The 50,787-nt window shown below is 33.4% G+C and overlaps 6 protein-coding genes and 1 pseudogene across 6 annotated transcripts; 3 read left to right on the top strand and 4 right to left on the bottom strand.

Annotated features, from left to right (window-relative positions):
* Positions 1-3,306: 3,306 nt before the first annotated feature.
* Positions 3,307-3,960, top strand: LOC105131264 (Calcium-binding EF hand family protein). The gene has a single exon (XM_011034166.1). The coding sequence runs from the start codon at positions 3,480-3,482 to the stop codon at positions 3,870-3,872; it is 393 nt and encodes a 130-aa protein (XP_011032468.1). The 5' UTR covers positions 3,307-3,479; the 3' UTR covers positions 3,873-3,960.
* A 3,385-nt stretch (positions 3,961-7,345) lies between these two features.
* Positions 7,346-8,631, top strand: LOC105131259 (uncharacterized). The gene has a single exon (XM_011034162.1). It carries the CDS (start codon positions 7,444-7,446, stop codon positions 8,500-8,502), a length of 1,059 nt encoding a protein of 352 aa, XP_011032464.1. The 5' UTR covers positions 7,346-7,443; the 3' UTR covers positions 8,503-8,631.
* Positions 8,632-14,756: 6,125 nt separating this feature from the next.
* On the bottom strand, positions 14,757-34,550 carry LOC105131262 (putative pentatricopeptide repeat-containing protein At1g12700, mitochondrial). Its single transcript, XM_011034164.1, has 3 exons — positions 33,596-34,550; positions 26,801-28,316; positions 14,757-14,990 (listed from the first exon to the last, which is right to left on the bottom strand). The coding sequence occupies exons 1-3, from the start codon at positions 34,173-34,175 to the stop codon at positions 14,966-14,968; spliced, it is 2,121 nt and encodes a 706-aa protein (XP_011032466.1). The 5' UTR covers positions 34,176-34,550; the 3' UTR covers positions 14,757-14,965.
* On the bottom strand, positions 18,482-20,648 carry LOC105131260 (putative pentatricopeptide repeat-containing protein At1g12700, mitochondrial; annotated as a pseudogene).
* Positions 21,309-36,311, top strand: DRT102 (DNA-damage-repair/toleration protein DRT102). The gene is made up of 2 exons (XM_011034165.1): positions 21,309-21,395; positions 35,132-36,311. The coding sequence occupies exon 2, from the start codon at positions 35,132-35,134 to the stop codon at positions 36,125-36,127; it is 996 nt and encodes a 331-aa protein (XP_011032467.1). The 5' UTR covers positions 21,309-21,395; the 3' UTR covers positions 36,128-36,311.
* Positions 21,979-24,854, bottom strand: LOC105131261 (putative pentatricopeptide repeat-containing protein At1g12700, mitochondrial). Its single transcript, XM_011034163.1, has 2 exons — positions 23,016-24,854; positions 21,979-22,976 (listed from the first exon to the last, which is right to left on the bottom strand). The coding sequence occupies exon 1, from the start codon at positions 24,805-24,807 to the stop codon at positions 23,053-23,055; it is 1,755 nt and encodes a 584-aa protein (XP_011032465.1). The 5' UTR covers positions 24,808-24,854; the 3' UTR covers positions 21,979-22,976; positions 23,016-23,052.
* A 1,350-nt stretch (positions 36,312-37,661) lies between the features above and the next one.
* ZDS (zeta-carotene desaturase) lies at positions 37,662-44,199 on the bottom strand. Its single transcript, XM_011034161.1, has 14 exons — positions 43,508-44,199; positions 42,648-42,772; positions 42,228-42,362; positions 42,041-42,113; positions 41,805-41,878; positions 41,259-41,363; positions 40,918-41,162; positions 40,730-40,817; positions 40,064-40,106; positions 39,812-39,968; positions 39,543-39,671; positions 39,322-39,394; positions 38,457-38,621; positions 37,662-38,150 (listed from the first exon to the last, which is right to left on the bottom strand). The coding sequence occupies exons 1-14, from the start codon at positions 43,695-43,697 to the stop codon at positions 37,983-37,985; spliced, it is 1,770 nt and encodes a 589-aa protein (XP_011032463.1). The 5' UTR covers positions 43,698-44,199; the 3' UTR covers positions 37,662-37,982.
* Positions 44,200-50,787: the final 6,588 nt, after the last annotated feature.

Raw genomic sequence — 50,787 nt, 5'->3', positions numbered from 1 at the left:
CATGTCTCAAAAAAAGAAAACCATGCCCCCCCCCCCACAAATAAATACAACATTATCAAACTCGGTTTGGTTTAGTAGTTCTATTTCATGTTCATATTTCTGATTAAATTTAATCAATTTGATGAGTTAATTTGTAAAAACGATCATCTAATTAAAACTCAAGTAATATTTAATATAAAACAATATTATTTTATTTTTATCTTTTTAAAATCAAAATAACATGATTTTGAATTGGCTAAGTCAATCAAAACTATCCCATGCAATGAATGACCCGAGAATTAGATCTAACTAAGTTTTATAGCTATAATTTTTTTCCTTCGCAGACAAGATACGAAGTTCGGGCAATTAAGATTTTCACGAAGCAGAATAACTTTCAATCAGAGGATGAAAGTGAACTCGATTTTATTATTTCGGGGTTTGATAAGATAATAATCAGATCGGCAGACCCATGTGAAATTATGAACAAGCCAAGATGAGCAAGAACTTTTGATAGCAATTTGCTTGTCCTTTTGCATCGTGTTCATCCACAGCGGTTCAGTACCAGCCGAGCCCATCATGCCAGAATTAACAAGTGGACAAATCGTGGTCCTAAACATGGGCTGCATTGACCCAAAACCAGGTGCCATGGGCTAGCTAAGAGACATTACTGCAAAGCTGTACAAGCCACTAGCTACGTCCAGTTTCCTCCATCCTGAAGAAACAGCATGGAAACCTCTGGAACTTCTTTATTAAAATACACCTTCATGTAAATATTTTTGCTAGTTAATATTATTTTATTCTATTTTTATTTTTACATTCTAGTTTTTTTTAATGAATAATTTTTCTATTTCACTTTTTTATTCGGTATTATTAGAATTTTCTAGTTTTTTTTCTATATAAAGAGTTGTAATTGTATTTGAACAAATGAAATATGAATGAATAAAATTAAATATTTTGAGAGTCTTTTAATAGTTATGATATTCTTTATTTTTGAGGGGTTATAAGACAATTGATATCAGAATCCAATAATTCTCAATGATTTTTATTTTGTGCTATCAAATTACCATTATTAGAAGTCACAAAGGATGTATATTAAGCTTTGTGATTGGTTGTTATTAAGTGATGTTAAATAACCATGACTAGAAGATATTATAGAATAAGTCATGCGAATCTTTTGACTTTGTTCAAATTGTTCAAAAATCGGCTGTTATCGAATAGGTTCTTCTCTTTGAATCTACTCTGGTCAAGCCCGCTACCGGAACTCTTAGTCCATCCGAACCTGCACCAGGAAAGAAGGAAATGTCCATTTTTCGGGAAAGAAAGCATTCGGTAGGGAAGCCAGCCTTACGTGATAGGGAAAGGGAACTCGCAAGCAAGCATTCGTTGTCTTTTGTCACTCAAGTTAGATATCCATACCGTAACCGTAGTATGGAAGGTTTTCTTTATTGACCACGCACTCAAGCCACCCCGCTCGAAAGGAAGGAAGCCCGCCCGTACTCCCCAGTCCCGGTCCGGTTTGGTCACTGATATCACCTATCGTCGCTGGGCTCTCCTCTGGTATTAGCATTAGCAACCCCCGCTGAAAGAATGAATGACAATGTGATAAATGAATTGGTGTGTACCTGCACGAGACTCGTACTATAGTGGCATAATAGAGAAGGATGTTCACACTCGAAAAAAATATATTTAAAAACTACCGTGTTATCTCTGTATGCATCAATTGATGCTATTGAAAATCCTAGGACGGTGAACCAAGAAGGAATAGCTTACGCAACGGTGTCGTATTAGATATTTATAATGAGGTGATTTATATAAAAATATAAAAAATTTACAAGTGAATGACCCATGCACAAAAAATATTTGTGGAGCAAGATAATTTTTGATGGAGGTATGAACTCAAGAATGAGTTCCTACAACTGAAGGAGATTGATGGAAATTTTTTTCTAGAAAAATAAATAATTTTTTGGTTAATTTTATTATTATTTTTATTATGAATTATTATTTTTTTCTAGTTTTTTTTATTCGAAAGAAATAATTTTTTCATTCAGCATTATTAGAGTTTTTTTCTTCTATATAAATGATTATAGTAGCATTTTTAAGATGCTTACCGTATCTTGGGATACATTGATATCTTATATTCAAGGATGAACCCCGTATTTGATCAGTTTAGGTTATTAGGTTAAATTAAATGTGGTATCAATTCAAATATAGAAGTTCTCAAGCATATGCAGGCTCGTATACGGGCTCAGGCGACTCTCCTACATTTATTTTCTTCTTAAATTGTGAATTCAAGTGAAAAATAAATATATTTATATGCCGATGATAACGCAACTTAGAATTTTTTTTATTTTTGTATTTTAAAAATATTTAAAAAAAATAAATTTTTTTATTTACTTCAAATTAATATTTTTTAATATTTTAAAATTATTATAATGTGGTTATATTAAAAATAATTTTTTAAAATAAAAAAATATTATTTTAATATATTTTGAGTAAGATATATTTTAAAAAGCAATTACAAATATACTTTTAAATTTAAATAAAAAAAATTCAATCCAAAATAATTTCCTAGAGAAACATGAACGTCCTTATGCCGTGCATATAAAAGTTCAAGGCTGTTGTATTTTAGGGAAGAGACTAATTAAGATGCTTTTAATTATTTTTATATTTATCTACTGCCTAATTAAAGACTTAATTTTAAGATTTATTTAAGCGTTAGCCAGCCCCTCGTATTACTTCTAATTTACTAAAGCGGCTAATTAAGATGCTTTTAACAAAACACCAAATTAGGGAGGTCCAAAGCATGCATGTTGTAATTTTGTAACCTAGAAAAGAAGGATGACACAATATTTAATGTGTGATGTCATTCCTATATATTCTATAGTTTGTCCATCCCAATACATAATCTATTTTGTTACTTATTATACTAAAACACCCTTAATTGGATTTTTCACAAATATTCTTATCTTTTGATATAAAATATGGTCATTTTTTTTATTTTCTTGTTAATTAAGGGTTTTTTTCCCTTTTCCATATTACGGATATGATATTTATGTGAAAAAAGAAATATAACAAAGCAATTAAGATTTTGAAAACTTTGATTTATATATATTCATTGTTTTCTATTCGAATTAATTCTGAATCTCAATAATTATAAAATTAATTCTAATAAAATTTGACTCAATCAAAATAAGATTTTATACTTGATAAAGATAATTAAAGGGTATTAATGTTGTATGGTAGTAAAACTTGTAATAAATGCAGAGTAAGATTAACAATTTATAGAGTGAAAATAACATTTCTTAATTTATCTAATTCACATGCATGCTAATTATAGAAACTGGTAATAATCAATGGACTAAATATTGCACGTACTTCAACAGCCATGCCTCTAAAAAGAAGCCTCATCAACCATTACAATCTAACCCCCGCTGGGCATGCAGATTGTATATAAATACAGATTAATCAATTCTTGAGAAAGAAAACACAGATTCAAGAAAATGAGTTTAGCTGTCGTCAACGAGACAACCGTGACAACATTCGTCGAAGACATGAAGGCATTCGAGAACTGTGTCAAGGAATGTTTCGAGATGCTTGATGTAGATGGGGACGGGGTGCTTTCACGATCTGAGCTTCGCGAGGGATTTTGTAAACTTATGTCATTAGGGCATGAATCCAGCAAGAAAGAGAAGATTGACCATCTTTTCGATACCATTTTCGATAGGTTTGACGAGGATCAAAATGGGAGTATCGATCCTCATGAGTTCAAGTGCTTGATTAGGGAGCTCATGTCTGCAATGGGACGTGGGTTTGGTAATTCTCCAGTTCTGGTGGCTCTTGAAATAGATAGCTTGCTTATGAAGGCTGTGGAGCATGAAGTTGGCCAGATATGATCAAAAGAAGAAGGGTTCTTCAAGTTTGGCACATGGAATTGCTTCCACGCCATTGATTACGTGTAATATCTAACAGCATGAAACGCTGCATCATGTGCTTGGATCTAATTGGCAGGATGAAGTGTGTTTTTTCATTCTTAAGTGGTACTGCTTTTTTTTCCCCTTCCAAACCGTGTTTTGAAAGGTTCTTTTATTTTTGAATTGTTTTTGATGTGTATATATTAAATTGAGTTTTTATTTTAAAATATATTATTTTAATATATTTTTAAATAAATAATACTTTGAAAAACAATCATTATCACAATATCAAATATTATTATAATTTTTTTAAAAAAATAATGTCATTTTATTTTTTTTATAAAATAAAAAAATAACTTAATCACATGTAACTCAAATCTTTGCCTCACCCTTAACCCAAGGAATCCGAGTTGGGATTAAAAACAATGCTCTATGTTCTATGCCCTTAAACTGGCTGTGAAAGTGAATTTCTTTCACTTGATGACTTTGATTAACTAACAACTTGATGACTTTGATTAACTAACAACTAAGCAATCAATGAGTATTGTAATTAACCAGAAAACAAAATCACAATTGAGTATTGAGATGATAATTAAAGAAAATAAAAGATATTGTTGAAGAGAGTAAGGAAAAAGAACAGGGAAGGCATCCGAAAGGGACAAAGAAGGCACCTCCATAGACTTATTTGTTTTTTGCAAAGGTTTTTGTTCGTTTGGCCCTTGTCTTTTCCGTGTTTTTTTATACAATTAAACTAAGCAAAGCAAGCACAAAACAAGGAATGGATAGGCTGCCACACCAAGAAGGATCGAATAAAATCTATTTAAATCGAAAGGGACGATGGACCTCTCTCACCTATAGCTAACAAAATGAAACTTATGATCTGCTGTCTTTTGTCCACCATCGCAGCAAGCCTTGATGATCGGTATCTTTTCGGAGGCATGAAAATAAGCAAATTACAAAAGGAAGAGACATACATGCTGTGTACACGGACCACATTCTCTTTTCATCTACATATTATTATTATTATTATTATGAATCGAGTGCACCTGTCTGCCTATATATATATATAATGTTTTGCCACAAACTTCCAATTTTGCATTTCCAACGGGCATAGAATACGCTCAAAAGGTGAAACTTTTAGCACCCACCACTTCATGACAGTGGAGTACTGAAAATACCGTGATTATATTTGTTTTTTAAAAATTATTTATTTAAAAATATATTAAAATAATATTTTTATAAGTTTATTTTTTATATTAATATATCAAAATTATTTAAAAATAAAAAAAATAATTTAAAAATAAAAAAATAAAAAAATAATTTTTTTAATTGTTAGAGAATAATATAAATCATATCTTGGAACCTCACCACACAATTTAACTTATTGGATTGAGATGGTTCTTTGATATGATATCAAAATTTTAATAATCAAGCGGTCATGAGTTTGAATCTCATCATTACTATTTATTTGATAAAAAATTAAACACAAGATAATATAGGCTTGTACAAGTTCTTTAGGGGATATATTAAAAAATAATATAAATTATATATTAAGATATTATTTAACAGTTTAAGTTATTGAACTGAGATGATTTTTTCATATGATATTAAAACTTTAATGATTAAGTAATAACGAGTTTGAATCTCACCATCTTTATTTATTTAATAAAAAATTAAGTACAAAGTAATATAGATTTATATAAATCTTAAATTTTTAAAAATTTTATTTAAAAAAATATGTTAAAAAATTATATAAATTATATCATAATTTTTTAATTAAAAAAATAAATGAGCTCAAAGTAAATAAAGTAGTTGAGCAATGAGAACTCTCTTTCACACAAGACCCCATCTCTCTGCTCTATATATCAAAAAGGACATAGCAGAATGTAGATTTTAAGTATAATACATGTTAATAATTGATTTTTATAATTATAAAATTGACTTTAAACTTAGTTAATTTTAATGCGATAAAAGATTTGAAAAGGAAAAAAAATACAACACTATTTATTTTTTAAAAACTATTCGGATTCATCAAATAAACATTAAATCAAACCCATGATCCAATCTTTTCAAAGACCGATTCCGAAGCCTAAATTGACAGGTCTTGGGAAAAGAAAGAAAGTAGCAATATAAAAAGGCACTGGAACCCTCTTGTATGGCTGAAAGATAGAAATTAATAAATCAAAGTCACTGATTGTAATGGTGACTGAGAAAGAAGGGCCAGTGCAACCCAGCTCATATTCACAAGAGATACTCAGATTTGAAAAGCCCTTTCAGAGGCGCAAATCAAGGAAGGGAACACGAACAGTAAGCCTTTATAGCTGCCACCGATGACTGTGATGATGGATGACGGCAACCTTCAGCCTTGCGCCTCCATCTTTCGAGACTCGAAGCACCAATTTGGCCACCCTCTCCTCTTAAATATATTAAATCGAACTTTTAAATTTAATAGGAAAGAATAAATATAATGCTTAAACTATAGCTACCAATACTTTTTTGATAGGAAATAAATGAAAAAAATACTATTATCCTTGTTTATAAAACTATACGTGATTGTCATTATTACTGTTGTTTCTATCTAGTTTTTAGCTCCAACGTACACAGTAATTTATGAGATTTCCTCGAAAATAAAACTACAATAATAATGACCAGGCGTGGATGTGTTATCGAAAAACCCCAAGTATTAATTGTTGTAATTAAAGTATATTAAATTTTTTTACACTAAACCCAAGCCTCAACGGGTTCAATGGTTTAGGTGGACCGGAACTAAACCAACCATTCCCATGTTAAGGTGCAATAGTGGTAGACTTTGATTCAACACCTGGGTCACAGCCGAAGGACATAATTTTAAATAAAAAATAACTTTATTTTTGAAATTAACTCGATCTCGCTAGATTTGATTAAGTTACTTGGATGATCTAAACCTAACCAAGTCTACATATTCAGAAAAAAAAATAGCTAGGATTAGATTTAAAGTTAATGATCACCAAACATGTTTAATATATATGATTTTAATGTTAAAAAACTATTTTAATTTAATAATAATTTAATTGGTTAGTTAAGATTTTAAAATATAATTTACATTATTTTTAAATACATCATTTTAAGAAAAAACACTTTAAAGTTAAAAATTACACTGGTTAGTTAAGATTTTAAAATATAATTTACATTATTTTTAAATACATCATTTTAAGAAAAAACACTTTAAAGTTAAAAATTACACTAATTTATATTATTTTATACTTAATTTTTATTTTATAAATAAAAATAATAAAATTTAAATTTATAACTATTTCATCATTAAAATTTTAATACTATATTAAAAAACTATCTAAATCTAAAAACTTATTAAATAAAATTTATATTATACTTATCATATTAATAATAAAAAAAACATATATTTCACGCTCTTCCTTTTTTTTTCCGTCTCTCCCTCGTAGCAAATAAACAAAAGCCAAATCAACAATATTCCCACCAAACCACCATAAACCAACTCTTCAAAGCCCCTCGTGCACGCTCCCTCTGTCTCTCAAACTTGCCTGAGAGTTCTCCAATGTTTCTGCTGAAAAGCATAAACTATTTCAACAACATGATCCCAGCATGTTTCAGCGATCCCAGCACGCTCTCAAGTGCCTCTCAAGTGCCTCAAAATCTCATAACATGTATCTACCAAACTCAGCTCTGCAACTCACCAACCTATCTCACGCTCGCTTGGTCAAAAACCCTCTTCTCTCACTCCCTAACCATCTGCGCAGCAGATTCTTTCTCCATCACCATCTCTCTGTATTCATCAGCCTTTTCTTTCTTTAGAAACAAACCAGGCTCCAAATCCATCTACTTGACCCACCACCATTATAAGAAAATCAAGCTTTACTGGGACTTCACTAGAGCTGAATTCACTCACAACTCGGCGGAGCCGGAATCTCGCTTCTACATTGCCATTTCTTGCAATGCAAGATTGGAATTCTTGCTAGGTGATCTGTGCCCCGAGTTGACTAGGAGGTCGGGGCTGGTCATAGCTCGCCAACTGGGTGAACCGGCTCTGTTGTCTCGGAGGGAGCATGTGTTTGGGCTCAGGAGTTATGTGTCCAGGGCTAATTTCTTGGGGTCCAAGCATGAAATTGAAATAGAGTGCGGTGGGGGTGTGCTTGTAGTAAAAGTTGATGGTAAAATTAGTCTTGTTATCAAGAGGTTGGCTTGGAAATTCAGAGGCAATGAAAGAATTCATGTTGGCGGGCTAGAAGTTGAATTCTTTTGGGATGTGTTCAATTGGGTCAACAACAACAACAAATGTAACAATTACACCAGTCTTGGCAGTGCTACCAAAGGTCATGGTGTGTTTATTTTTCAAGTTGGTGATGGTGGCGTGTGGCCTGAAATGGTTGGTCCAGAGAAGAGACTGATCAGGAAGAGCATGTCCATGGCAGGGCCTACATCGACTCCGCGGCCAATGTCCTTGTCATCACCTTCTCCGTCGTGCTCTAGTGTGTTGCAATGGGCGGAGGAGAGTGGTGATTGTGGGAGAAGCTCATGTTCTTCATCCACTACCAGGTCATGTGGGAGCAACAGTGGAGGGTTCTCTTTGCTGTTGTATGCTTGGAGGAAGGATTGAAGCCTGAAAATGTGGATTCTTCAACGAGCTTTCAAATTTGTGGATCATTGATACCTATTTATTTGTTAAAGTGTTTGGATTTTGAAAATGCTTCAAATTAATACGTGTTGTGTTTGCTGGTTTTTTAAAGAAGGAACAGTCACAAATCGGAGCTCAAAAAGGTCATGCAATGACCTTGGCATGAAAGCTTCCAGTTGATGGCAATCATTATCCCCAGCAGAAATCATCTTTCACTGCAAGACTTTCTTCTTTCAAACCTGTTCTTAAGTGGCAAAGACACCAAGTTCAAAAGCCCTAATATTGATCAGTAGCCCCACACGGCCACAAACTGAAAAGCAGAGAGAAACATCGCTTCGCTACCATGCGCGCACGCACCTCCACCAGCACCTAGGATTCTCAGATACTTGCGTCAAACAGGACTGAGAAGTTCAACTAGGTTGGTTCCTTCTTATATGTTTATCAGTGTTAGAACACTTCCTGCGCGAAAACACGAGTAGCTCTCATTACTAGTTGATGCACTGCTCCTGCATCATTACAATAGTATTCCTTCTGTCCTTTTCTAATCATCTTGCTAACTTATATATATATATTGGGTGAGGATAGCAAAATGTTTATCAGTCGAGTGACGACACTGAACTCCAATTCAGGGGAACATTAAACTCCAATTCATGGGAACATTAGCCCTTTTAAGCTCTAATTAATAGTCTATCTCTCTCGATCTTAACAATCTTCTGTCCTTTTAGTGACACCTTCCGCCTAGCTTCACATGGGACTGCTGCGGTGGAATCGGTATTTTATTAAATTTTATTTTTAAAAATAATTAAAATTTTAATATTTTTAGATTGTTTTGATAATTTAATATAAAAATAATTTTTTTAAAAAAATTATTTTTATATATTTTCATATAGAAAATATTTTAAAAAATAATTTCAACTAGATTAAAAAAAAGGGAGCATAAATTGATTTGGAAAAACTAGAATTACTGAATTATCATTACCTATAAAGTTAACTTATTTATTTTTATTAAAACAATATTATTTGTGTAAAAACAATTTTTTTTAGCACAATCAAGCTTGCACCAGATTTGGTTAATAAAAACAAATTCTTTAGCACAATCAAGCTTGCACCAGATTTGGTTAGGTAAATTGTCCGCTTGGATCAATTAAGTTTCATGACATCAATAATTTTTTCAATCTGAACTTGTAAACTTGCTAGATCAAGTTGAGTTGAACAACTATTCCGATCAAACGGATGGTTCATAATAAAGCAAACATGAGGTACTTTTGTCATGCTACATCCTTAAATATCAAACCTAAACATAATATGAAATATGTGTTTATTAGTACAAAACAATAATCAAAGCTGTAATCTAGCTGGTTAGGACACTCGTGTTCATGTCTCGGTGATTTATATGAATTTTACCGCAGGTTTAGATTTCCAGACATTTTTTTCTCGTATCCAACGCTGTTAATACTGATATGGTTGTAATTATTTTTTATTTAAAAATATATTAAAATAATATTTTTTATTTTTTAAAAAAATATTTTTGATATTTTCCTACAAAACAATAATCAAAGCTGTAATCTAGTTGGTTAGGACACTCGTGTTCATGTCTCGGTGATTTATATGAATTTTACCGCAGGTTTAGATTTCCAGACATTTTTTTCTCAAATCCCAACGCTGTTAATACTGATATGGTTGTAATTATTTTTTATTTAAAAATATATTAAAATAATATTTTTTATTATTTTTTAATTTTTTTAAAAATATATTAAAAATATATTTTTTAATTTTTTTAAAAATTATTTTTGATATCATACATCAAAATCATATGAAAATATAAAAAAATATTAATTTGAAATAAAAAAATAATAATAAAAACTTAAATATTTTTAAAATATATTAATAATAAAAACTTAAATATTTTTAAAATGTAAAAAAAAAAAAACAGGAATATGGATCTGTCCAATAGCTTCACGTACAGAAACATTCCATAGCAAACTGTCAAAATACATATGGATTAATGGTGTGGTTTTTTAAAATATTTTTGGCTTAAGAAAATATTAATTAATTAATTTTTATTGTTTTTTAGTAATTTTAATATGTTGATGTTGGAAATAAAAAAAACTGAATAAAATTAATTTTCATTTTAATAATTTGATTGAATATGGCTTCAGATCAGTTAGAGAACTCTTCAGTACCTCATAACATGGCATAAATGATGTGCCCCGTGAAACAGCTGGAGAAGTACAAATGACATGAACTCAATCCCGAGAGTTCAATTAATTTCTTAGTTTGAAACCCTTTTGAGAAATTGATCTGAATTCTAAATGGAATTCAATTGCTAAAAAATAATCAAAAACAAATTAGAAAGGAGATCCTCTAATCTGCTAAAAAATGCTCATGCTATCCAAATTGGTTGTTAGTGTCCATGGGGTGGTCCTCCTCCTCCTCCTCCTCCTCTCTCTCTCTCTCTCATTGGGATTATTTGGGTTTGTTAATATTGTGTGGCCTTCTCACAATTGAAGCGGTGAATCAAGGTATCATTTCTTTCAAGTAATCGAGTGGCCTGAAGATTATCATAATCTTATTTGAATATTTTTTTGGATATCCAAAAAAATTTACACTTTAAATGGTTGGCTAAAAAAAAAAGTTGATAATATGTTAGAAGGAGTTAAGTTAAGCATAAAAGTCAGAATTAATATTTATGTAATTATTAAAAAATTATTTTGCATGGCGATATTTAAAGTTACAAGATAGTTATTAAAAATAATAAATATAAAGGGTCCATGTAATAATTTATTTTTCTTTATAATTAAAAATGATTTATAAAATATAAAAGCTATATTAAGTTATTGGTTGTAATTTAGTTTTAAATAGACTGATATGACTCAATAAAGTAGTAGTTTAATAGTTAAGATATTGTTATGTTTTTATATTTTTATAAAGTTGAGAATATAAATTTAATTTTTAAAAAATATATTTATTAAAAGAAATATTTGTAAACCTTAAACGAGACTGATATTATTATTTATTTTAAAAAAATTATACAGATTCAAAGAAAATTTAATCCACGTGTAAAGACATTTTGGCACTAAAAGCAGACATGTCACTGTCAAATTTGCCACATGTTCCATACATGCATTCGCTTTAGTAGTATATTTACCTTTTCGAATGATTAGACATCGAAATAGGATTTAGTATATTCACTCTAGTAGTATACTTAACATTAAACTCCTAATATGTACACTCTAGTAGTATACTTAACATTAAACTCGTGACACGTTGCAGGTAAAATTTTAAGTTAATTTTTAATATATGAGAAGTAAATGGTTATAATTATAGACAATATGAAAGTTAATTTTTTAAATAAAAATTATTTTAATTATTTTTTTAATTTCATAATACTTCAAAGATATCATTATAATTTATTTAATTTTTAATTTTATATAAATAAATTATATTTTCATAACGTATTTATAACCAAGAAAATTATATGTTATTTTTAACAAGAAATAACCTCAAAGACAAAATTAAATAAAAATAAAAAATAAAAAAAAAATCAACGTTAAATATTTGCCCTTTTGCCTTTTCACTTTAGTATCCAATTATTATTAACAACTATTTTAGTTCATATATTTTTTAATTTATTTTATTAAACATAAACAATGTTTTTTCATTTCTCAATAAAAAAAATATATCATGATATCCAAAAACATATTTATAATGTTAGCAGCTTCCTCTCTTGCGTTATAAATTAACTCTATAATCCAACCCATGTCATAACTACGAGTTACAGGACTAGTAATTATTAAAGAATTTTAATCTTCCTTGCAAAAAATTACTTCCTTGAAATCCCTTAATTTTATAAAATATTGAAATTAAAATTACGTAACTTAGAAAGGATTTTATTACAAGATTATTTTTGAGTTGATACTTGTATCTTTACAAGAACAATTACAGATATATCATGACTAAAAATATCAATACATGACAGAGTAATATTTAATTATTTATCTGATTTCACAGTTTAATTTTTTGGATTAAGATAATATTTAACTCAAGATTAAAGATCTAATCTTCTTTGAAGGCTTGAAAGCCGCTGCATACAATTTGGCATTAATCAAAGGAACAACAAGATGTTCTAATGGCAAGAATCCTTCTAAAATCTCCTCACCTCATTTTCTGCAGAATTGCAGTTTAATCCCGATCGAGCAAAGGAATAATGTACATGGTCAATAGTGTCCAAACACTTCATTTAGCCAAGAAGAATTGAACAGCAGAAAAGCTTAAACGAGTTGAGCAAACCTTGTTACACGATGGGTGGGGAGACAAGCCTCCTTGTACAGCAACAAGAAGCCTTAATTGAGACTGAGAAATGAGCAGCAGCACGCAGATTTTTTGCGAGTGTATGACATAAACAGAAGCAGCCATCCACTTAAAACAACCTGTCTGCAGACTCTGGAAATCAAAATCTGTCTGCATACAATTCGAGTACCAGGCAAATGACCACTTGAAATGCATAGAACAACCTATGCTTGTGTTGCTGCTTCTGTAGAATCCTCTTTTCCAGAAAATTGTTAGACTGCAGATTCACATGATGATGGCAACCGACGTATTGTTCACCATTTCTGCCGAAAATGTAGATTCTCTGGATAGATGAGACTCTGCTAACCATTTGTCTCTATAGCAAGATTGCCAGCCTTGTCAACAACGCCTTCAGATCAGCTCCAAGAAAACCTGGTGTAACTTGGATAGTAGAACAAGGTTGAAAGAACCCTCGAGTTCACTTTTTTGAATTTCCTTTGATAGGATTAGTAGAGGTCACGATGTTAGGTGCAAATTCAAAACTGGAAATACCTATTTCGAGTTAAAAAAATTCATCACATAAAGGAAAACAAGACTGGTTAGTGTATACTTTGTACTTTATATACATAGATTCAAGTCAAAACACAATGCAAGGTGAGATCCAGTTCCAAAAACAGATCCCAGGAAGTCACCCTAGATGTTACAGATCATTCATTAAAGTTAAAGAACAGAGTATCGTTAGAACTCACAAGAGGCTCATCAGCCTACAACGTCACTTGATAGGGAAATGTCACTTTATATTTCTACCTTGAGAGCTTCCACGCATAAATTGGCTTATGATTTCATCTTGAGATTCCACATCCAATAACATCTGAACTGTAGACGAATCCGCCAGGAATCTTTTACCAACCATTTCATTAATAAGTCATTTAGCAGTTGATGAGTCCTGATTTTGAAGAAATCCTTGAATGATAACATTGTATGAGTTACTGTCTGGCAAGAAGCCATCATCTTCCATTCTAAATAAATCGTATGCTTCATCTGACAGCCCTTCTTTCAGCAGTCCCTTGATCATGACAGTGTATGTCTGTATGGTAGGCCGTATTCCACCAGCAAAAAGCTTGGAAAATAGTTCCTTCGCAACTTCAAGCTTCCCAGCAATAAATATGCCTTCAATAAGAATATTACAGAGGACAATATCAGGTTCTAATTTCTTCTCTTGCATTGACTCGAGCAGTTTTAATGCCACATTCAAATATCCATGTTTGCAGAAGCCAACTAGCAAAATCGAGGAAGTCATCATATCTGGAAGCAGGCCAGAAGAATGCATCTCCTTTTCAATACTGTCCAAACACTTCATTTAGCCAAGAAGAATAGAACAACAGCAAAGCTTAAAGAAGTTGAGCAAGTCTTGTTACACGATAGGTGTTAATTGAAACTGAGAAATGAGAAGCAGCACGTAGGCCTTTTTGTGAGTGTATACCATAAATACAAGCAGCCATCCACTGACTCTGGAAATAAAAACCTGAATCAAACAATTTGAGTACCATGCAAATAACCGCTTGAAATGCGTAAAACAACCTAAGCTTGTGCTACTGCTTCTGTAGAGTCCTCTTTTCAAGAAAACCGTTAAAACTGTAGATTGTCATGATAATGGCAGTCAAGGTATCCTCCACCATTTTCACATGTGTTCTAAAACTGTAGATTCTCTGGATAGATGAGACTCTGCTAACCATTTCTCTCTACAGAAAGATTGCCAGCCTTGTCAACGGCACATTCAGATCAGCTCCAATAAAACCTGCTGTAACTTGGATAAAAGAACAAGATGAAGAAAACCCTTGAGTTCACTTTTTTGAATCATTCCTTTGTTGGGACTAGTAGAGGTCATATGTTAGGTGCAGATTCCAAACTTGAAATACCAACTTCAAGTTAAAAAATTCATCGCATAAAGGAAAACAAGACTGGTTATTGTATACTTTGGACTTTGTACTACATAGATTCAAGTCAACACACAATGCAAGATGAGCTCTAGAGCCAGAAACAGATCCCTAGAAGTCACCCTAGATGTTACAAACAATTCAATAAAGTTAAAGAACCGAGTATTGTTATAACTCACAAGAGGCTTATCAGCCTACTATGTCACTTGATAGGAAATTCACTTCATTTTTCTACCTTGAGAGTTTCCACGCATAAATTGGCTTATGATTTCATCTTGAGATTCTAAATCCAATAACATCTGAAATGTAGACAAATCTGCCGAGAATCTTTTACCAACCATTTCATCAATAAGTCGTATAGCAGTTGATGAGTCCTGATTTTGAAGAAATCCTTGAATGATAACATTATATGAGCAACTGTTAGGCAAGAAGCCATCATCTTCCATTTTTCTAAATAAATCGTATGCTTCATCTGACAGCCCTTCTTTCAGCAGTCCCTTGATCATGACAGTGTATGTTCGTATATCAGGACGTATTCCATCCCCAAAAAGCTTGGAAAATAATTCCTTCGCAACTTTAAGCTTCCCAGCGATAAACATGCCTTCAATAAGGATAGTATAATGGACAATATTAGGTTCTAGACATAACATCCCTGCCAACCATTTCTTTGAACAATCTAGTAGCTTCATTCAGTTGTCCTGAATTGCAAAAACCATGGACTATGGAGTTGTACGTAACAACATTTGGTGAAATGCCCCGATCCACCATTTCAGATAAGAATTCCATGGCGTCATTTACTACCCTATTTTTGCAAAGGTTGTCTATGATTGTATTATATGTCACCACATTTGGCTTGCACCCATTTTGTTCCATCTTCTTGAACACGTGAACAGCCATATTTCTGTTGCCAGATTTGAACAAACCATTGATTATAGTATTATAGCTAATTACATTGGGCTCGTGCCCTCTGTTTACCATCTCATTAAACAATCCTACTGCCTCTTTAATCTTTCCCTCATTGCAGAGACCATTAATGAGTGCATTGAATGTGCTAGCAGTGGGATGAATACCCAGTTTGAACATCTTGCCCAAGACAGAGACAGAAAAATCAACATGGTTCAAGCGACAAAGGCAGTTAATCAATATATTTAGAGAATAAACATTGTGGGTAACACCGAACAAATCCATTTGATTGCACAAAGAGACAACAGTAGAGTACTGTTTTTTTTTGGCAAAGGAGCCCACGACTTTAACAAATTCCACAACAGAAGGCCTAGGATTGATGCGGACCATGCGATAGAATGAAGCCAAAGCATCATCAATACTGATGTTAGTGCTATTATTACTAACAAACCCACCATTGTTTTGAGGTGAAGAAGGTTTCCTAGTACAAGCAGAAGTGGAGATGTGGTGATGATTGAAGAATAAGAAAGAAGAACGAAAGATACCCATTTCCATATGTTGTTGAAGTATCCGAAAATCAGAAGCAGTAGCTCTATAAGCGCTTTTCCGCGTGAACATGATCATTGTTAAGTTAAAAAGCTGCGTTATCTCTGACTGTTCCTCACCTCCTTCAAAGCCGATGATGAAAGCTTTTCCAATCTACTCTGTCCTTCTTAAGCTATACACTTGTTGCTTTGACTTTCCATCATTTCCCCTTGAACAAAACATATTGCAAACAAATTCTGGACTCCTTGAACCGTTATCATATACATTAAGTTTTTTTTTTTAAAAAAAAAATTATAAGAATGTTTATTTATTTTTAAAAATTTTCATTTAAAAATAAATTAACATATTTTTTATTTTTTAAAACTTACAATATAAAATTATTAAAAAAAAATTGAAATACAAAAAAAAACCATTTCTATAAAAATGATTGATGTATAGAAAATTTTATGTTGTGGTTTTAGTAATTTTTGATATTTTATTTTTTATGTTTTGTAGTTTATTTTGAAAAAAAAGAAATAAAAAAATAAAATTTATGATTCACCAAAAACAATTAAAATATTTTCACTCATGATTTGCCTGTATCTCTTTATTTCTTTAAAATAGATTTTAAAAAATAGTTAATGAATACTCGCTAGTTTGTCTTCAAACACAATCAATTTTATTATATATGTAATGTTTTATATCAACAATGTCACTTTTTTTTTAAATATCAAACTTTTTTAATTGTAATTTAATCCTATAAAATTACATTAATAAGTTTTATATATTGAGATTTCTTTTGATTTGTATTTTTTTGTATATACAAAATGTCTAAGGATGTTATGGTAAGGAATTAACACCAATTATATTAATCTCTTTAAAGCATTATAAAACTAAAAAAATATAGAAAAATATCAATCATTATTTAAAAATAAATGAGATATTAATTAATATTTAATTAAAAAAATTAATATAAAAAAAATCAAATAACAATGACCTTGGCCTTTCATAAAAAAGCATACCCCAACTTGCTTAATAGTTTATTGTTTTTATCTTATTTTTGGAGCGAAAATTGTAACAGACAACGAGTTATTTTGTTTTTTTTTTTATCTGAAAACATCTAAAACAATCACATATGAAATGCAATAAACTCATTTTTAGCTCTAAAATACTCTTTACTCACTTGAAAAATATAATTAAATGAAGAAAAAATTAATGAACCTTGATCAACTTTTTTCCAGCATGGTTATAGCAAAAATCACCTTTATTAATTTTTTTTCAAGAAGATAAACTTGCTAACACAAAGATCAATATATTTTGTAGTTGGAATATGGCCATCTGAGTATTTTCTTTTTAAATCGACTCTCTTTCTTTTCTTAACATATAGGTAGTGTTTGATTCTTTTTCTAAGACAGAAAAGACATAGAACAAAACAAAAAAAAAAAACATGAAAAGAGAATTGTGTTTCACAATGATGTATAAAACAAATCGACTATATTTATATCATATATGGTTATGGTGCACATAATATAATAAAATATAAAAAATCTATTTTATTTTTAATTTGTATTGTTGTCAAATTTACATATTATAAAAAAATAATTATATATATTTTTTATTTTAGTTTATATTTAATGATAAAATTAATAATATTATAATAACTCTACTTACAAAATTAGAACTAATCTAATAAGTTAACCCAAAATTAAGTCAACCTGGGGTCTAGATTATTTGAGTTTAAAAGGAAATAGATAAAAGATTGACTCGATCTAATTTAATAAAAAAACTCATATTAACCCGAGATGGAATATGAATAAAAAACTTATTAAATTTTTTAAAAATTATTTTTAATCGGAACAAAATTATTTTGATTATTTTAAAAAAAAATTAAATCAACCGAGTTGATATTTACAATTAGTGACTTGAAACTTACTTTAAGTTGAATTTTAAAACAATAATAATAATTATTTTTATTTATATAATAAATTAAATCAATTATAATAATCATCCGACTTGGACCTTACTCCAATCAACTTAACTTTTAAAACTATTATAATAATAATAATAATTTTTATCCTTCCTCCTCCCAAGTCTTAATTGGCCCCGCCTTATTTGCAATGCCTTGCTATTAACACATGATGTATGATGAGGGAGGTTAGGTACTAGATAAGCATTCCCACAAACACGCTTGAGAAACAGTATAACATGATCAATGCCAGCAACAGATATCTCGTATCAGGGTTTGGCTCTTGCTTTCGTTACCTTTTTTAATCATTCCTCTGTTAGGATTTGTAGAGGTCACCATGTTAGGTGCAAATTCAAAACTTCGAATACTTATTTTAAGATTAGAAAATTCATCAAATAATGGAAAACAAGAATGGTTATTGTATGCATTAAAGTTAAAGATCTTTGTACTGTGGTAACTCACAAGAGGTACAACAGCCAGCAACGTCACTTGATAGTAAAATGTCACTTCAATTTTCTACCTCGAGAGCTTCCACGCATAAATCGGCTTATGATTTCATCGTGGGATTCCAGATCCAGTAACATCTGAAATGTAGTTGAATCCGCTGAGAATCCTTTACCAACCATTTCATCAATAAGTCGTACAGCAGTTGATGAGTCCCGAATTTGAAGAAACCCTTGAATCATAACATTATAAGAGCAACTGTCCGGCATGAAGCCATCATCTTCCATTTTTCTAAATAACCTGTATGCTTCATCTGACAGCCCTTCTTTAAGAAATCCCTTGATCATGACACTGTATGAATGTACAGTAGGTCGTATTCCATCGACAAAAAGCTTGGAAAATAGTTCCTTTGCAACGTCAAGCTTCCCAGCGATAAACATGCCTTCAATAAGAATGGTATAAAAGACGATATCAGGTTCTAATTTCTTCTCTTGCATTGACTGGAGCAGTTTTAATGCCTCATCCAAATGTCCATGTTTCCAGAAGCCATCTAGCAAAATCGAGTAAGTTACCAAATTTGGAAGCAGGCCAGTAGAACACATCTCCTTGAAAAGATTTAGAGCTTCCTTAGGTCTCCCTACTTGGCACAGGCCTTGCATAAGAGTGCTGTAAGTGACAGTATCAGGAGTCAAATCTTTTTCAGACATTTCAGCAAGGAGTGATTTTGCCTCGTCCATCATTCTACTCTGGCAATATCCATTGATCAAGATGTTGTAACTATGTACAACAGGTACACAACCCTTGCGAACCATTATTTCGAAAACCTTCATGGCCTCATTCATTTGGTGGTGTAAACAGTACCCATCCATCAAAGCATTGTAAGTGTAAATGTTTGGCTCTACACCTTCTTCAGTCATTGTTTCAAAGACACGCCGAGCTTCTGAAACCATTCCTTCTTTGCACAGCCCATCAACCAAAATAGTGAAGGTCACTGTATCTGGCATAACATCCCTGCCAACCATTTCTTTGAACAATCTAGTAGCTTCATTCAGTTGTCCTGAATTGCAAAAACCATGGACTATGGAGTTGTACGTAACAACATTTGGTGAAATGCCCCGATCCACCATTTCAGATAAGAATTCCATGGCGTCATTTACTACCCTATTTTTGCAAAGGTTGTCTATGATTGTATTATATGTCACCACATTTGGCTTGCACCCATTTTGTTCCATCTTCTTGAACACGTGAACAGCCATATTTCTGTTGCCAGATTTGAACAAACCATTGATTATAGTATTATAGCTAATTACATTGGGCTCGTGCCCTCTGTTTACCATCTCATTAAACAACTCTACTGCTTCTTTAATCTTTCCCTCATTGCAGAGCCCATTAATGAGTGCATTGAAAGTGATAGCATCGGGATGAATACCAAGTTTGAACATCTTGCCCAAGACAGAGACAGAAAAATCAACATGGTTCAAGCGACAAAGGCAGGTAATTCATATATTTAGAGAATAAACATTGGGGGTGACTCGAAACAAATCCATTTGATTGCACAAAGAGACAACAGTAGAATACTGTTTTTTTTTGGCAAAGGAACCTAAGAATTTGCCAAACTCCACAACAGAAGGTCTAGGATTGATGCGGACCATGCGATAGAATGAAGCCAAGGCATCATCAATACAAACATTATTGCTATTATTACTAACAAACCCATCATTTTTTTCAGTCAAAGTAGGTTTCTTTATAGAAGTAGAAGTAAGAAAGTGGTGATGATTGAAGAATAAGAAACAAGGGAAATCAGGAAGAAAAGGAGAGATACCCATTTCCATTTGTTGTTGTTGAAGCTGGAAAGCAGAAGCAGAAGCTCTAAAAGCGCTTTTCCGCATGAACACCATCACTGTTAGGTTAAAAAGATGCTGTCTCTCTGACTGTTCCTCTCCAACTTCGAAGCCGAAGATGAAGGCTTTTCCACTCAACCCGTGGCTCTTCCTCAATTCTGGGTGCCTTGTCTTCAGCTTTGCCTGGACCCTACATGAAAGGAAGCCAATGGGCAATAGACCGTTCTCACCGTTTCCTCATAAATAATCCTCTAAAAATACTCGAATTATTTTAAAAAATTAAAAATATTCTTAAATTAACAAACATTTCAAAATAAATTAAACCCTTTTTTTTTTTTGAAAAAAAAATCATTGATGCGTAGCTTTCATGTTAATTAAGTCCACGTTTAGTATTGCATTCCACATCAGGTTGGAATTGGACAAATTTATTACATATAAATTAATTTTTTTATATTTTTAATTAAAAATATTATTTTAATATATTTATAATAAAAAAATATTTTAAAAAATAATTACTGATAAACTATTAATTACTCTTAAATAAAAGATTATTAATAATTAATTTATCTTCATTATGAATAGAAACGTTTTGAAAATTTATTTTTTTAAAATAAATTATTTAAAATTATTTTTATAAGTTGTTCATTTATAAGTTTTTGAATTATTTTAATATGTTAATTTTAAAAATAGTTTTAAAAAATTAAAAAAATATTATTTTAATATATTTAAAAAAACTGTTTGCGTAACCCTTTTTACCCGCCTACACATCGTAATTGAAAAACTGTTAATAATTAATTTATCTCCATCATAAATCTAGTCCTCATGCCGTCCCTTTTCTTCTATTATTAATTATTTATTTATTATTTAATATCGTGTAGAATGATCCTCTTCTAATAAAGACGCTACCCAATCAGCAGCCACTCCCACTCGCTCTCCAAGTTCGTTGTCCTGTCTCCTCCACCGCCACAAATGGCTGAAACCACCGTCTCAAGTTCCCTGTCTTGTCTTCTCCACCGCAACAAATGGCCGAACCCACCGTCTCTTCCACCGCAACCGCAACCCCCCCTCCCCTCCCTCTCAAGATAATAGCAGGAGCAATAAAAATGACGAATCAAGCTTTTGTTTTGAATAATCCATGTGGTTTACTTGATGCTTTTTACCCTTTTGATGTTGATTTCTAGCTATTGTGATTTCTGTCAATAGTTAGACGCTATTTTGTGCAAATTTGATGCTTGTCAATGCTCTGCTATTTCACACCCTTCAAGAGCAGGCAACGGATTCCATGCTTGATTAGGCAGAAATGGTAGATATAATACATGGATTACAGATTTTCATTAAAAGAATCTCTGCTTCCTTGCTCTGGCAGAGAAACAGAGGGCCAAAAAAAGCCATTTACCTACTAAGTTAACTCGGATGATTTATTTTTATTAAAACAATATTATTTTTGGAAGGGAACCAGCAACTTCAAATTGAGGGAATACAACTATTTATCAGATTTCACAGTTTAATTTTTGGATCAAGATAATATTTACTCAAGATTAAAGATATAATCTTCTTTGAAGGCTCGTAAACTGCTGCATACAATTTGGCATTAATCAAAGGAACGACAAGATGTTCTAATGGCAAGAATCCTTCTTAAATCTCCTTACTTCATTTTCTGCAGAAGTGCAGTTTAAGCCTGATCGAGCAAAGGAATAATGTACCTGGTCAATACTGTACAAACACTTCATTTAGCCAAGAAGAATAGAACAACAGCAAAGCTTAAAGGAGTTGAGCAAGCCTTGTTACACGATGGGTGGAGAGACAAGCCTCCTTGTACAGCAACAAGTATTAATTGAGACTGAGAAATGAGAAGCAGCACGCAGGACTTTTTGCGAGTGTATACCATACAGACAAGCAGCCATCCGCTTAAAACCACCTGTCTGCAGACTCTGGAAATCAAAACCTGAATCAAACAATTCGAGTACCATGCAAATGACCACTTGAAATGCATAAAACAACCTAAGCTTGTGTTACTGCTTCTGTAGAGTCCCTCTTTTCAAGAAAACCGTTAAAACTGTAGATTTTCATGATGATGGCAACCTAGGTATCCTCCACCATTTCCGCATGTGTTCTAAAATTGTAGATTCTCGGGATAGATGAGACTCTACTAACCAGTTCTCTCTACAGATAGACTGCCAGTCTTGTCAACAGCACATTCAGATCAGCTCCAAGAAAACCTGCTGTAACTTGGATAAAAGAACAAGATGAAGAGCACCCTCAAGTTCACTTTTTTGAATCATTCCTTTGCTAGGATTAGTAGAGGTCACAATGTTAGTTGCAAATTCAAAGCTTGAAATGCCTATTTCAAGTTACAAAATTCATCGCATAAAGGAAAACAAGACTGGTTACTGTACACTCTGTACTTTATACACAGATTCGAGTCAATACACAATGCAAGGTTAGCTCTAGTGCCAAAAACAGATCCCTAGAAGTCACCCTAGATGTTACAAACAATTCAATGGAGTTAAGGAACTGAGTATTGTGATAACTCACAAGAGGTTAAGCAGCCTACAATGTCACATGATAACTCACAAGTGGTTAAGCAGCCTACAACGTCACTTGATAGGGAAATGTCACTTCATTTCTATCGACAGCTTCCACACATAAATCGACTTATGATTTTATCATGAGATTCCAGATCCAGTAACATCTGAAATGTAGACGAATCCGCCGAGAATCTCTTACCAACCATTTCATTAATAAGTCGTATAGCAGTTGATGAGTCCTGATTTTGAAGAAATCCTTGAATGATAACATTATATGAGCAACTGTCTGGCAAGAAGCCATCATCTTCCATTTTTCTAAATAAATCGTATGCTTCATCAGACAGCCCTTCTTTCAGCAGTCCCTTGATCATGACAGTGTATGTCCTTATAGTAGGCCGTATTCCATCAGCAAAAAGCTTGGAAAATAGTTCCTTTGCAACTTCAAGCTTCCCAGCGATAAACATGCCTTCAATGAGAATAGTATAAAGGACGATATTAGGCTCTAGTTTCTTCTCTTGCATTGACTGGAGCAGTTTTAATGCCTCATCCAAATATCCATGTTTGCAGAAGCCATCTAGTAAAATCGAGTAAGTCACCAAATTTGGAAGCAGGCCATAGGAACACATCTCCTTGAAAAGATTTAGAGCGTCCTTAGGTCTCCCAAATTGGCACAGACCTTGCATAAGAGTGTTGTAGGTGACAGTATCAGGTGTCAACTCTTTATGAGACATCTCAGCAAGGAGTGATTTTGCCTCAGTCATCCTTCTACTTTTGCAAAATCCATTGATCAAGATGTTGTAACTACGTACATCAGGTGCACAACCCTTGCGAACCATGATTTCAAACACCTTCTTGGCCTCATTCATTTGGCGATGTAAACAGTACCCATCCATCAAAGCATTGTAAGTGTAAATGTTTGGCTCTACACCTTTTTCAGGCATTGTTTCAAAGACACGTTGAGCTTCTGAAACCATTCCTTCTTTGCACAGCCCATCAACCAAAATAGTCAAGGTAACTGTATCTGGCATAACATCCCTACCAACCATTTCTTTGAACAATCTAGTAGCTTCATTCAGTTGTCCTAAATTGCAAAAACCATGGACTATGGAGCTGTAAGTAACAACATTTGGTGGAATGCCCCGATCCAGCATTTCAGATAAGAATTCCATGGCATCATTAACTAGCCTATCTTTGCAAAGGCTGTCTATGATTATACTATAGGTCACCACATCTGGTTTACACCCATGTTGCTCCATCTTCTTGAACACATGAACAGCCATACTGGTGTTGCCAGTTTTGCACAAACCATTGATTACAGTAGTATAACTAATCACATTAGGTTCATGCCCTTGCCGTACCATCTCATTAAACAATACTACGGCCTCTTTAATCTTTCCCTCATTGCAGAGCCCATTGAGTAGAGTAGTGAATGTGATAACATCAGGCTGAATACCCAGTTTGAACATTTTACCCAAGACAGAGACAGCAAAATCAACATGGTTCGAGCGACAAAGGCAGTTAATCAATATAGTTAGAGAATAAACAGTGTGAGTAACACCGAACAAATCCATTTGATTGCACAGAGAGACAACAGTCGAATACTGTTTCTTTTTGGCAAAGGACCCTAAGAATTTGCCAAATTCCAAAGCAGATGGCCTAGGATTCACGCGGACCATGCGATAGAATGAAGCCAAGGCATCATCAATACTAATGCTATTGCTAATATCACTAACAACCCCACCACTTTTTTTAGGCAAAGAAGGTTTCTTGGTACAAGAAGAAGTTGCGAAGTGGTGGTGATTGAAGAATAAGAATGGGAAATCAGGACGAAAAGGAAAGATACCCATTTCCATAAGTTGTTGTTGAAGCTGAAAAGCAGAAGCAGAAGCACGAGCAGAAGAAGCAGTAGCTCTAAAAGCGCTTTTCCGCATGAACATCATCATTGTTAGGTTAAGAAGATGCTGTCTGTCTTACTGTTCCTCTCCTCCTTCGAAACCGAAGATGAAAGCTTTTCCACCCAACTCCGTATCTCTCTCTCGATTCTGGGTGTCTTGTCTTCTTGGGTTCAGCTTCGCCAGAACCATTTATGAAAGGAACCCAAAGGGCAATGGACCATTTTACTTCTTATTTGAAGCCCAAAACGTTATACACTTGTTGTCTTCCACTTTATATCATTTCACCCTTGGTATGTAACATGTACATAAACATACGAGAAACTTTGGCTCTTGTTTTCATCACTTTACCTGATGCATCTTAGCAGCCAAGCCATAACCAGACAGGGTTACAAAGAAGTAGCTCTATGATCATCTCCAAGCATGCCAATCCATGATGTTTTATAAGTAAGACAGGCTTCTAGTAGAAAACTTGGCATCTCTGTATCATAAAAATGGGAGAATCTGTAGAAGAATCCTTCACATCTCCACTGGTATTGCCTCACAAAACTGAAGTTACGAAGTTCACAGTTGTAGTGCATTGATCATAAAATCAGAACTGTTAAAACTATCTTCCATCAATAACACTTTTCTCTTTTTTGATTCCAACATCCATCTTGCTTTGTAGTCTTGATCAACGACTTAGAAATTAGAAAACTGTCATCATGTATATGCGAGATCAGCTGAAACAGTATCATAGGTTTCGAGCCTCAAGGAGGCACAAAGAACAAAGAATCCTGCAACGTAAGTTGATTTAACTACTTGGAACAGACTTACACTCTTCTTTAGCACCAACGCAATTTTCAAAGGAATATTGAAGCTGGCAGATTCAAGCAACTAACGAAGACAGACATAGTGTAGTTTGGATTCACAGGATTAGACAATGTCCCTCTTGCACGTCCATCTGTCCTCATAAAAGACTCCATTCCTCCTTGCACTACTCTAAAACAACCAATTTATTTCTACATAGATTTTGTACAGTGGAAAATTACCAAGAAAAGCAAGAATACAAGGGCAAAACATGCCATTAACTCCAAATTCTTTATTGGACAAATAGAATAGCATAAACTCTACTAAGTAGTGTGGAAGTGGAAACCTCTAAAAAACTTCTATCCCGCTTGAAAAAAAATAATTTAATATTGGTTATAAAATAGAAAGTTGAAAAGTCAAATTTAAAAAGACAGAGCTTATATGCAAAATGAGTTTTGAGCTTAAATCCACACACGTACTCGCTCGACTCGAGCTGAGGTTTCAGGTATGAATTTGGTTTTATTGTAAAATAATTTTTCATCAACCTAATATAATTCTTCTGTGGAGTCCTCTTTTCCAGAAAACTGTTAAACTGTAGATTCACATGATGATGGCAACCGAGGTATCCTTCACCATTTCAGCACGTGTTCTGGAACTGTAGATTCCCTGGATAGATGAAACTCTGCTAACCAATTGTCTCTACCGCCAGATTGCCAGCCTTAACAACAACGCCTTCAGATCAGCTCCAAGAAAACCTGTTATAACTTGGATAATAGAACGAGGTTAAGAGAACCCTCGATTTCACTTTTTTGAAGCATTACTTTGTTAGGATTGGTAGAGGTCACGATGTTATGTGCAAATTCCAAACTTGAAATACCTACTTCAAGTTAAAAAATTCATCGCATTAAGGAAAACAAGACTGGTTATTGTATACTTTGTACTTTATACACATAGATTCAAGTCAACACAACGCAAGGTGAGATCGAGTGCCAAAACAGACCACAGGAAGTCACCCTAGATGTTACAGATCATTCATTAAAGTTAAAGAACAGAGCATCGTTAGAACTCACAAGAGGCTCATCAGCCTACAACGTCACTTGATATGAAAATGTCACTTTATTTTTCTACCTTGAGATCTTCCACGCATAAATTGGCAACTTGTGAGCTTCCACGCATAAATTGGCTTATGATTTCATCTTGAGATTCTAAATCCAATAACATCTGAAATGTAGATGAATCCGCTGAGAATCCTTTACCAACCATTTCATCAATAAGCCGTATAGCAGTTGATGAGTCCTGATTTTGAAGCAATCCTTGAATGATACCATTATAGGAGCAACTGTCCGGCGAGAAGCCATCATCTTCCATTTTTCTAAATAAATCGCATGCTTCATCAGACAGCCCTTCCTTCAGCAGTCCCTTGATCATGACAGTGTATGTCCTTATAGTAGGCCGTATTCCATCAGCAAAAAGCTTGGAAAATAGTTCCTTCGCAACTTCAAGCTTCCCAGCTATAAACATGCCTTCAATAAGAATAGTACACAGGACGATATCAGGTTCTAATTTCTTCTCTTGAATTGACTGGAGCAGTTTTAATGCCTCATCCAAATATCCATGTTTGCAGAAACCATCTAGCAAAATCGAGTAAGTCATCATATCTGGAAGCAGGCCACAAGAACACATCTCCTTGAAAAGATTGAGAGCTTCCTTAGGTCTCCCAAATTGGCACAGACCTTGCATAAGAGTGCTGTAGGTGACAGTATCAGGATTCAATGCTTTATGATACATTTCAGCAAGGAGTGATTTTGCCTCGTCCATCATTCTACTCTGGCAATATCCATTGATCAAGATGTTGTAACTATGTACATCAGGTGCACAACCTTCACGAATCATGATTTCAAACACCTTCTTGGCCTCATTCATTTGGCGCTGTAAACAGTACCCATCCATCAAAGCATTGTAAGTGTAAATGTTTGGCTCTACACCTTTTTCAATCATTGTTTCAAAGAGACGCTGAGCTTCTGAAACCATTCCTTCTTTGCACAGCCCATCAACCAAAATAGTGAAGGTCACTGTATTTGGCATAACATCCCTACGAACCATTTCTTTGAACAATCTAGTAGCTTCATTCAGTTGTCCTAAATTGCAAAAACCATGGACAATGGAGCTGTAAGTAACAACATTTGATGGAATGCCCCTGTCCACCATTTCAGATAAGAATTTCATGGCATCATTAACTAGCCTATCTTTGCAAAGGCTGTCTATGATTGTACTATATGTCACCACATCTGGTTTACGCCCATGTTGTTCCATCTTCTTGAACACGTGAACAGCCATACTCGTGTTGCCAGTTTTGCACAAACCATTGATTATAGTATTATAGCTAATTACATCGGGCTCATGCCCTTGCCGTACCATCTCATTAAACAACTCTTCTGCCTCTTTAATCTTTCCCTCCATACAGAGCCCATTGAGTAGTGTATTGAATGTGATAACATTAGGTTGAATACCCAGTTTGACCGTCTTTCCCAAGATAGAGACAGCAAAATCAACATGGTTCAAGCGACAAAGGCAGTTAATCAATGCACTTAGAGAATAAACATTGTGGGTCACTCCAAACAAATCCATATGATTGCACAAAGAGACAACAGTTGAATACTGTTTCTTTTTAGCGAAGGACCCTAAGAATTTGCCAAATTCCAAAGCAGATGGCCTAGGATTCACGCGGACCATGCGATAGAATGAAACCAAAGCATCATCAATACTAATGTTAGTGCTGTTATTACTAACAAACCCACCATTTTTGTGAGGCAAAGAAGGTTTCTTAGCACAAGCAGAAGTAAAGATGTGGTGATGATTGAAGAATAAGAAAGAAGGAAAGATACCCATTTCCATATGTTGTTGAAGATTCCGAAAATCAGAAGCAGTAGCTCTAAAAGCGCTTCGCGTGAACATCATTATTATTAGGTTAAAAAGCTGCTGTATCTCTTACTGTTTGTTCCTCACCTCCTTCGAAGCCGAAGATGCAAACTTTTTCAATCATTTCTGTGTCTCTTTCTTAAGCTACACTTGTTGCTTTGATTTTCGATCTCTTCCCCTTAAAGAAAACATGTTGCCAAAAAATCTTGGAGCCCTTTAATTGTTATCAAATTTATTAATAGTCTGTTTTTAAAAAATTAAATGTTATTTTTTAAATTATTTTTTATTTAATAATATATTAAAATAATACTTTTTTTATTTTTTAAAATTTATTTTAACCTTTAGCACATTAAAATGATATAAAATTATTAAAAATAATTAATTTGAAAAAAATAAAAATAATTAACTTATTTAAAAAATAATTTTAAAATATAAAAACAAATAAATTCTAAGAGAGTAGCTCATGTATGAAAAATTTTATGTTGTGATTTTAATAATTTGTGATATTTTATTTGTTATTTTTTATGGTCTATTTTGATAAAAAAAGATGGATATAAAAAATAAAATATATAATCCATCATAAAAAAAAAATTCACTCATTATTTATTTCTCATACTTTGCATCTTTTTATTTCTTTAAAGTAGATTTAGGAGAGTAATTAATAAATAGACACTAGTTGCTCTCTAAGTATAATAAATTTTATCGTGTATGTAATATTTTATATGAACAATGTTAATTTTTTTTATTTTAATTATTAAACTTTTTTAATTTTAATTTTATCATCTTAAAATTAAGTTATCATGTTTTTATATGTTAAGATTTCTTTTCATCTGTATATATATATACAAACACAAAGTAAGTGTATAAAGATATTTTAGTAATGAATTAACACAAATTATATCAATCTCTTTTAAGCATTATAAAACTAAAAGAAAAAACATATAAAAATATCAATCACTATTTAAAAATAAATTTGACATTAATTAATATTTAAATAGAAAAAATTAGTACAAAAAAAAAAGTTAGATAACGATAACCTTAGCCTTTCATTAAAAAGCCTACTCCTATTTGCTGGTAGTTAATATTTTTATCTTATTTTTGAATCAAATATAATATTATTTATTCTAGTTTATTTTACCATAAAAAAAAATAAATCATTTGTTATAATAGGTGATTGTTGACTACTAAATAGTTTTTTTATCACCTTTTATGATATAAAAAAAAAACAGCATTCAAAGTATTTAGATTCTAAAAACTTGTTTTTTTTTGTTTTTTTTATTTAGAAACATCTAAAATAATCCCACATGAAATCTAATAAACTCGTTCCTAACCCCAAAACATTCTTTAATCACTCTAAAAAAATTAAATGAATAAAAAAGTTAATGAACCTTGATCAACTTTTTTCCCAACATTATTATAGGAAAAATAACCTTTATTTATTGACATAATGATCAATATTTTTTATAGTTGGAATATGGTCACTTGAGCATTCTCTTTCTTTAAATATTTTGATTGATCTTCTCTTGTCTTTCTCAACATATAGGTAGTATTTTGTTATTTTTCTAGGATAAAAAGATATAGAAAAAAAACAAAAAAAAAAAAAGACAAAGAGAGTATTGCATTTAATAGTGATGTAACAAAAAAAAGATAAAGAGAGTATTGCATTTAATAGTGATGTACAAGATAAAATGATTATATCTATATTATATTTAGTTATGATGGACAATATACAATAAAATGTGAAAAAAATTATTTTATCTTTAATTTTTATTGTTGTCAAACTTACATATTTTAAAAAATAATTAGCTATTAATTTTTTTATTCTTCAATTTATATTGAGTTTTAAGATTAATAATATTATAATAACTATAATTACAAAACTAAGACTAATTTAATGGGTTTACCTAAAACCAGGTCAACCCGAGGTCTCGATTGTTTGAGTTTAAGAATAAATAGATGAAGAATTGACTTGACCTAACCCGATCAAAAATTCATGTCAACTTGGGATAGAACAAGTGTTAAAAACCCATTGAATTTTTTGAAAAAGTTTTTTGATTGAAATAAGGTTGCTTTGATTATTTAAAAAAGAAATTGGATCAACCGAATTGACCTTCTTTATTCATGACTTGAACCTTTCTTGACTCAACTCCTCAGTCAAGTTTTAAAACTATAGTGATAGTCAATTTTATCTATACACTGATTCAAGTCAACTCATGATAACCCTTTAAGCTGTGACATAGGTCTTACCTCGGTCAACCCCCGAATTGGATTTTAAAATTATAATAATAATAATTTTTATCTTTATATTGACCCGGGTTGACCCTCTTGATTTATAACCCGAGTTAATCCTAAATCGAGTTTTAAAATTATAATAATAACCACTTTTATTTTCAAGTTAACCTGAATCAACTCGGGTTGAACCACTAATATGTGACTTTGGCCTTGTTCCAGGTTAATTCTCAAATTAGATTTTAAAATTACGATAATAATATTTGTTATTTTTACATTAACTCGAGTTAACCCAACTCATGACCTAGATCTTAACCAATAACCTAGGTTTTGTCTATGATTGACCCTTCAAGTTGAGTTTTAAATTTTTGATAATAATTATTTTTATCTTTACATGTTTTAGTTATATAATTTTGAAATTGAGAGCTTTTTTACCAAGATTATTAAGAATAAAAAATAATAAATATTTTCTTTGAATACATATTCCCTTTATATTTCTTGTTTTGAAAATACATAAATTCACTTTAAAATTACCATAAATACAAATTTATTTAATCAAACTCATTTCTGTCTCCACTGTCTTCATTCCTTTTGTTCAGGAAAGTAACCAAACGCTATCATAAGAATCGAAACATAATGAAAATGAAGTTTTGTATCAGAACGTAAATTATCAAAATGACAGACTAAATGATAGAAAAGCTAAAATTTTAAGAGCTAAACTAAAGTCTTCCATGCCAAAATCGTAAGGGGTCATTTTATTATTATTTATCAAATTTAATCCTTGTTCTTTCAATATCTATTTACAACCTTGATTAAATTTTTATTTCAGAAAATCAAAGCCTAATTCATCATCTAATTTTCCACAAAATTCAGCACCTGCGAGTTTAGGAAAATTAAAAGAAATGAAAAAAAAAAAACCAATGATATCCAAACTTTGAAAGATAAAATTGAGGGGATTAAAAATTTGATGGCAAAAAAAAATAAATTGATATTGTTCAAAATGAACAGTACAGTCAGCAGTGCACTGTGAGGGGAGTTATAGTAGAGCCGGGGTAAGTGAAATGCCCGGCTCTTTTGTTATTGTTTAAATTATAATATAATTCTAATTCTAATTTTAATATAATGTGAATTGGTATAGTTATAATATACTACCAAGGTAAATGGATGGAAGAGATAGCACTAGCTACTGTTAATTTTGCAAGGTGGATCCAACAATTCCTTTTGGAATTTGCCACCAAGGATTAAACTTGCCCAGAAGAACATCCATTCCATTGCTATAGCTTCAAACGTAGCGCGTGCCAATATCACTCACAGCACACTTTCAAGTTTGGCAGCAGCATCTCTCTCTATATCTAGGCACTTCTTTTATTTTGTTCATTCATGATTTCACTATCATACAATAGGGTTCTTCTGGTGATTTTTGCGGGTAACAATGCATCGCCAGTATTGCACGGCTTGCACCTCCTGCTAAGTCTTAATTGGCCCAGCCTTATTTGCGATGCCTTGCTATTAACACAAGATGTGTGATGAGGTAGGTTAGGTACTGGATAAGCATTCCCACAAACATGCTTGAGAAACAGTATAACATGATCAATACCAGAAACCGATATCTCGTATCAGGGTTTGGCATTCGTTACTTTTTTGAATCATTCCTATGTTAGGATTAGTAGAGGTCACAATGTTAGGTGCAAATTCAAAACTTGGAATACCTAATTTAAGATTAGAAAATTCATCAAATAATGGAAAACAAGACTGGTTATTGTATACTCTGTAATTTATACACGTAGATTCAAGTCAATACACAATGCAAGGTGAGATCCAGTGCCAAAAACAGATCCCAGGAAGTCACCCTAGATGTTACAGATCATTCATTAAATTAAAGAACAGAGTGTTATAATTGTTATAACTCACAAGAGGCTCATCAGCCTACAACGGCGCTTGATAGGAAAATGTCACTTCATTTTTCTACATTGAGATCTTCCACGCATAAATTGGCTTATGATTTCATCTTGAGATTCCAAATCCAATAACATCTGAACTGTAGACGAATCCGCCAAGAATCTTTTACCAACCATTTCATTAATAAGTCGTATAGCAGTTGATGAGTCCTGATTTTGAAGAAATCCTTGAATGATAACATTATATGAGCAAATGTCCAGCAAGAAACCATCATCTTCCATTTTTCTAAATAAATCGTATGCTTCATCAGACAGCCCTTCTTTCAGCAGTCCCTTGATCATGACATTGTATGTCCGTATAGTAGGCCGAATTCCATCCGCAAAAAGCTTGGAAAATAGTTCCTTCACAACTTCAAGCTTCCCAGCAATAAACATGCCTTCAATTTTAATGCCTCATCCAAATGTCCAATTTTGCAGAAGCCATCTAGTAAAATCGAGTGCGTCACCAAATTTGAAAGCAGGCCATAAGAACACATTTTGTTCCATCTTCTTGAACACCTGAACAGCCACACTTGTGTTGCCGGTTTTGCACAGACCATTGATTACAGTACTATAACTAATCACATCAGGTTCATGCCCTCTCCGTACCATCTCATTAAACAATCCTACTGCCTCTTTAATATTTCCCTCCATGCAGAGCCCATTGAGTAGTGTATTGAATGTGATAACAGTAGGTTGAATACCCAGTTTGACCATCTTACCCAAGATAGAGACAGCAGAATCAACATGGTTCAAGCGACAAAGGCAGATAATCAATGCACTTAGAGAATAAACATTGTGGGTCACTCCAAACAAATCCATTTGATTGCACAAAGAGACAACAGTGGAGTACCCTTTTTTTTTGGCATGGGAGCCTAAGAATTTGCCAAATTCCACAACAGATGGCCTAGGATTCATGCGAACCATGAGATGGAATGAAGCCAAAGCATCATCAATACTGAGCCAATTTTTGCAAAGGTTGTCTATGATTGTATTATTTGTCACCACATTTGGCTTGTACCCATTTTGTTCCATCTTCTTGAACACCTGAACAGCCACACTTGTGTTGCCGGTTTTGCACAGACCATTGATTACAGTACTATAACTAATCACATCAGGTTCATGCCCTCTCCGTACCATCTCATTAAACAATCCTACTGCTTCTTTAATATTTCCCTCCATGCAGAGCCCATTGAGTAGTGTATTGAATGTGATAACATTAGGTTGAATACCCAGTTTGACCATCTTACCCAAGATAGAGACAGCAGAATCAACATGGTTCAAGCGACAAAGGCAGTTAATCAATGCACTTAGAGAATAAACATTGTGGGTCACTCCAAACAAATCCATTTGATTGCACAAAGAGACAACAGTGGAGTACCCTTTTTTTTTGGCATGGGAGCCTAAGAATTTGCCAAATTCCACAACAGATGGCCTAGGATTCATGCGAACCATGAGATGGAATGAAGCCAAAGCATCATCAATACTGATGTTAGAGCTATTATTACTAACAAACCCATCATTTTTTTAAGCAAAGAAGGTTTCTTTGTAGAAGTAGAAATAAGAAAGTGGTGATGATTGAAGAATAAGAAACAAGGGAAATCAGGAAGAAAGGGAAAGATACCCAATTCCATTTGTCGTTGTTGAAGCTGAGAAGCAGAAGCTCTAAAAGCGCTTTTCCGCATGAACACCATCATTGTTAGGTTCAAAAGATGCTGTCGCTCTGACTGTTCCTCTCCACCTTCGAAGGCGAAGATAGAGGCTTTTTCCTCTCAACCCCGTGACTCTTCCTCAACTCTGGGTGTCTTCCCTGGGTGTCTTGGGTTCAGCTTTGCCTGAGCCCTTTATGAAAGGAACCCAATGGGCAATGGACCGTTTTACTTTTTATATGAAGCCCAAGACTCTATATGACCACCTAAAATAAATAACTCTTAACTAATCTCTTAAAAAAACTCGAATTATTTTTTAAAATTAAAAATACTCTTAAATTAACATACATGTCAACCTAAATTAAATCTTTTTAAACAATACAGGTTTAGTATTAAATTGAGGATGGGCAAATTTAATAAAAAATATTTTTATTAGAAACTATTTTTTCTATGTTTTTAAATCATCTCAACAATAATACAGATAATTTTTTTAAGAATAAAAAATATTATTTTAATATATTTTAAATAAAAATATATTTTCAAAAATAATCACGTTTACAACTATTTTTAAATAAAAAACTGTTAATAATTAATTTATCTCCCTCATGAATCCAGTCCTAATACAATGCCTTTTCTTCTATTATTAATTATCAATTTATTATTTAATATGGTCTAGAATGATTTTAAGAGAGACACTACCCAGTCAGTAACCACTCCCACTCGCTCGCGAAGTTCGCTGTCTTGTCTTCTCCACCGCAACAAATGGCCGAAACCACCGTCTCTTCCACCGCAACCGCAACCCCCCCTCCCCTCCCTCTCAAGATAATAGCAGGAGCAGACGCTTTTGGCTGCTCCCTCAAAGACACACTGGTCTCTCACCTCCGTTCCCTCAACATAGAAGTAGAAGACCTCGGCACTTCCTCCTACTACTCCATCGCCGCCGAGGTGGGCCGCCTTGTCTCCGCTGCGTCCACTACCCCATCTTCCCCAACTCCAGAAATCCGTGGCCTTGTCGCGTGCGGCACTGGTGTCGGTGTCTCCATCTTTGCCAACAAATTCCCTGGCGTCTTCGCTGCAACCTGCCTTTCCACTGCAGACGCCGCCAACTCCCGATCCATCAACAACTCCAACGTCCTTGCCGTCTCCGGCATGGCAACATCCCCGGACTCCGCCATAGAAATCCTCGACACTTGGCTTAAAACCCCTTTTAAGTCTCCTTGTCCCGCCTCGAACTCTGCTCCATGGGGAGAAGAAATAGAATCCTTCTTGGACACTTCGCTCAGCGAGATGCCTGTAATTGGTGCAAAACTTTCTGATCTTAAACAACAAGAGGAGGGAAGTATAAACACAAACGCGTGCGCCCTCTGCTGCCTGGTGAAAAACAGAAAATTAGAACCCATCGAGATTATTCCTGGCGGGGCAATGAAGATAGTTAGAGAGAGCCCGACATCAGCTATAGTAAGTTTCAAAGCAGGGAGTGTAGAGCCTGCACATCATCATACATTTGGGCATGATTTGGTGGTGTTAAAAGGGAGTAAAAGGGTATGGAATTTGAGTAAGAAAGCAAAATATGATCTGGTTGTTGGCGATTATTTGTTCACACCGGCCGGAGATGTGCATAGAGTGAAGTATTTTGAGGATACTGAGTTTTTTATCAAGTGGGAAGGGAAATGGGACATTTTCTTTGATGAAGAGATGGAGGTTGCTAAGAGTGAAATTGAGAAGGAAGCAGAGGATGGGTTTGAGTTGGTAAAGTAAGATAACACGTGTGATTTGAACTGGCTTGAGCTTAATAATGTCTTTGTGCCTCTGGTATGTCATGGTGGTTAATGATCTTTTGCCCTGTTAATTTTGATGTGCGGCTGTGTGTTGAAGAACCAATAAAAATGATGAATCAAGCTTTTGTTTTGAATAATCCATGTGGTTTACTTGATGCTTTTTACTCTTTTGATGTTGATTTCTAGCTATTGTGATTTCTGTCAATGGTTGGACACTGTTTTATGCAAAATTGATGCTTGTCAATTTCACACCCTTTAAGAGCAGGCAACAGATTCCATGCTTGATTAGGCAGAAATGGTGGATAATACGGGCATAATGGTGAATTGGTCACAAATTTTCATTAAAAGAATCTCTGCTTCACTGGTTAGCTTCCTTGCTTTGGCATAGAAACTGGGGGCAAAAGAAAGAAACCAGATATGATTTCAACTTTGTATAAACCATGTGCACTCTGCAGGAAAATGAAGCTTTTCTAGTAATCTGAGTTTAGGCTATCTTTCTCATGAACATATTCCCTTGATTACTGTCCATCGCAATGTTCGATGTTGTGTGGTACGCAAGCTAGGAGATGCCATCCAAAGCCTGCTTTCTTTCCATGTTGCTTATTGTTTTCTAGCTAATTCAAAGATTCCATACAATTATGTCTTGTGGCTTCTGTCATCCTTGTGCATAGAGTTATTCAAGGGAAAAAATCTTAGTTAAACGACAGATTGCTTATGGAAATTGCTGTCAGATCTGGAGCAATGATCTAGATCCGAAACGGCAGAGTGTGACATGGGATCATTGACACGTAGCCTCTATTTATTTTCTCCCCGAAGGTCGTCCATTTTCCCATCGTAGTCAAGTATTTTTCTTTTCAGTGTGGGAGCCAGGAAGGATCTATTAATTTCCGATCATAGTCATGTATTTTTTGGTATTGTGGAGGCTAGAGTGCCACAGCTACTACACCGGGGTACTATCTCCATCGAAAAGCATGCATCTATTCCCAAAATCATTTTGCAAAAGCGAACACATCACTGAACATACTCTAAAAGACATGTTTGTCCAAGCAAGGACTCTAGAGCTTTCTTTTACTGAAATTACCAAGTTCATCCACGTCAAAAACTAGGGAACTTAATGGGAAAAAAAACCCTTCCCACGGCCAAAAGCAGCCGATCATCGTATGGTTATTCTGTATAGTAGACTCCACGGTGCCACCGGCTCGTTCTCTTGGACTTTTGTATGTCATCCTCATTCCGGGCTTTATTGCCCGCATTACTGCGTTTCACCTAAACCTATAACGTGGATTAAGGCCATGATGCTCCTTAAGGAATAAATACATCTCTTTTTTCGGAAAAAAAACATCATTCAAGCCATCGTAGACAGTGTGGTCTCACTCTTGTACACTCTATTTGTTTGTGTGTTTGTGGTACGGTTGAGACCATGTATTTAAAAGTGTTTAATTAATTAAGATATATATCACAATTGTATATATTTTGAAACCTGATTAAGAAAAATCTATAATTAATAATTTTTCTTAAACTTACTTTTTCAAACCATAATTATAAAAACTATCTCAATTCCATGTCCAGGATTCTTTGTCTAGGTGGCTGAAACTCCATTTCAACCACTGAGATAAACACTGTAAATACCATGATCGTTACATGACTTGACAGCAAGGCATATGACAGCATCAATGCCTAGATTGCCTAATAACTGAAACTAATCTTTACATTGAAAAAGTTTAGAATTGTATAAATCATAAACTTAACCTTATTGGCATCATATACCCAACAACTATTTATTTCAGCCATGAATCATGAAGCTTTGATATGTGATATGTGATTTGTAATTGCTATCATACAAGACTGAGCTCATCAGTTACTGTGTTAGAATTTGCGCAGTCCTGAGATTCGACAGCTGCAAGTTTTTTCCTTAAAGCTACTAACTCTTCCCCAGCATCGCAAATGTACGCTGAAGCTTGTCTGCCGGACAAAGTCGCTCCTTCCATGCTGTCTATGTAATCCTGTTCAATGCAGAAACAATGCTGGATTTACTGCAGTTTTTATTACATTTTCACTCAAATAAAACCAAGTGTTGAAGAAACATCAACTTCCAATTTTTTTCCAGGTTATGCTGGATTTCATTGACTCAACTTGTGCACTTATGCTTGTATGACACTACTGATAAACAAGGAAACTTAGATTAGCCTGTTAATCTCTGATGGTTTTTCCCTTCTAATTAATAGGTGTTTTCATCCAGAAAACTGTGGGGGCAAACACTAGAAGCTGCCTTTCAGTCAAGCTAAAAGGTGAATGGAAATTTAAGTTACCTGTTTTGTGTATGAGCCAGCAAGGAAGAAATTTTTCACAGGTGTCTTCTGATCAGGTCTGAAAGGATCTTTGCCAGGTCCTTCACGATATAAAGATTGTGCAATTTTTACAACGGATGACCAGATAACTTCTAGACCTTGGGATGAGGGGAACAAAGCCAGGACCTGATTGTGGAAATTAAAAAAAATAAAAATTAAGTGTATGAAAACAAGAATATAGCAACAGTAATTGGAATCAATAATTCATAATTCTATACACCAAAAGGATTCAACCACTAGCTACAAAGGCAACAAACACAATATTTTACCATCTTGTTTTATGAAAGCTACCATCTGTGATTATGGAAACCTTTGATCTCAAATTGCCTTTTGGTCTACCAAGGGCCCATATCACAAAAAAAGTGCAATTGCAGGTGGTATCACAGCTGAAAAGGACTTGCATTCAAGCCTGGTTGCTAGGTGCACAAACAATTTTAAATTCTAGTACTTCCCAAGTAAGCTGATTTTGATGTCCTAAAATGAATAGAGATGTTTTCTTTATTCACATAAATGAGTATAGGTTGTTTACACATGTCAATGACATGCAGATGGTAGATTTTCAAGGTGTGACTACTGCCATCTGAAGCCAAGTTTACCATGTGTGCTCTCATGCAAAAGTTGTGTGTAGAAATGAAAGAAGCCTTATGGATAAGTGCTCTGTCAAGCCGAACAATTTAAATTCAGAAGTTACTAAAGCCTGAAGAATTTAATCAAAGACTACCCACATTATGTTCTTGCATGACTTCCCATAGTGTGTAATAGGGCTTATAACCTTGTATAGTAGATGACTTTAGGCATTAAGAGATAGCCTTTAAATGCTACAAACCTGCTTTGAGACTCTCTCTATGATTTTATCATTTGTCAAGGACATGTAAGGATCTCCAGGTGTCAGAACACATCTGAAACATTTGATTTTTGTGAATACAACAGAATGGGATGGAAATATAAAAGAGAACTATAGGGATATGTAAGGTAGATCATCAATATTCCTTATAAAAAGCAGAAGCTAGCAGCAGTATTCTGATAGTAGAGAAATTTTTTTCTTACTGAAGCAATGAACCTTGTCCTTCAATGTAGTAATCCTCTGGAGAAGCCAGTGCTAGGTCAGCAAAACAAGAAAAATCTGCATCTGGGGTATACAGGAGGTTATCTAAGCCAGCAGCTTGCCGCAACTGCCTGTAAATCGAAAGAAGCAAGGTTTTATTGGAAAAGATGCCTATGAATAGTCTCAGCTATTATCAAAGCAAATAATATTCTTCTTCATTTAAAAGCATCCTGCTTTCACAATCAGAGCACCAGCATTGATAGAAATTCACCTTGATCGTTCTAGATCCTGCAATTCTGTAACCCAGCCATTGTATCTAAGCTGTACTGTGACAACAGGTACTCCCACTAGCTCATAAATATTATCGAAGAACTTTGATTCCCTCCACTGGGATGGAAGTAGTCTTTTAATTCCAGGGACATCACAAGCTGCCAGTGAATCAAACCGCAGAATGACAAAAAACCATCAATGCACAATTGAGACAGGATACAGAGAAAGAGAGAGAGCATATCTGACTGCATACCCGCAACATATGCATCAGCTTTAACAACTTTCTTATCCGTAGCCTACAATGATATTAAACATTCCATTAATGGAGACCTTACAATCACTGCTCGATTATAAAAATAAAACGCAGAAACCTCCTAAATACACATACACAATCTAATATCTCAGATGTTTGATGTAAGAGTCTTGATCCTGTCATAACCTTACACACTCCGTTTCCTTCCATCTATTAATTTGGCTAGGTTTCATTTAACATTGTCCCTATAGGGTATAGACTGAAGATTTTAATTTCTTAACTTTACATGCACCAACTATATGCATCAATCTGCAGAAAATAACTCCATCAATTCTCCAATTGCAAACCCACAAATATGTGCTTCGGGAGTTAGACAGAGTGGGATATTCATTTCCTCTTCATTTATCAAAAGATGCAAGATTGAATGCTTTGTCTGAACTCTTAAGCCCTTTTCCCTGGACGCCTTCAATTTAGAACCATGGCCTCCTGATAATATTCATTGAAACAATGTCGAGAAAAATAGATCGCACACCTATTGATCCTTAAATTGGAACAATGCAACCAGGTTCATGATAAAATCATTGACCAAGTAATCTAGATGATGCTTTCATACATCAATGTCATAAAGGATTCAGTTTAAAAGAAGAAAAATGAGAAGCCATTTACCTTCGATGTGGCAAGTCCTGTGACATGTATTTCTCCATCAGGAGATCTATCGTAAAGTATCTGTCTGCACCCCCACCTCAAGTGAAACCTGCTCTTGGAGATAAAGAGGCGTTAAAGAATCTCAATTATTGGGACCCAAAAAAAGAAAAGACAAGGAACAACTTTGAACCTATATTTTACAATTGTACCTGCCTCCTTTATCTTCGATATACTTTCTAATGGGACCACTCAAGTAAGCATCTGGAGAGCCCTTGAGCATGCGAAGTAAAGAAGCCTCTGTCTTGGTGGCAAACAATGAGAATATGGTCAGCATGCACCTAGCACTGATGTTATCACAGTCAATAAACCCAAGGGCATAAGCAACAGGATCCCACATTCTTTGGATACTCATGCGGGTTCCACCTTTGGACAAAAACCAATCAGAGAAGCTGATCTGTAGTAAGAACATGTAATTTCAAGGGTATTATTAACAAAATGATTGAGCACCTAATCAAAGCACCAAAAGAAAGAGAAATGAGATTGTTCTTACACTATCTAAATCCCTTATGTCCCTCAATGCTCCATCTGGATCAATAAGAGCCTTTACAACTGGACTCAGGGCAAGAGCAACCGCGTTTCTTGCTTTATCATAAGGCTGCAATTGAACAGCACCATGAGAAAATTACATCAAAAGAGAGTTAGAGGGGCTAGGAAATTGAGTACCAGTTGGTTCAGCTTCCCAAAAGATGTTGAAAGACGACATATAAAACCCTTATCGTTTCTTCAACACTTTTTTTCTTTTTTCAAACTTTTTTTCTCCTGGTTTCTGGCTTAAATTTGGATGCCAAAACTACAATATTTAGACTGCAATGAAAGTTGTGAGGGTGTCGCTAAGAAAAGGATATTAAATGCCTTCAGTAGTGATACATAATAGATGCATTGTCATGGCCCAGGAGACATACAGGTAACAAAAGAAGCAGCAGTTTGAAGGATAATAAACATGTTGATGACATTTTTTTTGGCTAGCATCTAAAGTGAAGGATATTGCCCCATAAAGTCCAGAATGAACTGGATGCTAGGAAATGAAAAGAATCACCTTGAGCTGATTTGTCGACAAAAATGCACGAATCCCATGCAATGGAGCTCCAATTAGAAACCGAAAATCAAGCTCTGAAATCAAATTCAAGTTGTAAAAGGATTTAATTATAATAAACAAGATTGAATATGACAATACAGGATGCTAGCAAACCGAGGAAAGATGGTTTCAATCTATGATGCACATCTATTGTAAGGCAAAATGTGATCAGATATGGATCAAGTATCAAATCATACCACCAATTTCACCTCCCTTGTTAACAAATGTGTGAGTATGATCCTTCACAAGAAGATTTTTATCTGCGCCCACCTATGTTCAGGTGGTAATTCGAAAAGGTATCAAATTATATAAAGAGCAGCATTTTGTGTTCAAAAACTATATTTTAAATTGTTATATCACAATAACAAAAGAAACTTGCTTCACCTTCTTCATCAAACGGAAAAGATTATTATAGCAACCAAAGAAAACGTGAAGTCCCATTTCAATATGGTTTCCACGTCTATCAACAAACGAACCCACTTTACCACCAATGAAAGACCTTGAATCGTAAATATCCACCTGATAAAAAAATAAGAACATTTATCTCTAATTTCCATTATCACATAAAACCAGTTTCAGAGCAACTGAAACTTTCCAAGAAATAGATGTCAAGCTTGCTCTTAAATAGAAATGAGATTGTTGTATAATGCTAATGTTATGTTGCTTAAAACATGTAATCCACAAACTTCCAAATTTTTTGAGTTCCAATAAGGTCAAGATGATCAAAAGTTCAAGCAAGACAATGCAGAAAAAGCAAATATGTAATAAGCTGATGAGAGTCCTTGGGGCATTGTGAGCAAATACCTCATGGCCTTGATCCAATAGCTCCACTGCAGTTGACATGCCTGCCAACCCAGCTCCAATAATAGCCACCTTCAGTTTTGGTCCCCTATAATGTGCAGGTTCTGGTGGAAATAACCCCTTCGGAGCTGGGAATCATACAATTCAATGCATGGTCAGCGAGAGAAAGAAATGTCTTCGTACACATCTTACTGACCTTTAAGTGACATCAACAAATACATATAAAACAGCATCAACAAATACAGATAAAACAGCAGTATTTTTTTTCATACATAATTCTTAAAGGCATCATAACATGTGCATTTCATCTAATGAAAATCTTTACTATCCTTTTCAATTTGTTGTCAATTCCAGTTACTATGAACAAAACTTGAATATTCCTATGAACTATCTCGTCGATTAAAAAATGCAGCAATCTTTCACACAAATTTCCCAAAGATCACAACATAACATTTTTTTCTAGCTACTCAAAATATTTAATACCTTTTCCACTTTACTGGGTTTTCCATTCCAATTGCTATTATTCTTATAGCTGCTAAAAGAGGCATAAAACAAACCGTTTGGCTCTTTTGCAGAAGATTAAGCAACTTGTCAATATAAGAGACGCCCATTTATAATCCATGCGTAACTGGATAGCAAAATCTAATTTCAATGACAACTTACAAGTCATCAACCCACCAACTCTCTCAAAATTCAGAGCTAATTGAAGCAAAATTAACATAAAACTCAAAACCACTGTACCAACACCAAAAGAATGGATGAAAAGTCTCAATCTTTAACCTAAAAAGAAAACCCCGGATAGGCACAAAAAGTCAAAGCAAGCAATACAATAAGAGCGAAAAAGGGAAACTTTAAAGAATTACCATTAACACTCATATCAGATACTTTGGTTTCCAGAGAATCCAAAGCAGACCGAACAGTAAACAACCTTCGATCCCTGAACCCCACCTGCGCCACTGCCCGCCTACCACCAGAGAACAAGAACCCTGATGGGGCAGTATTGCTTCTAGTTCCAGAAACAGAATTTGCAGGCAAAAGAATCAAAGAAGCCATGGTTTTCTTCACAACTCAATCAAGAATTCAAGAAAACTCTTCACCTCTTTTTCTTCTTTCTCTGAATTATTTGGTATATATCAAAACACCACAAGTCTTGTCAGAGAAAGAGTGAGGTGAGAAGTGATAGAAAGCAAGAAAATATGAGCCTTTCTTTCTCTAAACTCTATAGCGACAGAGCGTGTGTCAACTGTTAACAAGAACAACCAAATTAAGTAAACGTAGACAAAGAAAGAGTGGAGGGCATCTAGAGTAGGGAAGATGCTTTGATAGAATTAGAGTTGAGAAATTTGTCTGGTAACTAAGACATGAAGAGGGTGGTTTTGTTTATTTTCTTCGCTAGTTTTTTGGTACAAAAATACATGGTGACTGTTTGATGTGGACACTATCCTATTCCTTCGTCGATTGGGGGTGGCTTTGTCCACTAAAAACGATAATGCTCCAACGAAATGGCAACAAAGACAGATTGAGGAGGGGGTTAATTTATTAATTTTTTTTCTTTTTTCTTTTTTCTTTTTTCTTTTTTCTTTTGTGGGGGGTGGCGTCAAATTTGGTGGGTTGAGGTAATTTTCCAACAAGGGAAATGGGAAGGCAAGTGCACTCCCTCATCTTCTTCCATTGCTTCTGCTTTTTAGTGGAACGCCTTCATTCATTCCTTTCACATGAACTTGTTGTTTAGTGACTTCTATTCTTCGATTTTTTTGGTAGATTCTTTATTTTTATATTTGGATTTGGATTTCATAAAATATGATAGACCATGTTCATTGTTTCAAATCTAATTATTATTTTTAAAATCAATTGTTTGAATTAAATAAAAAAGGAAGTAATAAATTGTTAAGCTTTTATTATAAGAAACTGTAAGTGTTGTGGATTTTTTTGTAGCTGGACACTGTTTACACATTCATAAAACATTGTTGACTTACTGTACATTTTATAATAATTCACTTTTATTCTTAAAATTTTATTTTTTATGATTCAATTAGGCTTCGGCTTTCTTAGTTAATAGTAAACTTAAAATACTAAAAACTAAAATAAAAAAAATATCAACCATAGATGAGGTATCAGAGATTTCATGTAAAATATATTAAGATGCTCAATTTTTAAAAATAATTTGATTTTTAAAAATAATGTAATCCCTGTCATTTTAGTCCCTTGAAATTAAAAAAAAAAAACTTTTGATACACAGTTCATTTATGTTATTTTTCAATCCTTAATTAAAAAGAGAGAAAGAAAAGAGTTGTTGGATTCAAACGATAATAGAAAAAGTTATAGTTCACTCTATTTTTTATCACCAAAATAGATTTTACTAATGTCTACGGGTTTCTAGAGATGAGAAGGGCTTCATAATGATTGTTTAAAGCCCCAATATTGTATAAAAAAACAAATCTAAGTTGAGAAAGTCAAAACTAACCCTGTTTAATTTCATGTCTTTGAGTATTTTGAGTTAATAATTAGGTGTTATAAAAGGGTTGGTTAAGTGTTTTAAGGTTAAAATGGCTTACAAATTGAGTTTTTTTATCCAAAAAATATGTAGCTCTAATCTTTTAGCAACCATGATGGTGGTTGAAATCTAAGCTTGTGGATGATATATTGCCGAGATTGGTAAGCATCACTTGCACATTTATTTTTAAAATAATTAGAATGGATGAGCTCTTAAAAAATATATATAAACATATAGTCAAGTCTAGAAAAGCAATAATAGGCTAAAAAGCCCACCACACATATGAGCTTTTTCTTGCATTGGCCTAGTAATGTTAAGCTATGGCATGAAAATCTAGATTATTTTTTAATTTTTTTAAAAAGTTATATAAAATTTTTAAAAGAAAAAAATTATTAAACCAGATTAATTTTATAGTTTGGAGCATATGTTTGATGAGTTAAGCTATAATATTTAGATTTTTTTTTTAATTGATATCTTCTTGAGTGTATTTTCTCTTAAATAATTTTTAAATTTATAGTTCAATCAATATTTATCCTTTATGAATTTTTTCTTATTTAACTTTTTTCTGATAGAGATTTGTTTTAATAATGTTGTGTGCATTTAGTTTTTGTAAAGATTATTCTAATTCATCTATATTTTTTCTTTTATTTTATTGAATTAGTTTAATTTGTGTGTTATTTCTATTATCATTTTATTGAATAAAAAATTAATTTTAATAAATAAATTTAGCTAGCATAAATGAGTAAATATCTCGTTTTATAAAAATAAATATCTTGATTTATATCTATTTCTTGATTTTTTTTAATTTTATTTTTAGTTATTGTTAATGATTTTTTTATCTATTAAAATATATAATTTTTAATTTATTTAATTATATTTATATATCAACTTTTTGATTTACATGATTTTTTGTAATGTATAAAATCATGTCAAAAAAGTTAGTATATATAATTTTTTTATAGAAAAAAATATCTAGCTCGCAATGGGTCAAATAGTTAGTTATGTATTAAATGGTATATATAGGATTTGAATTTAAAAGAAGAAGAAAATAAAAGAAAAGGAGACTATTTTTTCCTCATTTTCCAGAATCCAGATGCAGGATTTGGTATTTGAACATGGGACTTTTTTTATATGCCAAGGAAATCATCACACGACTCCACCAAATATTTATAAACTAGATTAAAATAATTATGTGAAAAAAAAAAAGAACTAGTCAACTTTTTTAAAGAAGTCACAAAATTTAAGACTCGCGTAGAAGACAAGAGTGGGTCCAATAAAATATTTTTATTTAATTGTATGTTAAAAAAATAACTATAGTAAATAAGTTGAATTTTTATAAAAATAAATGATCTACACACAAAAAAAAAATGTTTGACTAAAAAAAATAAGTTACATAATTCAATTTTCAAACAAAGTGTTAAGTAATAAAATAAAAAATTTAATTCATGTTGACTTGAGATGGAATGTCAAACCTCGTGATCCAAGTTGAAAAGTTGGGAATTGGAATAACTATATAAAAAAATAAATAAATAAAATTATGAAGTTCAATCATAGTTTTTAAACCCGGCCCGGTGGCTGACCCGGTCCAAGGCCCGGGTTCCGGGTTTTGACCGGGTCACCGGGTCGAACAGGTCGGCCGGGTCAATTTTTATTTTTAAAAAAATTCAAAACGACGTCGTTTTAATAAAAACATAAATAAAAGTCAACGGGTTACCACCGGGTTTTTGACCGGGTTTTTCGGGGTAGACCGGGTTTCCGAGTCAACTCGTCGGGTCGTCCGGGTCACGCCGGGTCATAGCTTACCTTATTTTTTCATCAACCCAGCCCGGTTCCAGCCCCGGGGCGGCCGGGTCCCGGGTCAACCCGCCGGGCTGGGCCGGGTTTTAAAACTATGAGTTCAATCTCAAATAATCTAAATAATAAACTAAAAAAAACTAGCAACCTCAAACAAGTTTGCTAAATCTTATGAGTTGGATTATACAAGTAAAATAACCTAATAGAAGATAAAACAAAATAATATTATGAAGTTTAATTTTTAAATAAATCAAGTGTTGAAGAACAAAAGAAAAGAAAAATGAAACCTTTGAAAAACAACCCAAAAAAATCTTGTAAATATATACTATTTATAGTTAGCCATACTTATAAAACATTTATAAAACATTATTCATTTGAATAGTATTTTGTGTTTTGTATTTTTTTAATTTTATTTTTTAATAATTTTTTTTATTTTTTTAATTTAATTCTTTAATATTAGATTGTTCTGGAAATTGTATTTCATAATTTTTTTTAATTTTATTCCTATCAGGTTATATACCAGTCTCACTGATTAATTTTTCAGGGCATCTTTTCTGATTGATTTTTTTCAATTTCATTCTTTATTATTAAGCTAGTTGGAAATTAAGTTTTATAATTTTTTTATATTTATTTTTTAAAGAGTTATCCTGATTTCATAACCCAAATTACAAGTACAAGTTTAATATATTAACCTAGGATGACTCGGATAGTTTTTTGTCCACTTTTAATTTAATTATTTTTTTCAATTTTATTTTTTAATATTAAATTGATTAAAAATTAGATTTCATAACTTATTTTGATTTTTTTATAGAGTTATTATGATTTTATGACCCGAATAGTAGATTTTATCGATTGAATATACTGGGATCTCAATATTTAAAAAACATTATATTTAATATATTACTATATCAATATTTAAAAATTATATTATCTAATATATATCGTATTTTAAGTTTATGATTAATTTATTAAAAAAAAACATGTTGGCACTGTTTGGATTTATATTAAATCCTACAAAGCGAGCCAATGATGTATTCTATGTGCTAGTAGATGTAAAGAATCCTGGAACAAGAAGTAGATGACAAGAAATGCAATGCACCTAAAGTAGTTTATAAGTGAATTTTCCTTCGTGTTGCCAGAACAGAAGCAGAAAGAGTTGCAAGAAGCTAAACAAAGGAATAGTCACAGTTCGTTCCAAGTTTCTGCCATTTCTGAAAGGCCTGCCGCAGATTTCTTACCGGTCAGCTATGTGTAAATTTGCTTGTCAGGATCAAGCTGCTAAAACATTCAAGTCAATATACACAAGAATCTCCTCAGATTCTTTATGTATATTTCTTCTATAATTTGATCAAAATGAGCATCACCCAGGCTCTTTCGCGAGGAGATCGGTGCTGTCTTCTGTGAAGACACGCAGACAGCAGAACCCTTTTTGGATGATAAGTCAACAGATGAATGCTGCTGGAAACCTCCAATTCCTTCAGCCACCACCACTTTCTGTCCAGCCTACTCAGCTCCTTTTCAGATTTAAGGTGTGGTCCATCTGTCTTGCTAGAACAGTGTTCAAAGCATTACCTTTTGACATAATTTACAGAATTTCCTTCTGATGTATTCCTAACATGCTTCCCAAAGACATTAGGATGATTGACAGCATTCACAATGATTGGATTTTTAATAAAATGATACAATGCTCCCTATTCTTATCAATGTAAAGAAGCTTCTTGATTGTAAAATGTCAATTGGGTAAAAATTATATGAATAGATATTGCTCGCAGAATCTTGGACCCCTTTTCTGATAGAATGAGAAAGCTTGCAGCTCTGAAGTTTTAAAGAGGAATGAGGGCATGAAACCTTTTTATCACACTCACACTCCCCTGCACCTCTTGTGCTCATGCATTATTCCGCAGTTAACATTCAAGAGGAATGAGGACATGAAACCAACTGTACCTCCTTGTTGATGTGTATGCGTAGAGAGATTGAGAGCCAGTGCTCTTGTTCTTAGCCGTAAATCCGCAAGATTTTTCCATAGAAAATCGGAATCTTCTTTACTTCTGTAAAAGTACTGCTGCAACAGATTATTTACTAATGGGAGCTTATTGAGAACTGGATTAACTAACATGCTGATTAGATCAATTGTTGGGAGAAAAGTCCTAGTTTTTTAGTTCAAACCCACTAGTAATTTGCTGGTTTTCTTTCCATCTGGCTCATGGGATCCAGAGTGTTTTGTTTCTTTTTTCTGCTTGTGGCCTATTTGAACACACCATCTTAAATGCTAGCTCATTTTACAAATGTGTAATTCATATAAATTAATAATTACATAAGGATACAAGAAAATAGGATTAATCATGGTAACGTTAGCTTTGATTATTGTTTCGAGATAGAAAAAATATATTATCTTGTTTTTCTTGTTTTGAAAAGACATAAATTCACTGACGAAACACGACTCAAAGATACAGCAAGTAAATCGAACATAGGAAGACTAACATTTGAGCAATGAAGACCAACCAACTAGCAGAAACATAATCAATCAAATCGGGAAGGGAAACAAAATGGAAACAACTCAAAGAAATATAGCAGAAGGGGAAACTCTCGTAAGGGCAAGATGTGAAAGAGATGGAACATACAGGTTAGGCTTTGAAGGAGGATTATGAAGAAATGATCCAAGGAAATTAAGTTTGACTCCAGCTTCCCTGAGCTTAGATTAGCAATGTCTCTAAGCATAATTTCTTCAGCCAAGTCTTTGTTCTTTATTCTGCTATCGATGTTCTCCACCAATTTTGTTGCCTCTTGTGCTTCTCTCATCCATGCATCCATATATAGAAGGTGCCCATGATTCATCAGCTCTATCTCTCTCCTACACAACACCCCCACTCTTCTCTAGGCAATAAACATCATATAAACTATTCTTTCAAAGTGCAAGAACAAAGCAAGAAAACGAACCATAAATTACACAGCAGTCAATCTAGCTAACAATGCTACCTATCCCTCTCTCGAAGAACAAAACTATGAATTAACAAGACAAAAAAAAATGGTACCTATCTAGAGAAAAACAGTTGTCAATCTAGCTACCAATGCTACCTTCAGAGTCGTTGCCAGTGGGACATTGTTAATGGAGACAAACAGGGGCAAATAGGCTCACAGTATATGCAATACTTCAATAGTATATAGCATAATCCAGTCACATCTGGCCCTTATAATTTATTCATTGATTTTGATAACGCAAAAGGGTGGGGCTAATTCTCATTAAAATTATATATCATATACTAAAATTTCTTTCTTTTATGACAAATCTGTTATACAAACATCCAAGAGTATGAAAAATGTAAATGAATCGTGGAACTTGTATAAAAATGTTTAGGTTGCGTTTATTTATAGAATATTTTCTAGGAAACGCATTTACTAACTAAGAACAAAAACTTTTGTTTTTTTTTGGTGGGTAAGGGGGGCAACTAGCTTAAGCTCTGTAGTACCCAAATATATACAACAGTAGTGGGTAATTAAATCCGAACTCCTGTCCTGTGAAATCAACTGGGAAAAGCTTAACCCCACCCATGGATCTGGCCAGGAAATGTGGCCAAGACGACAGGTCAAAAAGGGACCCGAGTAATTGAGTTTAAAGGATCAAAAGATGGCCATTGGAATGCCAAATTGCCAATCTCAAGGATATTTTTTCTTTCAGAAAGCTCACCCCTCAAGCAAGAAAAGCATCATCATCACCATCAGCAGCAGTCTTATTGCTTAAGTTCCTTCAGACAAGGAGATAAGGCTAGCATGTTTGTGGTTCAAAAATGGACCCGATCGAGACTATCGAATCCGTGGACACCCATTAACATCCTTATCCATGGTTTCCTTCAGCAG

Source organism: Populus euphratica, unplaced genomic scaffold (genome assembly GCF_000495115.2).
Source record: "Populus euphratica unplaced genomic scaffold, PopEup_1.0 scaffold103.1, whole genome shotgun sequence".
NCBI classification, from domain to species: Eukaryota; Viridiplantae; Streptophyta; class Magnoliopsida; order Malpighiales; family Salicaceae; genus Populus; species Populus euphratica.
This window is presented reverse-complemented; position numbering and strand designations above follow the sequence as displayed.

Excerpts from the sequence above, each read along its gene's own strand:
- LOC105131262 (XM_011034164.1), bottom strand. The coding sequence starts at position 34,175 with ATGGTTCGCATGAATCCTAGGCCATCTGTTGTGGAATTTGGCAAATTC. Across the intron at positions 28,317-33,595 it reads GGAATTTGGCAAATTCTTAG|GGTCCTTCGCTAAAAAGAAA; the intron begins GCTCCCATGCCA and ends GCAAATTCTTAG. Across the intron at positions 14,991-26,800 it reads AGCCAATTTATGCGTGGAAG|CTCTCAAGGTAGAAAAATGA; the intron begins CTCACAAGTTGC and ends TATGCGTGGAAA.
- DRT102 (XM_011034165.1), top strand. The coding sequence starts at position 35,132 with ATGGCCGAAACCACCGTCTCTTCCACCGCAACCGCAACCCCCCCTCCC.
- LOC105131264 (XM_011034166.1), top strand. The coding sequence starts at position 3,480 with ATGAGTTTAGCTGTCGTCAACGAGACAACCGTGACAACATTCGTCGAA.
- LOC105131259 (XM_011034162.1), top strand. The coding sequence starts at position 7,444 with ATGTTTCTGCTGAAAAGCATAAACTATTTCAACAACATGATCCCAGCA.
- LOC105131261 (XM_011034163.1), bottom strand. The coding sequence starts at position 24,807 with ATGGAAATGGGTATCTTTCCTTTTCGTCCTGATTTCCCATTCTTATTC.
- ZDS (XM_011034161.1), bottom strand. The coding sequence starts at position 43,697 with ATGGCTTCTTTGATTCTTTTGCCTGCAAATTCTGTTTCTGGAACTAGA. Across the intron at positions 40,107-40,729 it reads CAGGACTTGCCACATCGAAG|GCTACGGATAAGAAAGTTGT; the intron begins GTAAATGGCTTC and ends ATATCATTGTAG. Across the intron at positions 39,672-39,811 it reads CAGGATCTAGAACGATCAAG|GCAGTTGCGGCAAGCTGCTG; the intron begins GTGAATTTCTAT and ends TTCGATTTACAG.